We start from the raw sequence: 72,089 nt of genomic DNA on the forward strand, positions 1-72,089 counted from the left end.
ATGTAACAGCAACGCACGTAAAAAAACATTTCACTTGGCAGATAGCGTCTACTTGACAGCTGCTATCAGTTTAGATTTTTTTTAAATTGCACAATCTTTGTATAGATTTTTAATATTCATCGCTTCACATTGTGAAATGAAATTTTTAAACGTGACTGATGTATCTAATAATTAAAATTTAATTACATTACATTTTTTCACTCTTATTTTACTCTTAAAAACTCGTGTCTCAGGTGCTTGAATATTATATTGATATCTCAACAAATATAAAGCAGAATATTGAAACCAGGGCTTACAACTTGTCATAAGCTGTTTAAGCGACCAGTTTTTAAACTTGTGTTGTATTCATCTTTCGATTGTTAACCTGGCACCCTCTTTCTCATGTGAGTTCTCGGGACTATCTTTTGTTGAGTTTAGTATTTTTTGATTATTAATTTAAACCGAAACCTTTAAGCTCTGTTATAACCTATATTTTCATATTATTCTTCATTTATGTTGAGATATTTTTACAAATAAGTCCTAAGTAAACAAACCCAGACTTGTGAATGAATATTTGGACTAAAGACAAACTGACAATGTCTTGAAAAAAACATAGTAATTACGATCAAGTTTTATTCGTTTGAAGAGTATTATTTTTATGTAAACATTAATTAAGTTGATAATTAAAATGTAAATTGATCAAAGCGTTAGAGTTGCATGTTGATCGATTGATGTTCGTGGCCTTGGTAAAATTAATTGAATCGAGAATTCTTATACTGAAAGTGGTAAAAGTAACAAAACATGATTTACAGCGAAGAAAAACGTGAGAATATGTAAAAGAATATAGATTTAAATAATGCAAATATGCCTAGTAAATTTTTTTTTTAAAACAATATGATTCACATTTTTATTAAAAAATTGGTGTTTAGTATTATATGAGGCTTGAATTGAGAGTGTGTCCTTGTCTTGGGCAACTCTAAACAGCGCCTCAAATGTTCTGATCCCCATCCAATATCATTTGTTCTGGAGGCAAGAGATCTGCCTCTATCAGGTGTAATAGTTTGTACTTCTCTCTTCTAAGTACATGCCCCAGATAGGACTCTTTCCAGACTTTGATCAGGCAGAAACTGTTTTTCAGTATTTGCACTTTGGAGCACATTTGCTTAGATAACCAAATACTCCCATGAAATGCATAGCATGGTTGCATATTAGAAACGATACAACCACATTTTGAACGTCTTGAAATGGTTTTTAGTGCTAATTTTAAGAGCCTACGATTCAATTTCGTGTAAAATACTGACCAAACATAACACCTTAAATGAGGCTCCTGACGTTAAAATTCCCAATATACCTTATGAGAAATATTAATCTTACAATATCAGACATTATTATCACTGGGTTATTTTCACCCTACGATGAGATATCAATATAACAGGTATCTTTAATTTCTATCTTTTTTTAAAATGAAAGGGGGTGGAATTTTGAGCATCCCAGGGTTTTGAGGAGCAACCTGGCATTTGGCTGGTTTGAGCGATCACTAAATACCAGGTCATCATAAACCCTGGGATGTTCAGAATTCCATCTTCTTTCATATGAAAAAGTACGAAAGATGTTTCATATCAAGTTGAGACACCTATAATACATTCAGGCAACAATAAAATAAGCTAGCCCTTTTCAACCCTCAGGCCTACATATTGTAGATACTTCCCTAAGATGTGGCTTCTTGTGAGATACGGAGCGTCACGCTCTTATGTAACGTGTACAGACGTCTGATTACCCTCACATTATTGTTTCAGAAAGACCCATTCTTGCAAGGCATTTCCCCCAAGGGTTTAAGTTATAACCCTCGGCTGGCACGATTTAACCCTGCATAAGTCGCGCATCAGTGTAACGCTAGTGTCCGCAAGGATTACATATGGGATCCAATTTGATTTAAGAAAAAGGATTTGAAATAAACTTAAGAGTTTTTTTTATACTATTTGATTTGATTTATGACTCGGTTTTATCGTTATCGACATCATCAGATTGATGGGAAGCTGTACAAAATTGTTTGAACGCAAAATTAGATGGAGGTCGAAAACAATGATTTTATATAATTTTTTGGACCAAACTATTTTATTATTTATTGATTCTGGATTTGTGGAATCATTTGTTGATTATTTGATAAAATAAAACATAAATATAATACCACATATTAAGGTTTATTTTATTACACACGACTAGTTTCGAAAACTATATTTGCTTTTATCGACAAATGAATAGTAAAACATACTATAATTGTAGTTTAACTTTTCACCTGTCGATTAAAGCAACTGGAAACTAGTCGTGTGTACTGAAATAAAACTCAATAAGAAGTATTAAACAAGCGTTAATTTTTTTTAAATAATGAAACTATTTTATATTAAATGAATCTACGTAATATTTTTTTAGGTGATCTCAAAAAAAAACTAATTTTTTACTAAATTATTTATAAAATTCTTTTTCCATAATAATCACATCAAAGCGCCAAAGTGCTTTTGCAAAAGTTTTACAATAATGGCTGTATATGAATTTTCTACAATCATTACTGTTTTTATGTCGTTAACTTTTATGACGAAAGTGATATTTTGGACTGCATTTTTTGTGTTAAAAACTACTATCGCGGCCGATATATCTTAAAGAATTATTTCTTGCTAAAATTTCGAGCCGGATAAGATCAGTCTTTATAATAAGCTCTGATGTGTGGCTAGCAAGAAACCCTAACGACCAAAGACATTAAAAACCAAAAAAATGGTGCCAATTTCTTCTAAATTCTCATGGATCACTTAATTCACATATTTTGACACCAAACTTTAACTTTATAACCATAATTATAATGCAATTATAAAATCAAATTACATTTTTATAGTTATCTTTAAAATTAAATTCATAAGCGTGTAGTTTTCTCCACATGAATTTTATTTGAACAGCGACCGGGTTTCGTCGTAACCGACATCATGAAACTTATGTGAGGCTAGACAATTTTTTTGTATTAAATACACTACAAGGCAGGGGTTGAAAATCCTGTTTGTTTATAATTCTTTCTCTAACGAAATGAATTTAAATTTTACTTTAATAAAACAAAGGTATGATGAATTTAATGAAAATACTTACAATTTCAGGAAAAGATAAAACTTGTAACTCATATTATGAAATATACGATATTTTGAGAAAAAAACTGTCCTGATAAAAAAAGACATACAAATTATTTTATATACGAGAGCGTGGTTGAATTACATTAACCTTCCTTATCCAAAGTATCTAAAAGAATCAGAAAACTTAAAGAAGGCTATTTAAACGCCCTAGCCGTATTCATAGATATATTACATGTAATACTATTACCAAGCTTGTGACGATTGGCGCAATGTTAGATGTTCACATATTTACTGAGCGAATTGTGTCATTAGTAATCGAAAGCATTTGAATTACTTGATCACGCCATGTTCTCCTCGGTCTTCCTTTGACTGTACTTCCTCATTTACCTCTAGAATTGCATTAACAATTTTTTCACTCATTCGACTAACATGCCCAAACCATTTTAACTCACCTTTCTTATTTTTATAGATATAATTGATGATGACCTCCGCTTTGCATTCATATAAAATTTTTGCACACATTAGTCTGAGAGAACGCATGTCGACTGCACTCAGTCTACTTTCATCCCTTTTAAGCCAACTCCATGGTTCACTTCCATGCATTTTTTTTGTAATTTCAAAACACTTTTGAAAAAAATCTGTATATCCTTTTTCCAGGTTAATTCGAGCGAGAGAAACCAGTTAGAAGAGACGCTGGTAAGAAAAATGAACTCAAAATGTTCCCAAAATGACATCAGCTCCTGCGTGATGCTGAAATTGGTGACATACATGAACAGAATGCTGAAGAAGACAGCCATCCAAGTTGGAGACGATGTGGAGATCACGGCAAACAGGTTTTCATTTCTCAAATTTAAATACAAAAATATAAAAACACTTGTATGAGACCACTCTTTTGAGCTTATTAATGTAAACACGACAATTTTCGAGACTTTAAGATGTTCTTATCAACAGGTGAAAATACAAATAAACAAGCAATAAATAATTAAAATAAGGCTGAGTGGAGTAATATCTGGATAATGCAGGGTCGGGGTGTGGTTTGTTTTAATGGGAATACAGAAAGTAGAGGCGAGGAAATGAATTCAAAACGATGTTTGATAAATGTTCGATAGTGATATATAAAAATAATGAAAATATTAATAAAATAAAAAAAGTAGGTATAATGAAATGGTTTGGGCATGTAAACGAATGAGTGAAGACAATAAACAGAAAACTCAACAGAAGACGGACTGTCTTTTGCTTCGAAATGCGATGGTTTCATTTTTTTAAATATTTATTTTTATCTTTAGAAAGATATATTTCTGTTTTTATTATTTGCACAAATTTTTCGATTTCTTAGTATATTTGTGAGCGTAAGCGGCTCATTATTAGAAAGGTATTAAATTGTGTTACAGTGAGTTCGAACCGAGAAACTCTGATTTTAGAGTCCGCGACACTAACCACGGGACCAGAACCTGACACTTCTCAAGTGTTGTACATTTAGTGCCTATTTTGATTCAATTTTTTTACAGGTTTACTTACTTTGTAGTGAATGCCGGAAAAAGGTTCAAATGTTTTAACCTTATTTAATAATATCGATTTGAAGCTTTCGAGCAGTTTCCTTGACCGCATCTGTACATCCTCTTACAAAAATCCGAACTATTAACGAATATATGAGAATAATCTTACGTAAAAAAGTTTTTATTTTGTAATCTCTTCATTTTGATGGCTGACACGTCGGTCGCCGAGAAAATTTTGTTTTTACGCGAAAAGAAATTGAGCCAATTTTCTGTCACTATGTTTTTTTTTTATCTTCCAAGCCATAATAAAGTGGGTATTACTTTGTTCAAAAATTTTTTATTGAGGTTTCATGTATAGTCATAATAAATATTATGTACTCGACCATAATATTTTCATGATGTCTTATGCTCAGCGGCCACAGGTATTAACTTTCTTACGCATAAACTCACACTTTATAACGTTATGTTACATAAATTTAACGTGTATATTTATATAACATAAAGCTTTATTACATTTCTACACATACCCTGAAAATTTCAGAGACTAACAAAAGTTTGAAGCATAAAAACATAAATCTAGGCTCCTTTGATTATTTATATAAAAACCTGGATTAAGCTGAATTAATTTAATACATAAATTCACAATAAATTTTGTGGTCAGTCATTTTTACTCTTGTTTTTTTTTATTCCTAAGATGTAAATTATATTAGTATATAACCACGAACCGAGATTTTTTGTCTACTGGTTTAGAGACCTACCTGTCTCTTTGCCAGGACAATCACTACAACAGCATGCAAACAATACTAAACGCTATTACCATACCACTATTCACACACTTTCAATTACATAAAATCTAGATCACATGCGATTTTGGTCTACCCGAGGACCAACATGCACTCGTTCAAACTTCGTGATCTATTCAATTTTCTATTTTATAACATACAAATTAACTTATTAAAATAAAATTAAAATTAAAATAAAATAATTACACATTCTGACTTAGTAATAACTTCAACCTGTTTCGAAGCAAACAGTCTCTTCATCAAGATTAATTTAAACCAGAATTGATCTGAATTTGATTCATAAATAAAGTTCAAACATCGCGATCTATTTAATTTTCTATTTTATAACTTAAAAATCAGCTTTGTAATAAAATCACTTATCATCAGTTTTATTTAAACTTAATTATACCATCGACCAATTTCGATACAGACAGTTTCTTCATCAAAACTAATAAATACTTGTATAAATGAGCTGTTTGCATCGTGACTGGTTGAAATTTGAAGCTTTTGGCAGTTAAACAAAATAAAAACCAAAAAGATAAGCTTACTTGAAAAAATAACTTCCTTTTCTTCAGATTTATTTAAAAAATATATTTTAAAATAAACTATAACAAAATCAGTACTCCATAGTGTAAAAAAAAAGTTAAATATTTACGCAACTCAAAAACAAACAAATAAGTAAATAACGTGTAGAATAAGTATTTCTTCATTAAAAAGTTAATTCAAGGAAATGTTAAATATGTTAATAAATACGAATAGTTTTAGGCAGGGCAAAAACAATTAATTATTCATTTATGCAGTGTGAATTGAAAGCGTGTTAGACTACCACATGGCGTTAATGGCATTGATTCTACAGTAGGTACATTTAGCGTTAAAATAAGAATGTAAATGTTTTGATCGTTAATAATCGTATGTGAATTTTTAAATGTAAGCAAATATGTAAGTATATATTTTTAATTTACCGCCTCTGTGGTGTAATGGTTAGCATGTTTAGCTACCGTGCTGGAGGTCCTGGGTTCGATTCCCAGGGGGGAGGTGTGAAAATAAATATAAGTGATTTTACACTTAAACATTAATTTAATATTACCTGGACTGGTCTCTGAAGCGCAGTGGTGATCGCCTTGCCTTCATGTATGTAACGATTGAAATAACACTGCGTCAATACAATATAGTGCCCTATGCACCATTGTGTGCGGATAATATTACTAATAATAAATAAATAAATAAATGATATTCATTTAAAAAAAAAACATTTATTTATTTACATATTATTATACGATGACTCGTTACATTATGATGTTTTATATGTATTATATTACAAGCATCAACTTATGTAAAGATAGTTTCTATGTCGGAAGAATACTTAAAGCTCTTTTCTAAATTAATATCACATACACACTACAGCTTACGAGAATATCCCGCAGAATTAAGGGTGGCTCGTAAAACTCGGGGTTAGTTTTACAACCTAATAAAAAAGTACATACTACCTCATACAATACTTCCCTACTCCTACTGCTAATTTGACAAACTCAGGGTTTTTTATTACTCTTCGTCGTGAAATATATTGACTGTGTTAATAGAACAAAGAATATTCTTACTTTAACCGTCAAAAAATTATTTTAAAGTTCTTGCTTACAAGGCAAGAGTCATATGAAAAAATAACAAATTTTATCATATGACTTTTACACAGATTCAAATTGCTATAATTTGAACAAAAAATAAAACATAAAAACTTGAAATAGTACTGTGTAAATAGAACAAATTATTTTCTTACTTTAGATCTCTCTAAAAATTTCTAATTTTACTTTAAAGTTCTCATTAACATCAATTAACAAATTTTAGTTGAAAAACTTTGATCTTAAAACATATTAACAATATTTTAGATTCTAAAAAAGATATCTCTTTCGTCACACCCTATTATTAATCCATGAGAAATATAAAAATTATAACAATTGACAAATTTTACATGGATTCGAATTGCAATTTTTTTAACTTATTTTTTTCTACAAATTCAGTGATACTAATTTATAAATCTGGATCATCTCCAATAAGGGGCTTTCATAAAATGACATCTCAACATAGAGGAAAAAGAAAATGGAAGTTTGGGTATTTACGTGGCTAACAACCGTCATTTGCTGGTTTAATTGATCACTTTACACTCGTGTAACATTCACCAATTGTACACTAGTATCACTTAAACCAGCCCATGATTGACAACTACACTACTCAAATTCTAGGATTGTGAAGAATTGGTAAATGTTACACGTGTGTAAAGTGATCACTAAAACCATCCTATGACGGTCGTAAGCCCTGCAAATACCCAGATTTCCATATTTTTCTTCATCTACATATATTGAGATGCCAAAAATGTTAAAGATTTATTTTAACGATTAATAAAATTATTTTATTGAGTGTAACTTTGTGGTTTACTCAGAGGTCAATGCCTTTTAAAACATTATTTTAATCGTATCAATTCCCAAGCTTTAGATTTTCGAATTATCTATTACTGAAAACTGCTTTCGCCGTCTTTATGAAATCCAATTTCTTAGATTGTTATCTTAAGTCAGTCAATAAAGTTAATGCCGCTTTTGATTATTTGGTTTCGCCGATAATCTCGATAGTTCCATCACTAAATTAATCTTTTCGCTATTTACACATATAATTTATTCGATAAACCATCAATTGAAACTAAAAAAAAACAGCTTTGCAAATTTGAGCTTTGAGTCTTAGTCAAAATTGAAATTTATACAAATATGTCAAATAAAAATTCAAGTACAACATTTTGAGTGTATCCAAACACTTATTCACAAATCTGAATTATCTCCAATTGTAGAAGTTATTTTTTATCTCACTAATAGATGTCTGTAGTGAAGTTCTAGTAATTCAATAACAATGTTTCTGAATTGGTAAATATATATAAAACTTCCAAAAAATTGAGTAGTGTGGTTGTCAATAATGGGTAGAATTGGTGAATGTTACACGTGTGCTAAGTGATCACTTAAACCAACCAACGACGGTTGTCAGCCTTGAAATGCTCAGAATTCCAAATTATTCTTCATCTTTGATGTGATGTCAAAAAATAACATAAGAATTCATTAATATATATTTTGAAAAAATACTTATTTTGTTGGTTATGTTTTGAAAGGCTCGATTTATTTTAATTAAAGTTCTGTCATAATTTAAATTTAAGCTTATATTTATTCAGATATTAATATTATAAGTAGAAATTTGGAAAAAAAACAGCGATCCATTACTTCATTATTAAAAGGAATTTTTTCTGTTTCAATTTAAATTCAAACGAATATTTACATACATAATACAAGAAATGTGATAACATCATTTATGTGTTAAAAAAACTCGACAGTGACTTTTTGATAAAATTAAGCAAAATATTTAGTTTTGTAGAGAGATTTCTCCGAAGAACTACATTTTACATAATAATATAATAGCAACATTTTTTTACCAGTACCCGGGAATCATTGTTACCGATGTAATGATACCCGTCTGATGATGCCGTTAACGACAACTCCTGGTCACTAGTCAAATAAAATAAATGTGGAAAAGCTACAAAGATATTGTATTACTTTTTTAATTTTTTAAATTCATGAAATTTTGAATAAAATTTATTCATAAACACTAATTTATTTGGACCATTATCTACTGCCAATGGTGCATAGGGCACTAAACCGCATCAGTGATAGTCAATGACAGTCCTGCACTTCAAGTCAATTAAATTAACTTTATGACAAATTTTGATTTATGCAAGATATTGAAATCACTGTATTGTATTATATTCTATGTATCTATCCTTTTGTATTTAAGGATCGACCTTATTAATTTTTATTACCTATACACGTACACTTTATTTTTTAAATATATATAAACTTAACATGCTTTAAATCCTTTTAATATGTAATATGAAAGGAGATTTTTTCTAGGCAACTAATAAATATTATATAACGCAAAATACAAGTCAATGACGTTATAAAATAAGTTTCGAAATAAAGATGTCGTTGAAACTTTGAAACATTGAAAACTTCAGCATGTTGTCAAATGCAATGCCTACTATACTATTGACATGGATACTGTTTATTCAGCTCCTGTTTTGTACTAATAAAACAAGTTTCTCCGCAGTTGAACGTTATATTATTGCAGATTATTATGCACAGAGACTTTGACATTCAGTTTATTATTAAACATGACCCGCTGTTCTCATAAAATCAAATAATAATATTCATATAAGTTTTAGAAGTTTAAATACTGTGAAATTAGTTTGCTCACAAAGCAATAACTCGTTGGATGATAGACTGTTTCTCGAAAAATGATTGAAAATAAGTCTTTTTTTAATACGTTTTGAAAGTAAATCGGTTAAAACTACACGTACGCAAGATTCTGAAAAAACAGCACACAAGCAAAGTGACTAATCCAGGAATATTATAACTTTAACATATATGATTTTTATCTAGGCCATACGCATATTTATTTTCAGTAGATTTAGGTAAACAAATATTTCTTATATTAATTTATCCAGCAGTCACATTTTAGTAACATTTACCCGCTAATATATTTTATTTTTATAAGTAAATATCTTTACTTAATTAAAAATATTGTAACACGAATTTTGCTATATTCTTCATCATTATATAGTGTTTGATTAAAATGTCGAATGTATTAAACTAAAAGCCGCCAAAGATTTCAATAGTGGTATTTTCTAAGTAAATTTTAAACAAAAATAAAATATTACTTATCTATCTAAGACAATAATATTTTTGACATATCATCAAAGACGAAGAAGAATATGGAAGTCTGGGCATTTACGGGGCTGACGACCGTCATAGGCTGGTTTAAGTGATCACTTTACACACGTGTAACATTCTTGATTCTCTTGATTCAAGAACAAGGTTTCTAAATTGGTTCATTTATACAGAACTTCCAAGAATTTGAGTAGTGTGGTTGTCAATTATGGGTAGAATTGGTGAATGTTACACGTGTGTAAAGTGATCACTTAAACCAGCATATGACGGTCGTAAGCCCCGTAAATGCCCAGACTTCCATATTCTTCTTCATCTTTGATGAGATGTCAAAAAATAATATGAAAATAGCTCCTGTAATTGGAGATAATCCAGATTTTGTGAACAAGTATTTGGACACACTCAAAATGTTGTATCTAAGACAATAATTTTTAAACCTGACGAATTGGAATTTTTTTAACACATTCATTTTTTCACAAAAGATAAGAAAAATAATTAATGGAAACCGCAAAGATCAAAAACTTTTGTACTTTAACAAAGCAAAATATTATATATCCTTTTTTTCTAAGTGTTATGTGTGCGTTACTTTGTACACTGAAATTTATTATAGTTGTAATGATGACGTAAAATAAAATATAAATATAATAATCGAATCTTACTGAAGATAAGACAACATGTTTTGTTAATTAAATTTATACTGTTGTTTATTTTTACTTCCCTTACTTATATACTTTGCTGCTTTTCTATTTTCAATTGCATTGCATTCATACTCAATGACAACACATATGTATAACACATGTTTTGACTGTGTTAGAATAATTTGATTTTAAAAAATATACATTCGTAAAATATTCAGCGCTATAAAATTCGATTTCTGTTCAACCCTGATCATGTAGTAATATATGATTAAAGCAATAATATCATCCCCATAAAGATAATCGTATAATATATAACATTTTATGAATCCAATAACCGATGGCTATAATTTGTTATGGATTAAGACATCAATACATTACAATTAAATATTATTTTATTAACTGACAATCAAAAACAGCAGGGTTGACGAAAAAATATTAGTAATTAAGAAATTTGTATGTTAATATTATACATATTTGCATTACGTAATTGTATATTTCTTTTCAAATGCCCTTTTTGGTTCTTTAAACGTGGCAAAAAAATCGATAATGTATTCTATATCCGCCTCTATGTCCGCCTCCGTAGTGTAATGGTCAGCACGCTCGGCTACCGTTCTGGAGGTCCCGGGTTCGATTCCCAAGGGGGGTAAAAATAAATATAAGTGATTTTTTCACTGTAATATTAATTCAATATTACCATAGACTGGTACCTGAAGCGGAGGGCTGATCACCTTTCCTTCATGTGTAAAACGATCATGATAACACTGCGTTTATAAGACACAGTGCCCTATGCACCATTGGGGTGCGGATAAGGGTTTTATATATATTTATATATTCTATATGGCGCCATTTTCGTACAATACTACTTCAAAGACTCTTTTCTGCGATATTAAATGATACATTATGCATATTTGGCCAATAAATTAATAAAAGTCAGGTCAAAGGCTTGTGATGCAGCGTCAGACTGCCTGGTCAAATTTGTTGCATTTGGCGCATCTGGCTCCGTTAGGATCAAATAAAATGATGAAAATTGTTAATTTTTTTATTTATTTATCGAAAACACAGAATTTTATTACCAACACTACAGTTTTTTTACTCAAACTGAGATTCAAGTTATTAAAAAATGTTTTTGTAAAATAAATTTAAAAAAAGGGAGTTTTTTTTTACTTAACGTCCGAGTGACTCTGAAATCTAGCTATGGCTTATGCAACACAGTTTCTCATGGGTCTACTAAGGTTTCAACTTTATAAGTTGTATAGCCTATGTCTACTCGAGTATGAATTAACTGTTTGTGTTTAAAGTTTTTATAATGTCATCTAATTCATGAATGAAAATTCTAGGCAAAAACTGTGTTTTTTTGTGAGCCCAGTAATATCATGACTGAATGAATAATTCAAATGACATTTTATTTGTGTTCAACCCTGTTCATTTATTAATTTATGATTATTGCAATAATATCGTCCCTATAAAGATCATCGTATAATGTATTACATTTTCGATTTGTTACATACAATATTTCCATGAAAACTTCTAGGGTCTTTCAAATACATACCTTCCTTCATAGTATGCGAATTTCATGACACTTTGGGTAAGGAAGGTAAATATTCATATACACATGGAGAGGTCGTATAAGTAGAAAGAGTAATATCTCGCTTTTGCTATTGTTTATCTCGATTTGGAAGGAACTGGGAGCGCTAGGCAGTTAATAGCTCCTGATTGACAATGCCGATATTTCACTTGAGTAGTTCCAATTCAATCAACTAGCTGCCCTACAAATTCTCCGAGAACAACGGCCTGAAATGATCGGAATTATTTTTCAAGCATTTTCTTCTGTATCACATTGCTAGAGTGATGATTATTCACATTTAATGGTAGTTTTACTACTTCATATTGTACTTTGAAGAAAACTTAAATTAAAACGACTAGACAAAAGCCCAAAAATACTTAAATGTAATCGCATTTTCTCAGAATTTGATGGTTCGATAAACCCAAATTTCCTATTAAATAATATTCCTTACAAAACACTCTTCTTACCATCCATTGTTTACTTTGTGTAATGCCACTTTTTTAAACACTTATTTGTGACAACCGGTTTCGGAAAATCATACCATCACTAGGCCATTAAAATTACAAATAAAATTATATAATTATTTGTCATATTTGTTTAATTTTTTAAAGAGGTTTAATATACAAAATAAATTCCGAGTGTCATGTAGGGGATTAAAATATAATTGATGAATATTTAAAAAAATTTTAGCTCAGAATGAAATGAGGGAGGAAAAAAATTAAGTGTTTTAAAAAAAATGTTACTTAAAGAATGAAAAGAAAATGCCCGAGACACTTTAGGTTGTGCCAAAAGTTATTAATTCAATATTATTTTAAAATGATCAATTTTGCAAATTGTTTGATATTACAGTGCTGCAGCCACTCAAACCGTAGAGTCTTCCGTTCCTGATGCAGGAAGAACGTCCGATTTACCTGAAGATGACCAGATGACAAACCTACTCCTCGACAAGGCTTGGTCCTTCGTCAAGACCAGATCCCTTCGATGGAAGATGATCGAAGGGGCAGAATTAGTGATGGGCAGCAAGCCAGACAAGAACGGAGATTTAAATTTTGGTACGTAAACGTAACCTTAACACTCTCCTTATCATTCATCGAGCACTTCATGTAATACCACTTTAAAGTGGCAAAACATAAATAAAACGATGAACGATAAGGAGAGTGTTCTATCACAAAGTTAAGAATGCTTTTAACATACAAAATATAAACTCTAAACCATCATTTTTGACCACCATTTCAAAGCAATATTACACAAATGAACAATGAATGATAATGAGTGTGTTGTGTTACTACCATACTACAAAGTAAAGAATGATTTTAATATCCAAAATATAAATTCTAAGCCATCATTTTTGACCACCATTTCAAAGCAATATTACACAAATGAACGATGAATGATAAGAAAAGTGATGTATTACCATACCACAAACTGAAGAATGCTGCTAATATACAAAATACAAACTCTGTTAGTACAAAATAATCTAATGTAAATCAAAATAATCTAATAATTTAATCTTACAAAAACTTATGTTGGTATTAAATAAAAACAAAGAAAAATGGAATAATAAATATTGATGAAACTGTAAAGTGATGAAAACGAGGAACTGAAAAGAAAGAGGATCGGGTTAGGAGTTGAAAGGAAGAGGTGTGTAACATTTAAATAAATTTATGAGGCGAATTCTGTTGGTAATAGAAAAAAGGAAAACTAATGAAATTTTGTCATGAGTGGTCAAGTCATATAGTAATCCGCGGGTAAGTATGCCGAGGTGCATGAATGTGAAAGAGGCAAAGATTATTTGCAAGGACAGATTGGTGTGAAGTTCTATTGTCTCTGTTCACACCTTAACACACACAAACACACCCAGACATATGTGAACATGTATATCCTCTTTTAGTGACAAGTCTATGGTATATTAAGCCTTTTGTATGAAATAACAATTCTAGCTTTGAGTCGTTATCCTTTTCATAATTTTTAACTAACTGTTTTTTCTCACGTTAACTATTCAGCAAAAACTATTATACATATGAGAATTTCATAATTGCGAACTATCTCTGCACAACTTCAAAAGTAATTGCTTAAAATTTAAAACTTTACAAAACTTAAAAGCTCTGAGTAAAAATAATAATTGTTATGCCTTTTGTTACGGTGTATTTTAAGTATTCTCCATGAAAATGGTCGCCATTGAGAATTTCAGTTTGTAGTTTTTTACTGATATGGGAACCATTTTTATTTATCTGTTTATATAAAAATTAAATGTCAATGAAAATGGAATTGAATGAGAAGAAACAAAAAGACGGATTTATAAAAAAAAATCAAGATGTTGGAAATCTAAGCATCTCGGGCTTTATGAGCTGGTGCGATGCAATTCATATAAAGGATAGTTTTTAGAGGTATACAAATTCAAACGACGCGCAATCAATCAATGGTGGCACCCGCCATGTGGCATGTTGCGCCATCTTGTTGAACCCACAGCGTTGTCACATTAATACCATTAAACGGAGGGACGAAGAAATCAATAATCATGGTTCTGTAGCGCTCTCCATTGACCGTAACATTCTAGCCGGCATCGTGTTTAACAAAATATGAGCCAATGATTCCACCTGCCCATAAAGCACACCAAATAGTGACTTTCAATGAATGTAAGGGCGTCTCGACAAAGGCATCTGGGTTTTCTCCACTCTGAATTCGGCAATTCTGTATATTGCCATTTAACCAAAAAAATACTATGTACATATTTCAAAAATCAATGCAATATGGAACCTAAAAATGGGGAAAACGGTTTTGCATATTCATAATTCAAGTTACAGCATTCATAGAAAAAATGTATTATTTTTGTGAAATACTATAAATTTACCAAAACAAAAATATGAGAAAAAATACGCATTTTCCATTTCCACACATAAATTTGCTCCGTCATCGTTTGGTTCCTTGCTGTAGATATAAATTATATTTTATTGTTATCATATTAAATTTCCTTGTCTTTACTGTGAAAACTGAGATTTCAGCAAATTATTTATTAATCCACGATAACATTAAACGAAAATATTTTTATGATGGGATAAAACATTTTATGCTGTGTATTAAATTTTCAGGGTTGCCTTTGAAGCACTTTTATTCAGTCTCATGAAACTATAATGGAAAAGACCTTGAAATACTTGGTTTACTTTATGTTAACTCTTGAACTAATTACATTATTATAAAAGGGTTTCTGAGATGCAGTATAAGGGTAAAATGCCATTCATTTTACCTTGAACATTTTTATTCCAGCTTTATTAGTCCTTGATCTATTTAATAAATTTCAAGTAATTTAGAGTAACCTGAAGGTCTTTAATGCGATTTCCAGGGGGGTCGAAGTCATTTTTCGTGATTTTTAATATACGTATTTATTTAATATCACCCTTAACTGGTACCTGAATCACAAGACTTATTAAGCTTAGTATTATTAACGGTTAAGATAACAGAACGTAGATAAGATTCATTTCCCTATGTACCATTGGGTACGAATAAGGATTAAAAGCAAAAACTGACAAAACTAAACGTAGTTCAAAATTAAAAAAAAAATCGCACGTGAATTAAGATATCACATTTATAATTGTTTATACTATTTAATACTATATACTAAAAAAAAATTTTTTGATTAACAAAATATTTGGATTCTTATGCTGCACACAAATATTTCAATTTGATGCTATGTGCCGGTAAGCTTTAGAGGTCTTTTGCTTTCGTCTGTAACTCCCAATCAAAATCCGCCTTAGATTTCAATCCTAGCCCTGCCAAAATCCGAATTTCGATTCTTATTATATTATAAATATATAAAATTATTTACATGCCAGCTGCCTGGCATATTGTATATAAAATAGAACCCGTTTGGGGATCCGAAATAAATGATCTGAAAATATACTTTATGGAAAGATATATATGTAGTGATCAGTACTATTTTCTTATTTTGTTTTTATCTTATGTTCTTTATATTTGTTCATTTGTTATATTTTCTCTTTATTTATATTTTTTTCATTTATTTTAAATATGCCTCTTACCTCATTTTTTTTCATTTATTTCTTTAAGTTATGCTTCGTATGCCTAGTTATTATACCTGTTTATTTTTTTTATATTTTGCCATGTATAAGTAATGGTTATTTTTTTATACCTTTTTTGTAACTTTATTATTTGTGTTCCAGTCTTGTTAGGCTTGATCCCATATCCCAAAACGAGAAATAGAAATTACTCATCGGGCATATTATATATGTGACTTATGTATGTAATTTGTTTTGAAAAAATAAAAATAAATGATTCATTGTAAATTACATTGTTATCATTGTACATATTATCTTTCATAAAATGCAAAAATATGAAAGATGCAGAACAATCTTTTATTGCTTTACGATTTTAAGTGAAAAGTAATAAGTTAGTATAATAAAAGCTTTGTTTATGTGTTTATATTTAATAGATGAAATAAATTCATCAAACCTAGTCGTAAAAGTACAGCACCGCTTATAAACAGGGAGGAGATAATAAATAATGCAATATACAGGTTATATAATACATATTTTGGCGAGCTTAATACGGGAATTCAATTTTAGGTTCAGAATTTTGATGAAGGAAAATATACCCTATTTTGTTACAAATTTCACGCTTTATTAAGTTTTACATACATTTTCATCTTATATTTTATGCAGTTCATTTTAAATCGCGCCGTTTATAAATTAAATAGCAATGCAAATTCCGCAAATAACGTAGGAAAATAACATTTATAAAAAACCCGCAATCCTTAATAATTCAATTGAAATAAATTTTTCAGAAAAAACACGATTTTTCAACAAGAAGATTACATTTAGCGCTGAAAACGTAAATTTGCTGCGCTTCAAACGTAATCTAATCGGTCAATATTTTTCAGAATTTTCACATCGCTTGAAAATTTATTGACTGAAAGTATTTGAAAAAACTTTACTGTCGCATTTTATCGAAATGTAATTTAAAGACTATTCGTCATAAGAACTAACTCAGTTTGCGTTGAAGTCTACATTTTTAATTAAACCAAGAAAAAAATGTAATAAAATTTATCGAGAATAATCTGATTTTTACTATTGGCAACTAACTCAATAGAACAGGAAAATTTAACTACTTGTATCAGTTTCAGTAGAGTCAAAGCATCAAATGAAGAACTACATTTTAAATTTTATATCGCGGAAATGTTACAAGTAGTAACACAAGTTTTTAATACTCGTCTTTTAGATATAAGAATAAAAAAGTTTTTATTACACTTAAGTATAGTTTATTATCTTTCGATATAAATAATTCTACTTTCAAGTTAAGAAAATAAAGTCTTAAAACGTCATATTTTATTCATTTAATATTTTTTCTTTCAAATCAACTGTAAGGATGTCTATACATTCCTTATATAAATATACATGCACACACACACACACCCACACACACCCACCCCACACACACCCACCCCACACACACACCCACCCCACACACACACACACATATATTATATATATATATATATATCCACTTCTACTACTACTATCACGCCGTTTCCCCGCAAGGGTAGGCAGAGAGGATGGAACGCCACACTCTTCTGTCTTTCTATATACATAAATATTTATGTATTAACATTTTATTTTGCCTGTGGCTTGTTTTGTCTATTTAATGCTGTTTATTTTTTCAATTTTTCAATTTTTTCAAGAGTGATATTTGCAAAAGTAGGTACTTATTTATTTTTAAAATTGAAAATCAAGAGTATTGTTTTACTGAAAAACGATGTTTATATTGGCTTCCTGGGTTCATTTTTACTTTATTTTCGTTTCACGGGAAGTTTCATGAATTATGAATTATTATACAAATGTTTTTATAAAAACAAAAATTTTCTAAGACTACCAACGATAAATTTTATAATTTGTGGTATGTTGAACATAATACATTTTTTCAAAAAAATATCTTTCTTGTAGTTGTCCTATTTTGTACTTTTTTAAAGCAAGGTATTTACTAACGGGGTTTTTATAAATAAAACTTATTCCACAGTTAGTTTTGCAAAAATGCTATATCTAGTAAAGGATATGTTAGATTTAAAGAATCAGTGATGATTTAAAAAAAACACAAAATTTTCTTCCATAAATTTAATGAAATTAATAAAAAAATATTAACAAAATCTCAACCCTTTTATTGTACACATTTTTAAAAATAGTTAGAAATACATTATTGTAGAAAATAACTTCTTATAATTAACTAAATATAATTAAAAACTCACATTCTTTCTTTATAGATATGTCCGTAAAAACAAGTGAAACTGGACGAGGCAAATACAAGAACCTTGGTCCAATTTTGGCTGCTGCCGCAATGAAGATGGGTCTCCTAGGCGGTCTGGCATTCAAAGGTCTGGTCCTTTTGGTCGGGAAGGCGTTGCTTGTCTCCAAGATTGCTCTCCTTCTAGCTAGCATCATTGGACTGAAGAAACTCTTCTCGCAACAGGTATGATACATCGTAATATAATAAAATGTCATATAAACGTATTATGGTACACTGTTTGTACAAAATACAAATAAAACGTGTGTATTCAAAAGTGGAAAATTTGAACATAAATATGAAGAGAAAAGAGGAAATTCATATTTTTACTGCATCGCAGAAGTTTAATAAAAAAATAATAAAGTCATCATGTCTGATTTTATCAACATTAATAAATATGTGCAAGTCCACATTTTTTTAAAGGAATAACCTGCAAAACCTCTATATTAGAGACTTTTCTGCAAGTAGTGAGGATAGGGAAGGTAGATATGAAAAGTTACACCACAAACACCAAGACTAAATAAAAAATATTTCACGAATTTTATTTTGCAATTAGCGGGAATCTAACTCGTGACACCAGTTTCGCAGTCGAGAGTCAATCCAACTACGCCACAGCTCCTTTCATGCTTTATTTACTAATAAATAATATTCATAAATGACAGAATAATAACTGATTTAAGAAAGGCATAATTAAACTATGTTTTTGGATTCGATAATTTTAAGTTAATCACGCCCCGCTCAGCTCACAATTTTTATTATTTTAAGTTTATTTACTTTTTTTAAGTTTATTATTTTAAGTTTATTTATTAACTTCACTTATGTTGGACAGTTTAACATCCATATTTTATAATTAAAAATTGAAATATTAACCCTAAAAATGTAAAAAATACTATACCAAGTAACCGAAAAAATTGAAACACCTTTTAGGCACAGTCTCCAATCAAATACTGTTTTATCTCAAAATATGTATTTTGATGTATAACAGAATTTGATAAGAAGTTGCAGTATCTTATTACATAGTTATTGGAATAAATTGTATTTACGTAACTAACCGTATTTCGTGGGTGTGCTGGTAAAAAATGTTAACTCGAAAATATTCAATTTCGACATAATGATGCTGTATTATAAAGTTTTCAACGTTCTATAAACTATTAAAATGAACTAAAAAGTTTGAAATGTCATATATATGTGGTTTTTAAAGTTAATTCAACTTTAAGTTTTATAGCGGGTATTTAATTAAATAACAGGGAATTTAGAATATAATTTAAAACATATATTTTCATCTCCCCAATAGATGTCTCTAGTGAAGTTCTAGTGATTGATGAACAATGTTTTCATATAAATATATGGAACTTCCAAGAATTTGAATAGTGTGGTTGTCAATAATGGGTAGATTTAGTGTAAAGTGTGTAAAGTGATAACTTAAACCAGCCTATGACGGTCGTTAGCCCCGTAAATGCCCAGACATCCATATTCTCCTTCATCTTTGATGAGATGTCAAAAAAAAAATTGAAAAATAACTATAATTGGAGATAATCCAGATTTGTGAACAAGTATTTGGAGACAGTCAAAATGTTGTATATAATTTATATTTGCAGCACTAACTTTGTGAGTTTCCATTTCAAAACTTTGTTTTAAAATTACTATATAGTGATTTTAATTCATAATTGTGATTTTTAAACAGTTACATTTCAATTATAAAAGATATTTTAGAGTTAGCGTTTCTTGGTAGTATGCCCACGATGTCAACTAAAAAAATATTATAGAGTTCTTGGAACAAAAAGGTTTTAATTAAAATATGACTAGGTCTACTGTTACTCCAAAAATTGTACGATCGTTATTTCTAAGCCTAATTCTATATTATTTGCTTTGCTCTTGATACCTGATATACTTTCAAGTATTTGTCTAAGATTTTGGAGAAACTGGAAACTGGATACAGACGAAATTCGATCATTATCCTTTTTGAAGTTCTATAGAGAGGTTGATAGAGGATCAACATAATGAAAAAGGGATGTACGTTGTGCCCCATAAGTCTTATTTTTCGACTTGCAACTTTTGAAACTAATACAACATGTACCATAGAACGGGGCTACTTGAACTTTGATGTGTTACTTGAGCCCAGTACAAAAAAATCTGTATTTGATCTACAATAATGAACGTATCGACATGATTCATTGTTTCCCTGACAGGTGACACTTATAGTCACGATACTTCGATCGATACTCCGATCTAAATATTTTTTTTTAACTGGTCTCAAGTAACACATCAAAGTTCAAGTAGTCCCATTATACGGTATTAATCGCTTAATTCACGTCAGAGAAACTTTTGATGTGCTTCTATTAGTACATATCTTTGATTCTTACATTTTAATAACAAAATAATTATTAAGAAATTATTTGGTAACTTAATTTATATTAATATTTTTTAAAAATGTATGTATCTCAGCTATGATAGCGGACAGTAAGCGAATATTTGGATTAATTTATTATTAGATTAAAACCAATATTTTTAGCTTTTCCACTTTTTTATTTGACCAGCGACCGGGTTTCGTCGTTACCGACATCATCAGACTGGTGATGTCGGTAACGACGAAACCCGGTCGCTGGTCAAATAAAAAAGTGGAAAAGCTAAAAATATTGGTTTTAATCTAATAATAAATTAAAAATGCAATTCCATCACGAAGTGTCAGTGGATAATATGAATATTTGGATGTTTTAATAAAAACCATATTTTTAATAAAGTAATAATGATCGATTCGAGTCTAATTCTACTAAGGAATTAAATTATATAGCGGTCTGTAAATATATTATATTTATATTTTAAACTTATTTTATTTATACTTATTTTTTTATTTATGTTTTTATATGGAGTTCTTTATACATTTCTTATTTTATATTTAATAATATTTTATTTTGTTATTTTGTCATCTTTTTTGTCAATATCTTCTGCCATCTTTATAAGCAAAACTAAATTATTTTAACGTGTTTGATTTAATATAAATTCAAGAGATAAAAATTACTTAAAATTAAAAAAAAATAAATTAAATTAATTGATTGTTTATATTTTAAATATGCTAAGTAAGGTAATAAAATAAAATAAAATAATGTTAAATTAGTAAGTACGAATTTAATTGTTAATATACACTAACCCATGAATTTTTAGGGTCATTGAGGATATCGCGACGGCTGGAAGTGTTCGAAGTCTTCATCTGCACTGCTTATCTCCTCAATATTTATTTATTTATGGTAGGCAATAATGAAATAACTGTGAGCACCGTAGTATAGAAATAGTGCAATGTAGGTATTTTGTAGATTAGTACATAAGTAGAAACGTGTATTTATTATTAATGTTATACTTTGTAATGGTGATCGAAAGAATGATGAAATATAAGGAAAATTGCTATAACCACTGTTAAAAAATGCCTGAGACACAAAATAAAAATTAAACTCATCTGTTCACCCATTATGATTTTTCACAGAAATTCAAATTTACATTTTATTGAAATGTTCTATTATTCTGTACCACAAAAAAAAGCTTCAATGTTTTTGTTCTAAAATAAACTTTTATTTTATTTTTTCAAGCAAAATATCTGTAAACGTACATTTATAACTTTAACCTCAATTGATACCATTATATTTTAATTCTTATTGATAAATACCATTATTTCTTAAAATAGTAAAATACAACAATCACAAGTAAGAAAACAATCGCAACGTCAAAATACTAGAAAAATATTCACAAAAAAGACACGAATTTCAACATTTTAAAACAAGAGAAATTTTTACATAAAAATAAACCATTAATTCATGACTAAAGCAACTTACAACAACGTAGAAATAAAAAAAATACTAACACTCAAAAACAAAAACTTCAACGTTTCAAAACATGACAAATTCTTATTTAAAAATAAAACCCACATTTTCTCAAACCCCCTCCTTTTGTCAATGTTCCAATAATCTTTGTATAATTTTATAGGATTAAAAAGAAGTAATAAATTTTCATATGCAAAGTTATTCAGATTTATTTTAAAAAAGAAATTCGCTACAGGTTGAAAGTCCACATAATAGTAGCCAAGAGGGTGCTTCACCATCCCTGGACTAGACCATTAAAATAATTGAATCTGAACTGGTCCAACATGCGACTGGATATTGAAAGTAAAGAAAAACTAACGAATTTATGTATTAATTTTAAATCAAACACAGATTTTTTGAGTCTACTAAGTTGTATTTTATTAACAAAAACAAATAAAAAATTACATTGTGTCAATTGTTTCGCCTTGTTAGGGTATTATCAAACGAATGTGAAGATCAAATGGACTACGGTCCTAATGCAGTTATACAATTCTAAGTGACAGTTTTAACACGTGCAGCAATTGTCACAATATAATTTTTTATTTTATTTTATGTGTTTTTGTTAATAGAATACAACTTAGTAGACTCAAAAAAATCGGTGTTTGATTTAAAATTAATACATAAATTAAAATGGAGTTCTACAAATTAAACGCCAAATCAATAAATAAAAACTAACGATTTTATTAACTTTCAGAAACACGTGACATACGAGGTAGTCGCGCATCCCCACCACAGCCACGAGAGTTCCGGCCACGAAGGATTTCCTGGCTGGGGTAGGTCCGACCAATCCGCTCACGAGCTGGCTTACTCGGCCCAATACACAGGAAGCAACGCTTCCGCCGAGGATGACAGTAATGACAAAAAAGATGAAGACGAATCTCACGGAGCTGAGATTTGATTCGGACGCAGCCTCTTTCTGCCAAATGTATTTATTTTAGAAGTTAGCAAACCCCCTAATGTACAATGTAATCGAATTAATTTAATTTCAGGATTTTCATCTATTTTCATTTGTGTATGTCTTTTCCATTAAAATCAGTCACAAAAATGGTCGAATAGGATAAAATATTTTATAACACTCTCCTTACTATCCATTGTTTACTTAGTGTAATACCAATTCTTTAAAACACTTATTTGTGACTACTGGTTTCGGAAAATTATTTTTTCAGCAGGTCGTTAAAATAAAAATATAATTATTACAATAAAATTATTAAAATTAAAAAAAAATTATTACGATTTTACATTTGTATAATTTTTGTATTTTTTTTTTTGAAAGAGGAAAAGAAAAAGTGGTATTACACAAAATTAACAATGGATGGTAAGTTATCAATGCTTTTAATTTACAAAATATAAAATATTTTGTACATTAAAATCATTTATCTCCTTATCGATCATCGCTCACTTTGTGTAATACCACTTTTTAAAAGTGGTATTACACAAATTGAACGACGAATGATAAGGAAAGTGTTGAGTAAGATAAAGATAAACTTCTGATTTTTTGGTTTGCAGTCAGTTATTAAGGAGAAAAAACTTTTGTTCATATACGGATTTGGCAAATTCCTTTGTAATAAAATCAATCAATATTAGAATTGTTTAGGTTTTACGTTTTAACTACTTCTGTTAATCTATCGTGTAACGTATTTCGATGCGTTCCGCATCATTTTAAAACACCATATTGAAATGAAGATGTTTGATAATGCGTCAATACACGTGTCATCATAGATTTCGAAAAAAATAGAAGTGAAATTTTAAAGAAAAACTTCGTTAAACAAAGTGATGTAAGGTTAGTATCTTTTAACAGATAGAAACCTTGGAAAAAAACAATTCTATGGAAATCGACTATAAAAGTAGAAACCAAGATTGTGGATTGTGATGTCGATAAGATCCGATCATTTATAAAATTCACAATAGATTTGTATCACCGAATTGATCCGGTTCTGAGATCGGATCAGACAAACAATGGATTTTGCAGGTTAAAAAAATGTCAAGGAACAATCAAAGATTTTGGAAAACCCATGGACATTTATATAAAAAAATCCATTGACAAAAATTAAAAAAGCCAATAGTTAAAAACAGTTTCCTGAGAAATTATAAAACCTTTTTTCAATTAAGAAATTCCTGAGAAATTCTTGGCAATCTTGTTGTTTTCTCCTCCTTCTTACACAAATTTTCTTACCTTCGACTACAGAGCTGATTTTCATTGTAAACCATTTCAACAAAATTAATACGTATAAAGCCAGTGATCCGAGAAATATAATGAAAAATACTCAATTTGTTCATCAATAAACTCATTCGAGTATCTGAACAGCGCAGCGTTTATGAACTAGGATCGGTGATTCGGTATATTTGAACGGATCCTTAAGATAAAGTCGTTTAGAAACATCTCACACATGTGTGAATCTGGCTGATTTTTACAAAAATTTTCATATGACACTGGATAACTTAAATTTTTTGTATACACAGAAAAATTACATATTTCAAAAAAATTAACATATCTTATTAGTTTTATAAATAGTTGGAACAAAAATGGTCAAAAATGTAGTAGGACATATTTGATAATTATGTATGTATTTGTGAAAATATACGACTCCGTTTTTTATAAAAATATTTAGCGTACTTTTTACTTTTCTGATTTTTTATACTACAAATAAGAAATTGTGGAAATATTCATATTTTTTATCGCTTTAATTGAAGAACATATTGTTTAAATTGTACGTTTTGGGGTTATATAGATCAAAACTTGATGTAAATGATATATTTTTATTTATTATTTATTAAACTAGTGTAAGCAAATGCACCTTATTTATTGAACAGTAAAAACGTTAATAGGTTTGTTACTTTTTTGTATATTAATTATTATAAGTTTTATATTGTTATGGACTCTGCATATCTTATAACGTTATATTTTTGTTTAAATGTATGTACGAATATGTTTGAATAAGTGTTTTCATGGTAATTTTGTTAGAGTTTCAAATTGTAAACTGTTTTAAAACATGTAAATCTGTTGAAATTTATAATAAAAAAATATAAAATAACGAAGTTTGTTTGTTTTTGCTTTTATTATTACTTTTTTAATAAAACAATGAATATGAATGTCTTAATATAAATTAAATACTTTTTATGATTAATAAACGTAGGTAGGTACCTACATATAAATTTTGCAAATGTTGGTAAAATTAAAAGTTTTTTATAATTTCTCTAAATATTAAAATGATTTTACCAAGCCTTTTAAATTAAAATGTGATACAGCACACATAATATTTATTAAAAAGCAGCAAATATTTTAATGTTAAAATAATTCTACTTCTACTACCATCAATCCAAGCAAGGGTGGGCAGAGAAGGTGTAACGCCACATGCGTCTTTTCTAACATACACTATTACTTGTATCCATAACAGCTTTTACATTTTATTTATCTCTTAATGAACCGCAGTTCAACCATTCATCATGTTCTAATATCTTCATTATTAAGTGTCATACATATTTTTTCGCACATTTATCATAGAGATTGTATTTCAACGGCGTTAACTCTACGTTAACTCAGTCTTCAGGTTTAAAAGAAATATACAGTTAACAAAGATAACATTAAACTCATGAAAAACATTCATCACTTCATTCCTTTGGACACTTTACTTAAGGGTCATTAAAGGAATTTTCAAAAGAATATGATTTCTTAGTTTCATAAAAAATCATTGCTTTGGTACAGTACCTTATGTTCTACATATTTCAGTTTATTAAAAAATACATTTGAATAAAAGAGCAATCGTTATCAATGAGTTTCTTTTAAAATATAGTAATTTTTTCCACACAAAAGCTTACTCAAATAAAGATCAGTAAAACGAATACGAATAAAAGCTGTGAGGGGATTTTTTTCTTTTTATTGTGCTTTTATTTTTTTCTAGGACATTAACATATATATGTCAATTTTACTACATCAAGTTGGCAACACTGAATTTTCCGAATTATTTTTCTCTCATGTTTAAAATTTCTGTTATTAAATTCGTTTCAGCATACACGCATCTCTGTTTTTAAACAAAAAGCTCCAAATAAATCGCAATCACGCAGTTTCAGAGTATGTCACGCACATTTCAGTAATTTAATGGGGCAAGAAAGGTATCTCACGCGTGGCTGGGGGCAAATTGGGGTTGGGTGTTTTTAGTACCAAACCGTGTAGGCTATAGATAGGGAAATGAGAAAGTAGGTACCCGGCTGGAGTCTGTCACATCCAGGGGACAATAACGTCATTCGTCATTCATCCATAGAGACAAAATGGTTTAAATAAAAAATAATATAAATACAAAATAATAAAATAAATATATCGATCATTCACCTAATTTGCCTTTTTTTAAATTCCAAGAAGATGAAAAGACTTATGTGTTTAATTTTCAGGCCATATTAATTTACAGTGGAACCTCTTTACGAGCACCTCTGACAAAATGCCGAACCCACTTCTAGCGGAACGGAAGAACTGCTGATGACAGTCAACAGTCCGCCTTCTCCTTTTACGAGTTTAAGTCCTCCCAGCAATGAGCAAATGCTTAAAAGTTCCCGACTAGCCCACGCTAGATTATCCCTCCTTTTTCCAACACAGATTCAAAACAAAACATATTGAATTAGTTCTAGTAGAAACAAAAATCCACTGAATGATCTATAAACCTTGTACATAGAAAGCAAGGTAAATAATTTATGCTTTTGCCATCTAAAAAAAAATACTCTCAAAACGAGTAATTCGCATAAAGAAGAGAAAATAATCTTAAAAACGTTTCTCCCCTAATGAGCGGTATTTCGCATAACGAGTAACAGAAAAAGGGCAAGTCCCTTTTTCACGACATTCACTCGTAACACATCCGCTCCGGGACTTGAGGCGGATAACAACGATATTGAAGAGATTGAAAGAGCACAGTCAAGAGCTGACCACTGAAGAACTTAGTATTTCATAGCAAGAAATTATGGAGGAGAGCGTGTTAGTTAATAGAGGAGGAAGTAGCATCAATCTTGTAGCACAATAATAGAAATATCTTTAAAAAAATAATTAAACTTTTTTTCACCACTTTTTTTAAATACGATTCAACCTACCGGTTTCAACAATACATTGTCATCATCAGGGTTTATTTTAAATCAAAAATATTAAAAACATTGAAACACTTTCACCGAAAACTTCCACAAACTCCATACAAATCTAAAAATTTTAATTCAATATTTTAGGATTTTTATGGAGTGTGTGGAAGTTTTTGGTGAAAGTATTTTAATGTTTTTAATTTTAAATAAACCCTGATGATGACAATGTATTATTGAAACCGGTAGGTTGAATTGTATAAATAAAAAAAAGTTGTGAAAACAAATTTAATTGATTTTATTAAAATATTATAAAATGTGTCACAAATCAAGTGTCTGCGGAAAACATTCAAGAAACAATAATAGAAATCCTGAAAGCATGGGAAAATATTTCCTAACACATTAAGAATCATCACCCTAAAAAAGTTGTCTATTCGTACCATGAATTTATTCCATGATAATGCTATGTTAAATTTTCCCCAAATTTTGTAAAAAAGCTCTAGTGTATTTATTTATTATATTTTTAATTCCATACAACAATTATGATAGATGTTCAAATGGTGATAAAAGAATGATAAGTATTTCAAATATTTAAATGTGGTCAGGTAAGGAGTAGCAATAATCTACAAGTATATATGAGGATATGCATGAATGCGGAAGAGGCAAAGATTATTTGCAAAAACAGATTGGTGTGGCGTTATATTTACTCTGCCTACCCCTGCGGTGAGTCGCGATATGGTTAAATAGTTTAATTTATATTTATCAATTAATGTATTTTTATTCAAAAACCTTGACGTGAAACATGCACGCTTATGTGATTCAAAGATTCATCATTTTACCAATGATTGATAACCACACTAATCAAATTTCTGAAATTGTATTTATTATAAAAGTGATATCTCATACATGCTAGTTCTCAGTTCTCTTACAAATATTTCATAAAGGTCTCACATACATAATTCAACCATAGACGGTGCGGAAAACTAGACGTGAAAGAAGATGCCAATCGAAAGATAAATACAGCTTCCGAAATTTGAATAGTGTGGTTGTCAGTCATGAGCAGAACGGTGAATAATACACGGGAACTCAATCACTTACATTAACCAGTAACAGGTCGTAAGATCTTCAAATTCCCAGACTTCCCACCTCAAATATGCCTGCATATTCCCACCTCAAATAGGCTTCCTAATCGTTGATGATAAATTTGTTTGATTTCGTTGTTGATTATGATCAATAAAAAATCTTGATACACAATAAATATTTACATCAAAAAATGTAAACAAAGATTTGGATACACTCAATTTATTATTTCAAAATGTTTTTACGGTTAAGAAAAAAAGGCATAACTTATAAATATATAATATTCATAGATTATTGTAATCATAAATGGTGGATCAACTGTGAATAATAAAAGAAATTAGCACTTAGAATAATTTTATTCAATAAATAAGCCTTAAAATAATATAAAAATAAATAGGTACCTACATAACATATATTTACAAACATTCATGTTTAAATAATGAATAATGAAACCAAAAAGAATAGATTTCACAGACCATTTCATATTTTAAGCAAACCAAGAAATGATAAAACTTTTTTAAAAATTTTTATTTTTAAAAACTTTTTTACGAATCTTGGTTGAGTGGTCAATAATCCAAAGTCAGTAAGTAATCATTGTCAGTCAATTTTGGGTCTTCGGTCGTGGGAGATTATGGGTCATATTCCTGGTATCCATATTCCGAGGGATTATCATAGAACATTGGTTTTCTTTTCAGACCTGTCAATCAAAAAATAATAATTTTAGTATTATTTGATTTTTTTGTTTTTGTTTTTTTTATGTGCCAAAAAAACGTGCAAATTAAAAAAAAAAAGATCATTGAAAATTTAAAACAAAAATGTCTGCTATAATTTTTTGTATAAAAATTATTAATTTTTAATTGGCAGTGCACGAGAGTATTATTTTCAAAAAGACGTCCATAAATATGGATTTTTAGAGTAAACAAAAGTTATTTTGGAAAAAATGTTTTTATACATTTTTTTTTGCATTCACTACAGCAATTTGTGCATATTTCTTATAAAAGGTATACATTCTAACGAATAAATTCTTTTTTAGATAAAATTAACATTATTGTATATATATTATTATAAAAACAATGTTAAATAAATAGAGATCTATACCTATTTAAAAGCTAAAAACATGGATTATCTAAGCAGCTGCATTTTTAAGCCAAAAAACATGGTTAAAGCAAAATATTGCTAAGTAAATAAAACAAGTTTATTTTACAGATATATTATTCTCAAGATAGTAATCATAAGCATTTTGGTAAACAAAAAATCTGAGATCATATGTTTATATGTGAAAATCTTTGAAAATTGCACTCGACTAGAATTAAACGTAAAGTTTCTAAAATTAAGAAAAAGTAACTTTTTCGTTTTTGTTTATTAAAAGCATTGTAAGCTTTGTGGAATGGTAACATAGCACTTACCTTACCATTCATCATTTGCATTATGTAAAACCACTTAAAAATAGTACTCGATGGTATAAAATTGTGTTTTTAAGTGGTATTTCACAAAGAGAAAGATGAATGCTAAGGAGAGTGTTTATAACTTTATCAATTGAATCCAAAATGCTTGATAACATTTTCCCACGCTTTGTTATGTCCTTCCATAACCGATAACTGGAAAAAAACAAATTCACATGCGACAAAATATGTAACTTTACTAAGTTCTCCTACAATATTCGTGATAGTGCTCTTTATTTTTTTTGTGAGGTTTTTATAAAATACTAACTTCTCTTTTTTCTGTTTTTCCGAGCGAATTGGGGTTCTTTTATTTTTAATCTTTTGATTTTGCTTCTTTTTATACTTTTTGCCTAATTTCACTTTTGGATTGTTTGTCGACCTTTTTTTTCGATTAGAATTTTTTTGTTTTTTGTGATTAGAGAATTGTTCTTGTTCTCTTGGAATGTAAACCGATATGTTGTTGTGTTCGTTTGTCAATGTGATGTCAAACACATTCTGTTTGTCGGCAACAGAGCCCTTTTTAAAGTAAGGATTCTCCCATTTCAATCTTAACTTGGTTTCTGTTGGCTCCATGTGCTCGGGTTCTTCACTTTTTCCCTCATTTATAAAACTAACTCTATCAATTTCATCTGAATTCTCATTATTGAGAACGATTTTTGGGTTCGAATGAAGATTTGGTTGTGCATTGTAAATTAATGGTCTGAATCCGTCGAATTGATCTTTCTCGTTGATGGTGTCTTTCGGAATAAACAAGAATACACTGTCATGATCAGTTACCGTTATATTGTAAGAATTTTCGTTTTCTAAAAGTCCTCGTTTTTTAATTATTTGCCTCGGCTCCTTTGGCATTTCGGGGTTGTTAAAATAATTCGTGTTCTCTCCAAAATTTAAACTAGCGCCAACATTTTGATTGCTATCAGATCCTTCTACTCGGTAATTTTGACTGACTGTAATATCAAAAGTGTTAGATTTTTTTTCTTTTGGTATGTTATAAAAATTGTTATGATTACTAGATTCACCGTTGAGTGATTCGACAGTTCCAAGAAAATAGCTTTTTGGAGCATCATATTTGTTACTATCCACAGACCATTCGTTATCTTGTATTAAATGGGACATAATTGGTTTTAAATGCTGTTCATGACTTTCTACAACAAACTTATTGTCTTTTTCAGCTTGGATTCCAAAACTTTTGAAACCGTTTTCAACATTTTTTACAACATTTGTTTCTTTTTTGAGTTTATTCTTAGTTGAACCCGTTTTCATCTCAGATATATTTACTGCATCTTCCATTTTAAAATGTTCAGTTGGATCAAATTGATTTCTCTTTACTTTATCACTTACATCGAGCGGTTCAAAAACGAGGCTTTCTTTATATCTGTACCTTCGTCTCTTTTCTGGTGTCGAATCTCCAAGAAGCTTTTGATGTAATTCTGATTCAGTAAACTTTGCTTTTGATGAAACATTCCTGGTTAAAATTGGTTCATCAAATACCAATCCATTTTTCATTACTTTTTTTCCCTCCTCCAGATCTCTGCCATCGATGAGCGGACTAAACACGTTCTCAGTAAATTTATCATCCGGGTTTTTAAATAGATACATTTTTTCTTCAAGTTTGTTTGGTTTCTTTTCATCATTTTTAATATTTAATTTTTTTAATGTTTTCTTGGTCTTTGTATATTTAAAGTCATTTAAAATCACGCTCTTTCCCAAATTGTGAAAATGGTCGTCAACGCTTTTTGTGGGATAGAAACTTTGCTCACATTTTTTGTTGTTTGAAATTTCAGTGAATTTTTCATCATTTTTGCTGTAAACTTTATCACTTCGCTTAGTTATTCTGTTGGTTTTATCAAAAATATCGTCATTGTCATACGTACCGTCCCATCGTTTGGCAGCTGGAGGTTGGCTGAATACATTGGTCGCGTTTGGGTTATGGATCTCCGCGATTCCTTGGGAGTACTGGCCGGCTACGTCTTGAATCTGGTCTACTTGGATTGGCTGTTGATTGGCCTCGTGGTTGATGCCTCCAAGTCCTGAGACTCCGTACAGTTCAGCTCCCGCGTAAGGGTTGAGAGGCATTGAATATCCAGGGTGCGTTCCGGGGGCTGGGAAATCCATGGGGTACATGTAAGGCTGGTGTTGAGGCAAACTGCAAAAACAAGTAAATTTTTATCTTTAATTCGATTTAAAGTTAAATATTGATACGTTGATTTCTTACTATCGTAACCCATTAAGGAACTTAAATTTTCATTTATGGATTTTTTCATATTTCTATGGTACTTTTAAATTAAAAAATTATTTAAGTGAAAGATAGATATATCTTAGAGATAACTTAATCAAAGGGAACAGATTGTGGAATTTAAAAAATTACAAAGTATCTTGATCAATAATTACTTAAGTCAACCGACGACAAATTGTGAGCTATTTAAATATTTAATAATTCCATGCTCCGTAAATTGCTGTTTTTTAGTGAAATATGTTTAAAAAACTTTCTTTAATAACAATCTCTCGTGGAATTATTCTAGAATTTAAATTTTTACTAAAATTTTACAATTATTTTTTGGGTCAAGCAGAATTTTTTTAGACCGTTTACACAGCATTAAGGGATTAGTTGATTTACATACTTACACATTCGTTTATTGAGATTAAATATATTAAAATTCACACGGTATAACATTAATATTATATTTTGATAAGCTCTTAAGGACAGCATTGACCAACCCTATGGACTCCTGTATATAATGTGTATAAAAGCATGGAAAATTTGTATTGTCTTGTAAAAATTATTCGTCATGTATTCTAAGAATAATGGTCGTTTAATTTGCTTAACACTTCATAAGGGAGTTGAACATTTTACAATTAACTGTCAAGTATTCAAAATATGAACAAAGCTGGATCTCATATTTCAATGCACGATGTATTTAATGCTTACATGTTAATTTATTTTAACGTACCTTACGCTTCCTAAGCTTTCCATGAGCTTTTTGATAGCCATGGAACCAGTGACTAAGAGGGCGAGCTTGCTGGCCAAGAAGGCTTTGAAGGTGAGTAAGGCTACGGCCGCTATCGCCACCATCATGGAACTGGCTGTTTTGACTCCAATAATCATGGGCAGTAGGACTTGCATGATCTTCTTGCCTTTCGGACGACGGTTATGGCTTCCACCCCCTCCCAAGGAGCCTCCCAAACCACCAACTCCTGGACGACCTGAAAATTAATAGTTTATTTGCTGATTGAAATAATACATTGATTTAAATGAACACTGTCGTAACTTTTTTCATATAATTAAAAATTGAATCAAATATTGAATTTAAACTCCCTTTTTCCTTTTGCCCTTCTTATTATCATCTTTTATAATTTATGTTTTTTTTTATGTGTTAATTTGTAACTTATGTTTTTTTAATATTCAAATACTATCTACCCTCTGATAACAAACAATAATATATGGTATCAAACGTTTTGATCAAAATAACAAGTTTATTTTTGGTTGGTTGGAAGATATTGCTTTTTTGCAATGAGCCCACTAATGTAGGTACTTATTTGTTTTCTGTACATGAAGATTAAATAAATAAATAAACCTATATTTTATTCCTTTTTTTAAAGAATTTTGCAGTTATCATTTAAAACATTTGAGTTAAAACAAACCTTCAAGCTTCATTTTTATACGTTCTAGAGGAAAAATACAAACCGGTTTGTATTCCCTATTGTTGATAAAAAAAATATGTTACAATACATGTCGTGTTTACATTGAACAAAAAAGGAGTCTTAAACAAGTGTTTTATTTTTAAAATTTTAAATCATCATATTTGGAGACTAAGTTAATGCGAAATCTACAAATACTTTTTTTTTAGCAACTGGGTTTTATCATTACAGACAGGGGTTTGTTGATATTGGTAAAAAAAACCGGTTTCGCTTGTCAAAAAAATATGAAAAAAGCTATCTAATCGTTAGTGCACTTATTCTGTAGTACTCAAAATAGGTAAAATAAAAATATGATGTTTTATCTATTATAAATTTACTAACGTGTTTCAATAATAATAAAAAATATCCGATTTATCAATATGTTTTTTGTAATTCAAAAAATATAACGAAAATATTAATTTATAAATTTTGAAAGATTGTAGAAGGTTAAGGTTTTTTTTCCATTGAAAATATATATTCAATTCTGCTGGCTTTTTTTTTCTTTTTCAGTACATGATCTCTATCAATTAATAAATTTAGTGCATCCGTGCACATTTGCGTGTTTCACAAATACCTTTTCACTTCGCATGCAACATAAATAAAAGATTATTCACTCTAAGAAGAATTCTCTGAACAAATGCATTTCCATTCTGATACACATTCTGTGTATATAAATTATCACATTGGCTTCGAATCACAACCACATGTAGCAATAGCTTTCAAAAGTAATAGACTGTGACGAAAATGTAATTAGAAAAATATGGTCTGCAATAAACATCATTTTGTATGTGGAAAATTAATAGTGGTTGGTGTTGTTTTTACATCGATGGTCATCAAATAAAACACATTAGAGTTTATAAAGCTGTAGGCATATTTTTAGATCTACGGAAATCATCTGCTCAAAGATACTTTAAAATATCCGTAGACAGAAATGTATTTTATTAACATACGCACGAAGTGTAAATATTTATATTTTGTATATAAAAAAAGCATTGTTGACTTTGTGGTATGGTAATATAACATTCTCCTTATCATTCATCGTTCACATTGTGTAATACCACCTTTAAAATACTATTTTAGTTTTGTATAAAAGTCAGACAGTAACAATTTCACTTAAGTCTACATTTGACCTGATGATTGAATGATTATTTTGAAACCGGTAATCACGAAGAAGTGTTTTTTTAAAAGTGGTATAACATTAAGTGAACAATAATGATAAGAAGAGAGTTGTTTATATTTAAATTAACACGAAAAATAAATACTTTTGTTAAATAAAATTTCTTTGATAAATACAACATTCTTTAAAAATTTATTTTCACACGTGTTTCGTTACACTCATTACGATGTTTAACAATGACGTTAAATGTATCCGAATTTATTATATATCAGTTAGAAAGATAACAGTTTTTAAATTGTATAAAGAGATATTTAATGTAATATTGCTATCGTTGCTAATAAAAATGAGCATTACATTTTACCCATGTAAATAAAACGTATTTAACAAAAAAATTAATAGAAGATAATAAACTACGTATTTTAACCTGTTTTTGGACAATTGTTACATTTTATATTCACAACACAAATATTGTAAAAAATGTAACTTTTATAAATCGATATTCGCAAAGTGATATGTGATTGTATCCATTTTGAATAATCAAAGAAGAAAGAACAGTATAGAAATGACAATAAATGGAAACTGACAGTAAATCAAAAATAAAAACGGGAAAATGGATGCTTTCAAATGAAAAGTTATAGTAATTAACGCTTCAACCTATTAACAAGTATCTTTAGGGCATCCGAGACTATCTTAGTCATTCGCTTTATTGCGCTTTGAAGATTCACGTCTTAAACGTAACACGAATTATCAAAGATCCGTTTCGAGTTCACTCAAGTATGGAAAATTGTTTCTCTTTTCTGGTTCGCTTACTTGAGCCACTTGAAATGGATTCTGTGGTCAGGCAGCTGGTCCAAACAATGATTTCAATACAAGATTGAAGATTGAAAAAGGTAGAAGTATTGTTTTTATGTAATACCATTTTTATTTATTGATATTGTTGTGGTAACCATGGTTTTATACATAATTGGTTTATAAATCAATATGCCTACTTTCGACATAAAACCTTATTCATAGCAGTCATGTTTTAAATTGACAATTAACTCGCCTTATTTATTTTTTCTCCAAAATCTCGTAATGGTGCATAAGATGAGCGATCGAAAAAATGTTGTATTAATTCTAAAATAATTTGTGAGATATTGTAGATTTTTTAAATATTGTAAATTATTCACCAGGGTAATAATATTTAGTTATTTATTAAAGTACTGTAATAATCCGCTTAGCGCGGGTAATCCGTGCTACTAAAATGGGGTGCTATACGAATCAGCGCAAAAAGGGGTCTATTTGCCACATATAAAAATGACAATGATACACACACTTCCTAGCACAAAAATGAGATTTTGATTCTTTTCTTTAAAGCGGTAATGGTTTAAAATAATAGATTTAAAAATAATAATAATTACACAGCATGACTAATTTCCTAAATTTAAGCCTTAAAACTTATAAAACTTTTATTAATTGAAAAAAAAAATTTAAAAAATTAAATACTGAAATTTGTTCATGATCTAGAAAATAAAGCTCTTTCCATACGGTTCATGATATCATGAAATTGAATCTTTAGCCAACCATTAAGAAGGTAATACCAGGCTTACGAAGTCTTGTGTTCTAAACGAAACTAATTTAAATTTGTAATTATATTGAAAATATGTTTTTCAAAATTTCATTGACAAAACAATAAAGGTTTATTATAAATTGGTTAAATATCTTCGAAAGTCAAAATATAAAAACTTCGGGGATAAGTTTTTTTGATCTGCTTAGCCTTTTTCCTTGTTTCTAAATAAATATTAATTTATGACAGATTACTAATTTTTATTAAATTGTTGTTTTCAATTTTTGTTTTATGTATGTTTGTAATTCAAAATTTTATTTAGCTTTTCACTAAATAATGAAGGCCAAGATTAAATCCAATTGATGGTGAATTGAAATTAATATGGAAAACCCTATTTACTCAATGTTTTTTCTTTACAATGAAATGGAGTTTCACTAAAAATTACTGTAAAATACCTTTAGATTTTTATCATAAAAAATTTAAATGATCGCACTTAAAGATAATCGTTCTGATTCACAAATGAACTTCTCAGAGAAAAAAATTCTTTGCGAAAAAGTTTTGTTTTTCCCATTTCAGTACATCACTTAATTCGGAGTATAAGCAAATATAAAAGTTATTTCTTTTTTCTTAAAAGTTTCGTCGAAAATAACGGAATGAGTTTATGAAGACATGATATTGAAATATTTTAAGTGGGGTAAAGTAATATAAAAGATTCTCTCCGGAAAATTTCCGGAGACTGAAGGAGTTCAGAAAACTGCCTGGAATATCATTTGATTAAATTTTCAATTCTATGACCATTTCAGCCAAGTCAATCGAACTCACGAAATTAGGTTATTGAGAGGTTTGTACCTGTAAATTTAATATTTGAACGCCTATTCGAGATATTTATTCTTCTCAGAAGATATACTCGATTATTTTGATTTAATTGGTTTTGCGACATTGACAAAAAGGGGTGAATTATAAATCCACCCTTAAGCAGTAAATATTTAAAACTGGACGTGTTAATTAATTTTCCATTAAAGTTCTATTTAGATTATGGAGGCTCAGCAATGCATGCGAAATTAAGAACCATTTGAGCCACAGCTGGGTTGATACAGTCCCTTATATAATTCTATAAAGATTATTAAATAGTAACATCTTTGTGCTACTTTTTTATATCTACCAAAATATTTAAATTTTTTAATCTTTATTGATAAATAATAAATTAAACCCTTATCCTCGCCCCAATGATGCATAGGGCACTGCGTCATATAGCGCAGTGTTATCTTGATCGTTTACACATGAAGGAAAGGTGATCAGCCCTCCGCTTCAGGAACCAGTTCAGGGTAATATTGAATAAATATTACAGTGAAAAAATCACAAATATTTATTTGAACCCCCCTGGGAATCGAACCCAGGACCTCCAGAATGGTAGCCAAGCGTGCTGACCATTACACTACGGAGGCAAACGAAGATAAAGAAATGAAATAATTACATTCACAAATAAATAAATATAGATATTGGTTATAAAAAAAAAACGTTTTACTATGCATAGTCCACCTCCGTAGTGCAGTGAATAGCGCGTTTGGTTACCATGATGTAGTTTGTATCCGGTTTCAATTTTCAGTGGAATTCTAAATAAATTGAATAATTCAAGGGATTTTTTCACTCAAATATAAATTTTATCACTGCAGAGATCACCTAAAATTCAATATTTTAACACCAAGCTTTTATTGCAAAAATGCGTTTTAGTGCCGTATGCACCATTGCAGAAGAAGATAAATATAAAAATTAAAACAAAACAAAAACATCTCATGTAACATTTGGTGTAAATAGTTTTGAATCATTATGACAATTCATCTTTTTCATTCAATTGTGAAACAGAGGGTAGGTTTTTTCTGAAAATAAAGTTAGGTATGTTGTTTATTTTATTGATTGATTAAGAATTGACGTTTCTGAAAAACACGATGATTTTTAAATAAAAATAAAAAATTTAAATTGTATGAAAATTTTTTTTAGTTAATAAATGTTAACATAACTTTTTTCGAGACGTAAAGGTGTTCTCAGCAGCAGGCAAAAATTTCTGTTGACGAGAACATGTATAGTTCTGAAAACTACTTGTGTTTACATTACAAACCCAAAAAGTGGTCTTACTCAAATATATTTAAATTTAAATAAAGCGGTGTACAAGATAGACTTGCCTGCCTATAGACTGGCATCTGTAATATAAAAGTGCTGTGTTAATCATACTTTAAGAAGCATGATGTTTCGTTTATAGAGAGTAGTGCTTTATCTAATGAAGATGAAAGAAGCGAAGAAAATTATTTAAAATAATTACAGCCCTTATTTTTCATTTATTATTTAAAACATAAATTAACAAAACAAAGCAACTTTACATTTATATTTGAAGCACCAACTTTATTATTTTCCATTTTATAATTAAAATGTAACTTTGTTTTAAAATCACTTTATACTTTATTATAATAATAAATAATAAATCCCTTACCGCACCCCAATGGTGCATAGGGCACTGCTTCATATAAACGCAGTGTTATCTCGATCGATTACACATGAAGGAAAGGTGATCAGCCCTCCACTTCAGGTACCAGTCCAGTATAATATTGAATAAATATTAGAGTGAAAAAATCACTTATATTTATTAAACCCCCCTGGGAATCGAACCCGGGACCTCCAGAATGGTAGGCGAGCATGCTGACCATTACACTACGGAGGCGGACAACTTTTTTTATTATAACTTAATTATAAGGTCTACCGGTTTCGAAGCTAACCGGTTCTTTATCAAGACTGATTAATACTTTAGTATTAATCAGCCTTGACTTTAATCTTCTTTATCAATACTGATTAATAATAGTATAAATCAGTCTTGGTAAAGAAGCGGTTAGCTTCGAAACCGGTAGACATTATAATTAAGTTATAATAAAATGTTTATAGTGATTTTAAAACAAAGTTACATTTTAATCATAAAGAATAAAAAATCGTTAAGCCCACTATGAAACTCATCCCTGTTATGGTATTATGTGTTGTTTAGCATAAAATATTCACAAATCTCGTTTTCTATTCTGAAGGGGTCGGATTTTCTACCTTTATCTTATTACTTATTTTGTATTTTCCTCAATCTTTATATCAGTTTACCGATTTATCATACGGGATTCATGGGACAACGTATTTCGAATGGAATTCTCGTATTTCAATAAAATGCTACTATATTTACATTTTAATCTTTTCACTTACGATTTCCTAAAACAAAATATTTTTATTTTATGTGCCTTATATGTATATTGCAACGTACTTTATGACTTTTATGACATTAAAATGTAAATGTCGAGGCATGGAAAATAAACTGTTTATAAAATAGTAAGAATATTGACTTTTTTTCAAATATTTTACAATTAGAAAATTGTGTGGGTATGAATAGTAAAACTGGTATAAATTGGAGTCATAATTTATATTCCAGCGCACAATATAATTGATAACATTAAAAAATATATAAATCCACTTTTTCAAATTACCCGCAACAGCAAAGGCACGCTCTCCAAATTTATTGAGAAACAGAAAAATACTTAAACACTCTCCTTGTCATTCATCGTTCACTATATGTAATACCACTTTAAAAAACACTGCTTATATTTATTTTACCTACCTTGGGAATCGAACCCGGGACCTCCAGAACGGTAGCCGAGTGTGCTGACCATTACACTACGGAGGCGGACACATATATTTATATCGTCCAGAAAGTCTCTGTTTCATTTATTTTTAATATCGTTAAAAAAATGACAAAATTATAAATTTTAATGAACCCTTCAAGTTTCTCAATAGCTGCTCTTTACAGTGATTTAAAACGCAAACCTGATGAATACTGGAAAATCATTTTTCCATCAAATTATTCCAGAAAATCCATAAAATTATTTTTACCAGACCTTATGTTACATAAGTGATAAGGTCTTAGACCATATGGGACCAACGTTTTTCAGCAAGAGAGGATGGGGATTTAGTCGGAAAGGGTAGAGGGGTATTATGGGATTAATTTACAGTATGATAGATGGTAAAAGTCATATGTTAAGTTTTTTACTGAATTGAATTATTTATGGAATGGTTTTTTCTTAATTATTTATGTTTGTTTTAAATAAAGTGTTCAAACAACGTATGGTATTTGAAAATGATGCGGAATGCATCGAAACACGTGTCACAGTATTTTTCACACAGATTTAGTCACAGATTTAAAAATGCATAAGTATTACCACAACGTGACTGCCGAATCAATTCATGAAATTATTTATTGTGTTGGAACTAAAATAAAAAATAAAAACATATTATTTTAGCTGCTGTCAATAACATGATAAGAAGATTCAGAAAAGAGATTTTCCTAAAACAATTGTGTAAATTTCAAATTCAAATTTGGTAATACCTAAATTAATTTAACAATAAGTAATCAAATCTTAAGTTATATTTTAAATGATAAAATCAAACATTGATTTTTAGAGTCTACTTAATTGTATTTTATCGTTAAAAACATATAAATATAAAATTTGTGGCCATTGTTTCACCTTATTATGGCATTTTCACACTAACGTTTAACATGCAATAACAAGGCAAAACAATTTTCACAAATTTTAATGAAATGTGAAAATGCCATAACAAGGCGAAACGATTTTTTAGGGGTTTTCAACAATAAAATACAATTAAGTTGAATCTAAAAATCAATGTTTGATTTAATTATTTAAAATTTAAATTAAAATGGAGTTCTAGATAAAAACCGCCATATCTATAAATAATTAATTTTGTATTTAATTTAAATGTTATATATGTATATCATTAATAAAATTATATTGATATTATATAACATTATTCTTGAAAAAATGTTTGGTTCATTAGGTGTGTTGGTTAAAAAAATGCAATCAAATAAAGCATATTTATAATACTTCATAATTTTATTTCCTTAGAAAGTTATTTGAATATAAAAGCAAATAACTTGTATAATACTAGTTTTGAGTTTATTAATACAAACACGACACATTTCAAAAACTACAGATGTTTTCATTATCAGGCTAAAATTCAAACTCTACACAGTTTTCGAAACTAGTTAGACAGAGTTTGTATTTTCAATAAACAAATAAACAAAAAACAATTAACGATAAAACAAGCTATGAATAATTTATGCACTGATGGAGTTGGCTGGAGTATTAATTGGAAGGGTCTGGTAAGGAGGTGCGGTTTGGTTTAACGGAAACATGGAAAGTAACGGTGAGAAATTAAATAGTCGTGTTTACATTGAAAACCAAAAAGTGGTCCAATGCATTTTTTTAAAATTTTTAATGGTTATCATCATTTATAACATTTTGAGTGTGTCCAAATACTTGTTCACAAAATCTGAATCATCTCCAATTACAGGAGTTATTTTCATATTATTTCTTGACATCTCAAAGATGAAGAAGAATATGGAAGTCTGGGCATTTACGGGGCTGACGACCGTCATAGGCTGGTTTAAGTGATCACTTTACATACGCGTAACATTCACCTATTCTACCCAATATTGATGTTTGTGATTGTAATCCAGGATTCGGACCTCACATACTAATAAAAGAGTTTCTGCTTAATAAAAAGCTTTTTTTCATCTCACCAATAGATGTCATAAGTGAAGTTCTAGTGACTCAATAATAATGTTTCAAAATTGGTTCATATATATAGAACATCCAAGAATTTAAGTAGTGTGGTTGTCAATAATAGGTAGAATCGGTGAATGTTACATGTGTGTAAAGTGATCACTTAAACCAGGCTATGACGGTCGTCAGCCCCGTAAATCCCCAGACTTCCATATTCTTCTTCATCTTTGATGAGATGTCAAAAAATAATATTAAATCATCATGGTATACTATAATGATGTTATATTATATATGATGTAATATTATAATGATGTATGGTGGATTTTTGAATGGTGATTTAATTAAGTGAAAAATGCAAGGCAAAAAGCATTATCGATAAAAATTAAGAAAGGTCTGTTGAGATGGTTTGGGCATGAGAATAGAATAAGTGAAAAATAATATTGTTATAAATTTATTTGACGAATGTAGTAGGCAATAAAAGCGGAAGAAAGCCGAGTAAAACTTGGCATGATTATTTATTACAAATACTTAACGGTGGTAAACTCAGGAGTCGAAATAATCGGCGGGTAGAAAATGAGGAGATGAATGAATATGTGAGAGGTGAAGAATGTTTGAAACGACAGAATGGTGTGGCATTCTAATATTTCTGCCTACTCTTGCGGGAAAGCAACATGAAAGTTGGTTTATGTATGAGTTGCTGTAAATGTCTGAAATCGCTTATACGCATAAATAGCCGTTAGTGAGATTACTTACAACTGACCACATCCGACAATAACAACAATTGGCGGTTTGTTTTTACTGTAACATCGTAGATTTTACAGTTCATAAGTATATTTTACATTTACTTTATCTTTAAGCTTGCAAATTGTGACTGAGAAATGGGTTAGCTTTTACGTGACGTATTTTCACGTCCCAGTACTATCTAAGAAATACTACTAGCCTGAATATTCATTATAATTCAAGTGAAAATGCGGGGCATAAATATCATTTTAAAAACCAATACTTACTACGTGTAATGTGCTAAGCTGTAATACATTTTTCATACTTTGTAAAGTGTACCTACGCGTATACGGCTGTCCAAACTCAAAACACAGTAAGGGACAATTTTTTTGTAATATGTTTTTTTTGCATTTTTGGACTTAGTAGATTCTACTTAGTCCAAAAATGCAAAAAAACGTACTACAAAAAAATGTCCCTTACTGTGTTTTAAAATTCGACAGTCATATACTCGACAGTACATTGACTTTGTAGGCCAGATATGTACCTACATTAGATCATGGGTCGGCAACCTGCGGCCCGCGGGCCGCATGCGGCCCGCGAGACATCTTGGTGCGGCCCGCGAGATTCTCGCCGCAACGCACATGACGGACGATATTATACACAATCGAGTGAAAGGAAGTGAGAAAGGGAGCGAAGGGAATCTCATTGATTTTATTAAATACAATAAATGTCGTTAAAATATACACTTAGCGTTTTATTTTTAAAACTAAAATATTTGTACATAAATATTGTATGTATACCTACTGCAAGTGCGGCCCGCACTGATCCCCATGAAAAATATTTGGCCCTTTTACAACAAAAGGTTGCCAACCCATGCATTAGATGATCAATTATTATTTTCAATTTACAACATTTTGAGTGTGGTCAAATACTTGTTAACAAAATCTGGATTATCTCCAATTACAGGAGTTATTTTCACATTATTTTTTGACATCTCATCAAAGATGAAGAAGAATATGGAAATCTGGATCATTTACGGGGCTGACGACTGTCATAGCCTGGTTTAAGTGATCACTTTACACGCGTGTAACATTCACAATACTACTCATTATTGACAACCACACTACTCCAATTCTTGGAAGTTCTATATATATAAACTAATTTTGAAACATCGTTATTGAATCACTAGAACTTCACTAGAGACATCTAATGGTGAATGTTACACGCGTGTACAGTGATCACTTAAACCAGCCAGACTTCCATATTATTCTTCATCTTTGATGAGATGTCAAAAAATAATACGCAAAATACTTCTAAAAATATACTTTTCGTATAACGAGATCACAAAATAGTTTTATAATAACTATCCAAGCATTATTATCAGCCTTGAACTCACTCTATCACCCTATGTCACCCTATTTTTTGGGTCAAATTCAATGATGGGTTCCAAAGAAGTAATCACTTTCACGTAATCCCCATAAACTTATGGGTATAACGTTCCAGTTAGCAATTCGGAGGGCGAAATGGAATATTTTACAGGCCAAGGCCAAACGTTATCCGTCAAGGGATGAGCTTCGGGGACTTTGCTTGAATAATTAATTCATATCTTAAGAATGAAGGTAAATATTATAATTGAAATTGGCTTTGTCTTCTGAGAAACGTTACATTGTAAACTTTCACTGCTGATATAAAACATGGATAATTAACGTTGATTATTCAAAATATCATAATGAAAAGTTAAGGACTTAAAAATAATAAACAACTAAAGGAAGTTTAAAGTTTTGTATTATATATTTCTTATATTTCTTCGTGGAACTACATTTTTTTATAATAAAATAACAGCTATGTAGTTTTTATGGTTCTTTGTTTTATCATTTTTTTTATTATAAGTTCACTTTAACCGACCGGTTTTGACAAAAATCAAACAAAATATATTATTAACTACATTACAAAATATATTTTAAACTTCCTAAAATTAAACAAATTTGTTTTATTTTATAAAGTTTAAAATGTGCCACAAAGTATTTGCGGTAAACATTCATTATATTTTGTGTTTCTATTTTTTTACTAGTGGCTGGGTTTTATCGTAATTATCAGACTAGTGATGTTGGTAACGATGAAAACCAGTCAACTGGCCAACTCAAACAGTGAAAACTTTATAAAGTTGTCGTTTAAATATACAACTTTAACACAAATTCAAAATAAACACATTAAGTCTACTGTAAAAATTTTGATATATCAATTAAGTATCTTTATATCAATAATGATTAATTTAAACATAATGATTCTATTGAGGGGATCATTTTCAATCTTAATCTAGACTTATCTTACTGTAGGACTTCGATTCTGAAAATGTTTTTCATGTTGTTTTTTTTGTTTTTGCGTTTCACTCATGGATTATATAAATTTATAGTGACATTGAACATAGTTCAGTCTTTTTCCTTTTTATATCGAGGACATTGCAATGAAAAAAACACTTTTTTATTTCTTTTAGGGGGAAGGGGGGTCATTAAAATCATAATATAGATTTATCCAATTGCAGGACCCTTTTTGTGTTATTTTTCACTCATGAAATAAATTAATTTAATGTGACTTTGAACATAACTCAATATCTTTTTATCGATGAAATTGCAATAATTTAACATGGAATAAATATATTTCGGGGAATATTTTGTATCTTCATCCTGACCAATCTAATTGTAATACACTGATTCTGCAAAGGTTTTTTTTCATGTGTTTTTACTCATGAATTTCATTAATTTATATTGACAACGGATAATATTTTTAAACAAAAATTACATTAGAAGTGCCTCAACATATCGATAGTTTTTATATGAAGGAAAGATAGAAATCTGAAAATCCCTATGTTAGATTGGAGAATGCTTTTTATTTCATAAAGTTCTCGACTGATGTCTACACCATGCGTAAAACTTCCACATTCGTATGAAGAAATCTCAAAATGGAAATATTCTTACAACTGTATAAGAGCCTCAGAAAATAAATGCATTATGGATTTTCAATTATAAAAGTACATATATTTAAGTATAAAATGATCACTTTGACCAGCCAAATGCCAGGTCACATGCCTTGGAATACTCAGACTTCTATGGATAATCATTATTCTCTAACACCCTTTTTAATACAAATTGTATGCATTTTAAACGGTTTTGATGTCAGATGTTTCTGAGGGCTCTGATTAAATGTTTCAATTTGCCCTAGAGCAGAAGTGTTGCATTTTGCCCTCACAACGGGAAAAATTGCAACAATTCTCCATATTTACATGAATATTAAAATTTATATGTTTTCCTGTTATAATACAAGCTTTGCTGTTTGTACTTTTATCTTAATTTTTACTTGTCATTTGTGTATAGAAAAATGTCTTTTATCTTTCGAAATAAAAATTACATATATCTAAATGTTGAAAGTGTGCATATAACACCGTCTTCCTCTACTTAGTTAGATTTTGAAAGTTAATTTTTAAACGACGTCTTTGAATAATATTTCCAGCAAATCTAGCGTTAGCATTCTTTTCACATATTTTTTTTTGATGAGTATAAAACGGTTCCAGATTACTAAGTCAGATTCATCATAAATTATGTTTTTAAGCAACCTTCAATAGTTATTCAACCCTAAATGCCTATTTTTTCATCAAAGTATGTTTTATGTTGAACTTGATTTATTTTTGTTCCCTTAAATTATCACATGTTTTCTTTAAATTAACCGTTCTGCATAATATAAAAAACAGACGTACATAGTAATATGCGATGTTCAATTTTATATTCAGAAAAATTCAAATTTTGGGATAAAGAAAGCAAAATTGTAACACGGTTATATGAAAAAAGTTTTATCATCCATTTCCGTTATTATTTCAGTTTATTTTGACATTTTAAAATGAAAAGGATATTAGGAAGCTATCAGCAAAATTTTTATTTTCATGGCATAAAAAATAATCTTTTCTGCAGAAATCAAGAGGTAATCGAATGATTTAATCAAATAAATAATAGATTTAACTTACGAGCGAATGTAATCAGAGAATTAATAGTATTAAAAATACAGATATACGTGTAAATGTATGTGTGTTAATATGCATGTATATATGTTTTCTTATTTATATTCCTTTATTTTTCTATTTAAATAAAATAAAATATAAATATGAATAAAGGTCTAGAGCGGAGGGCAGATCACTTTTCTTTCATCTGGTAATGAACAAGATAACACTTATGCGCCATCGGGTGCGGATAAGGTTTTGAAGGTGAAAAAAATGCAACATGTAATATTTAATGTACAAAATGGCGACCGCCGTTAATAAAGAAAAAAAGCTAAGAACGAGGAAGTTTCTGTTGCTTTTTTTTTACTTTCGTTAACAATAGTTTAATTTCTCACAGTGTTATTAACTGCGGATTCATGACATTCTCACACTTTTATAGAAACTCGTAACATATTGAAAGGTTTACATAATTTCTCCATGTTAAGCACGTACTTTTAATTTTTATCTAATATTATATTCGCATAAAGGAAAACGTATGATTATTATTCATATAAATATGGAAATCGCACATATGAGACAAAACGATTTTTAATACACTTAGTACATTAGTACATTAGTTGTATAATTTTAAGGAAATTAAATGTATCGGCAAAAAGATGTTTACAAAATACTTTTAATTTCGTAATTGTGGTAGAACAGATCTACAGTATCAAACAAATTAATTGAAACAAAACTTTTTTTTCGTATTTTCAACACCCTCTAACAAAATGTTTTCGGGGTGTTCCTTTTATTATGGACCAGGGCTGCTTCTTTCAGTGACTAAGATGATGAATAGCGAGAATTATCACCCAATTCTAGAAGATACTACCAGAGATACAAAACCAAGGTCAAATTGTAATAGAATATTTCACCAGGATTTAACTATCATGAAATTTTTCACACAAAAACAATGAACTGTATTGGACTGGTCAAAAATTTTGCCAGACACAAACCTTATTGAAAATCTATCGGCAATCTGTAAGAATTATCTCATTAAAATTTATTTTACAACGGTGGAAAATCTCATTTTGTCCATAATTCAGTTCGAGACAAAAAAATGGCTTCCACTTACCAAAACCTTATATAATAGATGCCAAGAAGAGTTAAATCCAATAAAATCTTCAATTTTGTTTTATATTCTACGTCAAAAATAATAAATGTTATATTGTATTGAATAACTGACATTATTTATTTCATTCGTATAACTGAGTGACACATTCAAAATTAAATACGCCATCCATCAAATAATTAAATTAAAGGGATGTTCAAATGTATTGTTTAACAGCGAAATATAATTAAAGGATATTTAAATTGTTTTGACTTTCATGTATTTTATTAAAATCATTTTATCAGTATCATAAAAAGAGTTTTAATAATATTATATTAAACATCTTAAAAGATAATGTTATTCAAGAGAGAATATAATATTTTACATATCATTCACCTCTTCGTAAAACATTATTTCGAATAGACGATCATTGTTTATAAAAAATATAATTAATACTGAAATATTAAGGAGCCCATGTCCGAGCAGTTGCCGTGGAAAAAATGATTTATGATGTTATCTTTTGTTTTAAATATCCATAAAATAAATAGTTGATTCACAAATCATGTTGAAATTTGGACAGAGTAATGACAATTTCATATAATATATATTATATATGTAAATGTTGGGTTGTGGTCCCGTGGTTAGTCTAGCGGACTTTTGAGTCAGTTTTTCGATTCAAATCCATTCTACCATTATTTGATACGTAGTATCATAGAAGGCTCATATAAATATGTAGTATGAAATTGAAGTATTTTGAATAGTGAATATTGCACAAAAAATTTATTTGCATCAAAATTGTATCTCATACAATGGAGTGAAACACAATTAAAATTACGATCAAACGTTTATGACCCTAATGAAAGATAAGACAGTATTTATCCTTTTAAGGTATAGGAAATAACACAGTAGACAGCATCTAGTTTTTTAGTATTACAAACAACATATTTCAATTTAATTCTATTCAATTCATTTATTTATAATTAACATACACATAGAAACCTTAATTTAAAGCATATGCATTAACAAGAAATCAAAAATATGCTAGAATACTCTTTTTAAAGATGCAGAAGAATTTCGCTTCGGATTACCCCTTCAGATACATAGCACAGATTAATATCCAGCTTCATATTGTTCAGCACAGAGTTAGCTTTTCCTAGAGGCACAACGATCGGCAGTTTGGTCCTGTATATAAGAATGTGAAACAACCTATGCCGATGCTGTCTGAGGTAACTATCGGGAACATATAGACCAATGCTCCGGATAATTTCAGGATTATCAATCATACCCCGCAACAATCGATTAAAATGTGTAATCAAATAAACATTCCTTCTAGTCTCTAAACTGATGCAGTCAAGCATAACCTGGAGAAACTAGGTCGGGTAGATCCAAGAAAAAAAGAGTTATATGAATTATTTTTTGACATCTCATCAAAGATGAAGAAAAATATGGAAGTCTGGGCATTTACGGGGCTGACGACAGTCATAAGCTGGTTTAAGTGATCACTTTACACACGTGTAACATTCACCAATTCTACCCATTATTGACAACCACACTACTCAAATTCTTGGAAGTTCTATATATATGAACCAATTTTGAAACATTGTTCTTGAATCACTAGAACTTCACTAGAGACATCTAATGGTGAGATGTAAAGAAGCTTTTTACTAAACAGAAACTCTTATATTAGTATGTGAGGTCCGAATCCTGGATTACAATCACACAGATGAGAAACGCCAGAAAATACCATTTTAATTTTTATTATATAAGCTTTTAATTTGACCAGATAATTTATTTACAACATTTTGAGTCTGGGCATTGTCTCAAATTGTTGTAGAGTAATTTGTATTTTGATAAGTGTCTTAAGATGGTTGAAATACGAAAAACTTTTTTGGTATGGGTATATGGAATATTATTCTACAATTAAGGTCAAAAACCAGTACAGAACGCAGATTTTATATACTGACTGAGTGTATTTAATAGGGTGTGAGGACTGGATTATTTCCTTTTTTCGTGTGGGGTTTTCGTTAAAAGGTAAAATATTAACAGGGTAAATGAATCCGGATCATGTTCAAATAATAAATTTATATTCATCAGCTAATGTTTCAGTACTAATTAACTGTTGTTTACATGGAAACTTTTATTAAAATTATTAAGGTCTATGGTGAATGATGACTGTCGGACACTGTAATCACATTATTTTCCCATTTACCTAATTTAAACGAAATGAGATCTTGTTGTGGATTCATTGTTTTTATTTCACTTAATAATTTTGGCAGCAGTAGGTGTTTTCACAAAAACAAATTAAGTAAAATCAATAAATGATGTCACAAATGATGTGTTTTTAGTTGAATATCTGCGTGGTGAAAAAAGTTTAAAAGTTTAAAAAAACTAACTAATTATAACGCAACTTCCCCGCAATGGTAGGCAGAGGGAATAAAACGCCATAACAATCTGTCTTTGCAAAACAATCCTCACATCTTCCACATTCACGCATCTCCTCATATGTATGTACATATCCGCCAATTATTATCTGACCACTTTCAAGTGCCTTCTGTGAAATTCTTGATCATTACAAGTTTTACTCAGTCTTCCTCTGCTTTTATTTCCAACAACATTTGGCTGATAAATTTACTTTTTTTTCTTCACCCTAATAGATTCACATGCCCAAACCATCTCGATAATGCTTATCTCAGCCTTGTATTTCTTCCCTATCCTTTTTTTCCATTCCCATTTGAACATCTATAATACATCATTTTGCCACACATTCGTCTGAGAGAACGTATTTAAACTGCATTCAATCTACTTTTTTTTTTTTCTTTTTCCCATGTTTTACTTCCATACAAAAAAGTTTGAAAGTACGTAAATTTTTAACTGTTTTATTTATAACACTCTCCTTATCATCATTCATTAAATTCATCGTTTATTATATTACCATACCACAAAGTTAATAATGCTTTTAATATACAAAATGTTATATTTATTCAATATCGGACGCATAATTTATTTTTTGTTTTATATGAAATTGTTTGTGAAAGTAGTTAAAAATATACACAAGATTTATTTTGTATAACTGTAGTGCATTATTACATTAAAGATATTATAATATTTATTTCAAATCTGTTTTTCGAGTGAATGTAAGAGTTTAAAATTATATAACTCCATTTTAAAATTATAAAAAGAAAACCCCTTTTTTTAATACCACTTGACTTTATTTTATGACGTCTAGTTTTGGAAACTATGCACCATCTTCAGGTCTAAATGTAAACTGTTTACAAAAAAACAAAAAGTTAACAAAAAGTCTTGTTGTTACAAAAACAAAAAGTTGTGTAAAGTGGAAAAAAACAAGTGTTTTTCTCATTATTATTATTTAATTTTTTTGACATCTTATCAAAGATGAAGAAGAATATGGAAGTCTGGGCATTAAAACATTAACATTATTTAAAAAAAATGTGAAAGTGACTCCTGTAATTGGAGAAAATCCAGATTTTGCGAACAAGTATTTGGACGCACTCAAATTGTTGTACAGTGTTTTTCTTTTTATAATTTTATCATGTCTTACTGAAATAACTCCATTATATGTTAATGGAGTTGGAAACATACTCGTATATGCTAATTGTTATGTAAAAATAAAAATAGATCCTTACTGCCACGTCCTCGTCCTTCTTCGTGTTCAATCTCCACAGCCATAGTGCCCTTCTGCGCAGACCTTAGAACTCTCAGAGCGAAATTTCCCAGCTCAACGCGCACTGCATGAGTATTGAAGAATCTAGCCAAAGCCCCGACGTTGGATCGTCCAGTTTCTTGTACCACTGGAGCGATGGGCTCAATACTAAACATATCGAAGACTTTGATAGTCTTATTTTCCCGAACGCCCTTAATGACTTCTGCTGTCAGCTGTTTAATGCACGTCGCATTGTCTGCACAGCTCAACTCTTCGATTTGGTTACCGTTTACTTCTTCAACATGGCAGTAACTTATTTGAGCAAAAGACACTACTAAAATACAAAGGATCTGTACCGCGTTCAACATTTTTGGTTTCATTTTTGCAACAACTAACGAATGATTTTAAATGTAGTCTAAGATATTGAACCAAATTTCAGTTAATTATTTTTTATTTCAACATGGATTTATTATTTTAATAACGATTTAAACACTCAACATAGTTAAATTAATGCACTAGAAAATTATTTTTAAATTGAAACACTATGGTTTTATATTCAAAACGTAGCCATGTTGGTACCCAGCGGTACCAGGGGATTATGCGTAATGAAGAGATGTTTCACTTGTTGCGATACTCGATCTCGGGGGTTTGACTAGTAAATGAAGGAACATTGTTTTCTGCGAGCATTTTTATGCTCTGTCACGCAGGAGTAACCAACCTAAACACTGCATACTCGAGCGCATAACTACACGTACGTGCTTGCAAACTAATCCATGAGATCGAAAACCATTAGCTTAGGAACAGTATTCAAATCGTTAATTAATAAAAGTATTTTCAGAAACAGGTTGATAAACTGTAAATCCTCTCTAAGTATTTATTAAAACCTTTTTGAAAGGAAATATACTTTAAAATTATTTATACTTCTTTAAATTTTTATTGAAGGCTAAAAAAATTCGATTGAATATTTGAATGTGTAAGTGCTTACAGGGCTGACGATCTCTTATTGAGAGGTATATTCCTTTACATATAAGTAAACATTAAATAAATTTTGTAAATTTTACTTAAATTCCCATGAATACTCTCAATCATATGAATTTATTGTAAAGCACCTTCGAATGAGTTTTTTGTGTAAAACAATATTTATTTTTAAAATGCGTAATTTTTTTACTCAAATTTAAAAAATTTAGAGCAATAAAAACGTTCAACATTTTTGTTACTTTTTAAATACAATAATTCCATGGTACATGGAATTATTGTATTTAAAAAGTAACAAAAATGTTATGTATAATTACATGGTTTCTCAGAATCTCTCAAAATACGATTTATTTTTTGTGATCTCTTCAAGTTACTTCACCTAAATTGAAAAATATAATATCCTGTTTGTTAAATTCAAATATAAGCATAGAAGTTAGTCAGAAAATTTTAGAAACTTCTCACCTGAAAATCAATTCCACTGCTAATTTTCTTAGCATTGTCAGTATAGATTTTTTAAAGCGTTTTTTTTAAACATACTCCAATGAGCAATACGCTTTTAAATAATGATAGACTATAATACACAATGGAAAATACAAATTCCTGGAAAAAAATAATGGATGAATTCGGGTGGAGTTATTTAGTTCGTTATTTTCTTTCAATTTGTATTTTTTGTAAATAGAATGAACGAAAGCTTGCAAATTTATCAAATCTGACATTCAATTGAATACAAAAGTATTGCCTGATATGATAAAACAATCGAATTAAATTTGTTTTAGTCGGACGAAAAATATATGTTGTCGTATTTTATTTTACTTAAGAAAAATAAAACATTTAGTCTCAAAAAAGTTGATTTCTGTGTGTCGGTCCAATGAGAGAAATATTAAATCTTAATTATCAAAAAAGAAGGAAGAAAAAACATCTAAATCGTTATTTTATTGTAACATTTCACTAATTAATCTTTAATTTCATTTTTTTATACTTATGTATTTGCACTTAATCCTTTCATATGAATTCATCAGATCCTTATTTATTAACGCTGTCCATATTTTGAATATTGAATGAATATAACTTTGATTAATATTATTTGTCCGCCTCCATAGTGTAGTGGTTAGCGCACTAGGCTACCATGCTGGAGATCCCAGGTTCGATTCCCAAGAGGGTCAAAATAAATAAAACTGATTTTTCAGTCCAATATTTATTTAATATGACCCTGGAATGGTACCTGAAGCGGAAGGTTGATCACCCTTTCCTCGTGTATTTAACGATCAAGATAACACTATTTCTATACGATGCAGTGCCCTATGCTCCATTGGGGTGCAGATAAGGGTTAGAAGAAATATTATTTAAGGTAAAAGATGTGAAATTTAAACTGGTATTTCCATTTTAAAATATAAAATAATATTTCAAAGAAGGCAGTTAAAAAAATAAACCGAATTGAATTCTCAGTTACAGAATAAAAGTAGAATTTTTTATATGAAAACATTTAATAAAATTATAAAATGAATTTTAAAAAATATATGTTTTCAAAATTCTCTGGAGTCGTAATACCACTTTCGTAAAATAATTTATTTCCTCAATATTTTCCACATACTCCAAAACTTCTCCATTAAACCATTTTAAAACACTTGGGAATACTTAAAAATCGCATAAAACGTAATCTAGTGAATACGTGCAAGAGGCTATAACTTTAAAGTTAACTTACGGATTTTAGCTGTAGAAAGATAATCTGTAAATGAACGTTAAAGTGACGCTTTTGCTTTTATAAAAATTAAAAAAAAAAATTATTGAATTATTTTATTATTAAATACGTCTATAATACCACTTATCGAGTAATATTTCATTACACACGACTAGTTTCCAAATCTACAGATGTTTCATCAACAGGTGATTACATAAAGTAACAAACAAAAATTAATATTCAGGTAAATAAAGAAATGGATGGAGTTATTACTATAGAGGGGAGTCAGGAGGAGGGACTTTGTGTAATGGGAAGAAAGACACTAATGGTGATCATCACCAAAGTGATGCTTATGGTGACACATTAACGATTTTATGATGCGGCATTAGAAATACTTTATAATTTTTTTAAGGCATCACTAAAAGCATCAACAAAATTATGTATTTTGCTTTTCCAAAATACGTCACCATTATTGTCTATGTTCCCATTGAATGAAGATCCACCCTTTAACATCTTCTTCTAGTTATTACCCTACCCACCTCTTTATATACCTGAATAAATTCTTCACTCGTAAGTTTTTGTAATCACCTGTTGTTCGAAACATTTGTAGTTTTCAAAACTTTTATGTGTTATAAAATAAGACCCAATAAATGGTAGGTATTATTCAAGACTAAATATTTGAAAATAATAAATGGAAATTCCGAAAAGTAATTGCCAAAATAATACGTACTATAAAATATCTGTGAAGTGAGAAAATAAATATATAAATGTTGTTTTATTTATTGATTCGGCATTTACTTTGTGGAATAACATGTGGATTATTTTTTTAAAATAAAACACTCGTATATACCACGTTATGAGTTTTATTTATATATACGACTTGTTTCGAAAACTTACAGATAATTTCATCTTCTGGTAAAAACTAACGAATCAAATATGTATTTAGGGGTAGGTATATATATTGGTTAATAAATATAGGGAATGGGGGGGGGTTAAGGAACAAAATTTTTTGTAAATGGGAACATATATAATAATGGTGACGTATTTTAAAACAGTTTATTATTGATTAACGTTTTATCGTATTTATAAATTTTCTAAATTATTCATGACTTGACCTTTATTTTTAACAGAGTAAAATAATTTAAATGTATGAGAGTCAAATGAGTGGTTAGTTTCCATGATATGATTTGCAAATTCCCAAAAATAATTACTTGTTAGTCAACGGCGATGCTCTCTTATTCTAATTTTTAGACAACTCGCAGTTTGGCCAATATAGCATTTATAAATAAAACTCATTAAGTGGTATGTTCAAATGTTTAATTAAAAAAAAGTATTAATGTTAGATTGAGTAAAAGGTTCTCGATTCATTCAATCAATCAATTCAACAATTGAACCTTCTAGAGAGTAGGGAGTTATGCTTGCGGTGTGCTTAACTGACCATACTGACCATCTTAAGGTCTAGAACATAAAATATAGAACAATATTTATCAATTGGACCCGTTTGTTAAAGGGTTTGTTTGAAATTCTTGACTGTATAAAAGAGTTTTAGATGATGGCTCAAAAGATGATGTTTAAAAGTTTAAAAAAAAAAAACTAAAAGAAAATGTACTTCGTAAATATCGAAAAAAATAATTATATAGTTTATTTAGGCACGTATTCAGATGCGTTTAATATCATTATTTAAACAAATATTTCCCTAGATTTAAATGTTGCGCTGGCTCAAATAATTACTTTATAAACTTGTGTAATAATGATTAAAGAAAACACTTGTTTTTTACCACTTGATTTTTATTATAGACTACATGTTTCAGAAGTTAAACTTCCATCATTCAGTTCTGTATAATAACTATTATTATACAGACCTGAATGATGGAAGTTTTACTTCTGAAACATCTAGTCTATAATAAAACTCAAGTGGTAAAAAACAAGTGTTTTCTTTAATCATTGTAACATGTCTTTCCACAAAGTTAATGCCGAAACAATAAATAAAATAACTTGTGTAATATTCATCATTATGCTTATTATATTAAACATATTATTATTATATTAAACATGAATGTCGTATCGATTTTTGTTATTTGTATTTATACGATGATCTTAGATCCACGTGTGGGTTAGATTCAATAGATATGGTAGTATAGCTGATTGCGGCGCGATCAGTTGAGAAATTAGTAAATTATGTATTTAGTTTATTCTATTAGAACATAGGTGCAGAAATGAGATTGATATTCTTTCACGTAAAACTATGGATATTTCAAATAAATTTATGACACCCATAATATTGATGTATTTTCCGTAGGGTGCATATCCCAGTGTCTGATAAAGTAAATTATTATCATATTTAAAAAAATCGTTGCCTAAACTGGTACTGGTCAGCACGCTAGGCTTACCGTACTGAAGGTCCCTGGTTCGGTTCCGAGGGGGGGTCAAATAAAAATAAATGATTTTTTCACTCTTATATTTATTCAATATAAGAGCGGGGGTGCTGATCACCTTTCTTTCATGTGTTAACGATCAAGATAACACTGCATTTATATAATGCAGTGCCCTGTACACCATTGGGTGCAGATAAGGGTTTAAATTAATATAAAATGTATTTAAAAATAAAAAAAAATCACATTGGTAAAACTTTTTTTTATATATTTATTTTTTTCACGATCTTATTGAAAAACTGGTCCTCGGTTAAATCAAAGGGATCATAAAGCATGTAAATTTAAGCTTTCGAGTGTTTATTGCATCGCTATCGCTCTCGTTTTCTTGTAGCACTTTTACATTGAACCACGCAAAAGTGCTGTTAATTTACTGTCTTTACTTCAATTGAACTGAAATTGAATATTTATTGAGTTCAATAAACCAATTTGTTCAATAAATATATTGGAGAATAAATACCACTTATCGGGCTTCTAGCGTCTCAAATATGAATGGAATGATGATAAAATACGAAAAAAAGGAGAGCTATTTTATTTAACGGTCATTCATAATACAAGCACAGATTGTAATGTTTTTACTATAAACAAGCTGTATCCGGCCACGCATTTCTGTGGCTCAGTCTGATTAAATGGACAAGAAAGAAAAAAAAGCTTGAATTTTCAAAATGTTTTATTTCACTTAACTTTTTACTCAATAAAAATATAAAAAAATGCATTTTTCAACATTGCAATATAAGATATCCAAAAATTAGTGATAACAGCTGTTAAGAAGCATGATGTCCACCATGAGATTTTTACTATGCCTATGTTGCTGTTACGTTCGAATAATATTTTCAAAATATATTTTATCACCTTTCACGTGTTAAATCACCAGACAGAGATGCGTATTTTAATACAACCGGTGGATATGTCATCTAGTCATATTCAGGGATGGATAAGTACATATCCATAAATGAAGATGCCAATTTTCTGGTCAAAACTGGTAAGAGAAAAGTATAAAAAATTGGTTGAAAACATCGTTTTAGATTTATTTTATAAAGTTTATTCAATAAAATTATTACACAAAAAAAACTATTTTTGTCGATTTTTGGTATTCACAACTCATTAATAGCTTTTTGCAGCATTTTTCGTAATCTAACTAACTATCGTTAGTACGCATATGCAAATGATGTATATAATAATAATTATACGAAATTTATACGAATACGATAATTAATACGAAAAAAAATTACTTTTTATTATTATTAGAGTTAATTTGGTAAAAGGAATCAGATAATAGTTCTTTAATTTGGGTAATTTATTATTATCTACATATGTTTGCAATACAAATTGATATATTTATAAGTGAAAAGAATAGAAGTCGTGACGTTTATTCAATAAAATTATAACACGAGAAAATAGTGTTCAATTTACGTCGATTATTTGTATTTACAACTCATTTATTGCTTTTTGCAGCATTTATCGTGAACGGAGAGTTAGTACGCATATGTACATGAAATTAATCTAAAATTTTCACATGCGAGTATTTTCCACGGCGGTCTCACGACATATTAGAAATTAATGATTCTTCTGCTGGCACGATTGTATTCAACTAAAATTGCATATATCCAAGAGAGGAGCTGATGAGTTGTCTGTCAACATGTCAATATTATCATAAAATAACACGGGAGTCGATTCGAATACTTACACTCTAATTACTGAATGACTATATCCATCATAGTTTCTGATTACTGAAAAGCGGAAATATCAACATCCTTCTGCACACTTAAAAGGACCTTTAAACTACCTTATTGTCAAATTGTATAGTTTAAACGAATATTTGCAAACACAGAGTTCATTGGACAGAGACAACTGGAGAAGTCACATGTCTGTTAACGCCAGATATTTAAAAAAAGTGTTCATTGTTTTTTTTTTTTAGAATAAATATTTAACAAAATATTTTCATGATTTTTTAATTCCTTGCCATTTAATTACTCTTTTTTTTCAAAACCATAATTATTTTGAAGAAAAAAATATTTATTCAATGCAAAATCGGTGTTTTAAGAAGAAAAACAATAACGTAAACTGCTACCTGGATTTATAAAAAGTAAAGTTACTAGGCATTAACTATACAACAACTCGTATTGGTAAAACATATTATCAGTGGTATTTTACAAAATCAAAGTCATACAAAGATAAACAAGACATTTTTTTCATATTTTTATTATTACATATTTATTTAATCGCTCACTCCTTTCAACAACGTCATTTATCAAAAATCATCAATTTTCAGTTGTGCATATTTTCGGAATGGTCAGAAAACGTACTATATCCCAGCAAAAGAGGCATATTTTAAACTTAATATTTACCCGTTATAGGGTGAAAAGTGTTGGTTTTGCATTTTTAAGAAAAGGGTATTGTTTAATTATTTTTTTAAATATACAAAATATTTTTCAAATGTCGAAAAAACATTCAAGTTTTACCTTCAACAATCACAGTAAAAAGTTCAATAAGTGGCTTGATATTTATTATTAATTCATTTCATTATATTTAAAAACTTTAAAAACGATCTCCTGAAAAATCAAGTTGACGTTATTGAAAGGAGTGAGCGATATCACACACTGGATTATTCACTCTATGGATTTTACATTTATATGTATTACAGGTTTCTAAACTTGAGACAAAGCATCTACATATGTTTGTATATGAAAGAAAATGAAAGTCCGGGCATCCCAATACCTTGGGATAATCAAACTGGAATACACAATATTCTTAAATTAAATTATTTTAAATGACTAATTTTGTTCAGTGATATGTAAGGTAATAATAATAAGGTCACAATAGACCTAATATTGTCGCCCTGATATAAGGGATGCAAGATCCGTTGACCTCATAAAAAACGTTAATAAAAGTGATAACTTGTTTTAAAAAGTTTATAAAACATACTTCAAAAATAAGATTGATGTAATTTAAGTTTTTTTTAATATAATATTGAAAACACGTAAATAAGATAAATTATTTTAAACAAAGCAAAAAGGCGATTCGAAGAAAAATAAGAATTCATAATCTACATCTAGGTATGCTAAAAATCAAATGTAATGACGATTTTCTTTTTGAAGGGGCTATCCAATTAAAGTTATTAAATTAACCGGAATTAAGTTTGAAATAAACAAGGCAAAAAATTGCAATATCAATAATAATAATAATAATAAATTATATATAGGAAATGCGATGTTTGACAATATTACTAAATAAAACGATTGAAACACTTGTCACAAAAGATTCTTAGAAATAATATTTCATCCCTAGAAAAAATGTATATGCTCCCATTTTTCATGTCTTCTACTATGAAAACAAAGAGGCTTAGCGGTTTTTTTATTAATTAATAATATAATAAACCCTTACCGCACCCAAATGGTGCATAGGGCACTGCTTCATATAAACGCAGTGTTATCTCGATCGTTTACACATGAAGGAAAGGTGATCAGCCCTCCACTTCAGGTACCAGTCCAGTGTTACATTGAATAAATATTAGAGTGAAAAAATCACTTATATTTTTAAACCCCCCTGGGAGTCGAACCCGGGACCTCCAGAACGGTAGCCGAGCATGCTGACCATTACACTACGGAGGCGAACAACTTTTTTATTATAACTTAATTATAATGTCTACCGGTTTCGAAGCTAACCGCTTCTTTGTCAAGACTGATTAATACTTTAGTATTAATCAGTCTTGATTTCAATCTTCTTTATCAATACTGATTACTAATAGTATAAATCAGTCTTGGTAAAGAAGCGGTTAGCTTCGAAACCAGTAGACGTTATAATAAAGTTATAATTAAATGTTTATAGTGCTTTTAAAACAAAGTTACATTTTAATCATAGAATAAAAAATCGATAAGCCCACTACGGAGGTGGACAAAATTTTTATCAAATGTAAAATTTTATTTAAAATTGATGTGGTATTATAAATTTCAGCCGAGTTTTAATGAAAAACTCTCATTCCTTTAAAAAATTACGTTATAGCTGTCTTCGTTAAAAATTAAAACAAGTTTATAATTTCCGTGATTTTCATTACAGGTTTGAAACTTTATTTCTCTGAAAGTTAATGTTTTATCGTACATTTTAAATTGGACAAAGTTGCAAGATTTGTTAGTTCTTCAAAGAATAGGTTTATGGAAAATTGAACGAGTTCTCAATTAAGATGAAGTTGAAGGTGCAATTTCAAAATTTAACGGAATAACTCAGAATAATTAAAATTAAGCTTTTAAATGAAAGAAAATAGCTTCATTTAGTTAAACCCTTATAGTTTAACCTTCTGTTTTGCGATATCGTTGTTTCTAAGGCATAATAAATAAACGTTTTAATTAATAAATAAATAGATGTTTTAGTAACAAGTTTAAAACGTTACTTTTTTGAGTATGACATTGTCAGCTCTATTTTTCGAACGGAACAGCAACACAAGTAATACAAAACATTACTCATGGCGGACGTCATGCTTTTTGTTGACAGGCAAAACAAGTTTAATAGGTTATTTTTTTCATTAATTGATTCGGCATTTTGTGGTAAAATCTATCCATTTTTAATTAATGTTTTACTAAGTAATTTTTTTTATTAAAATGTACTGTGACACGTGTTTTGATGCATTCCGCATCATCACGGCATTTGAAAATGATGCGGAATGCATCAAAACACGTGTCACAGTAGATTTTAAGAAAAAGTGGTATTTACTAAGTAAAACATAAATTAAAAATAGTAATTTTTTTGACTATGACATTGTCAGCTCTATCTCTCGAACGAAATAGCAACACAAGTCAAATAAAACATAACTAATGGCGGACATCATGCTTTTTGTTGAAATATTGACTACAGGCACCGTTGCGTAGTTAAAAGTTTATTTACAATTGGTCTAGGTGTTTGTGATGTATTTTTCGCATTAACTTTCCTATCTTTACTATTCTATCGGCAGACAAGGCTCTAATAGAGGCTTTGCGGGTCATTTATTTAAAAAATACATACATAAACACAAACACTGAAATACATTTTTTATAGGGCGGTGCGTACAACGTAACTACTGCAGTTTAAAGCACTATATATGTACTGTACTGCAAATTTTTCGGCAAATCCGAAATTTTCTAAATCCGATAAGGCACAGCTTCAATAGGTTTGGATTTCTTTGGTTCTCTGTAGTAACAAACCTTGTGAAGTGAAACGTATTTGATATTTTATTTTTATTTTTATTTATTCGGGAATTATTTATTGACTTGGCGTTTAATTTGTAGAACTCCATTTTAATTTATGTATTAATTTAAAATCAAACACAGATTTTTTGAGTCTACTAAGTTGTATTTTATTAACAAAAAACACATAAAAAATTATATTGTGACAATTGTTTCGTCTTGTTAGGGCATTATCAAACGAATGTTTGATAATGCCCTAACAAGGCGAAACAATTGTCACAATATAATTTTTTATGTGTTTTTTGTTAATAAAATACAACTTAGTAGACTCAAAAAATCTGTGTTTGATTTAAAATTAATACATATATTCGGGAATTGTACAGCTTACATATAAAAAAAAGATATGAAACAATAGTTACATTAACAATAATAAACATTACATTACATTAACAAAAAATAGTTACGTTAAAAAAAAAGCCAATTAAACAATTCCACATTTATGTTATAAAACTAATAAAAAAACATTCAGAGATTAAACAAAAAACAAAAAAAGGGTATTATATAAAATAATAGATTTAGCAGGAAGGAGAAGGAAAGGACAGAAATTAATAAGGGAATTAATAAGGGTGGTTATATTATATATCTTCTCTTTCATTTTTTCTCATTTGACTAAACAAAGCAACGGCAATGTGTGACCGGGTACAGATGTAAAATAAAAATGAGACATATGATATTTATCATTTCTTCAAAAATAATACATCAAAACTCTTTTTACTCCACGTTTCTCGTATTTTTTAAAATGGTTAACAATAATAAAACGCAACCCTTATTTCAACCCTTAGACCCTAATCGTGTGACGTTTCATAATTAATTATTCAAAGCAGACCAAAAGGTTACGAAACAAAGGAGATGGATGGTAAGTCATTATTTATAAATATTTAAATAGGTTATTTTTTATACGTAAGCTTCCCTCTGCTTTGTTTGAAAAATATAAAGGATAAAAAAATGATACACGAAATGGTTCTTATGTTTTTTTATTAATTGTGCGATAAATAAAAACACGTTAACTTAAATTGTTTAAGGCTACTCGAGTAAAAATAATTAAATATAAATTTTGAAAGTTAATATATCGTAGTCATACAGGAGAAAGTGACCAAGTGCATTTGTTTACAAAAACGTGATCATTGACTATTTGATATCTTACTAGCTTGATATTGCCCTGAAAACATCCTAAAGGATTTTAAACTTGGAAGTATAATATATTGACTTGGTAAAAATGACAAACTGCATTGATGTTTTTTTTGTTGCCAAGCAAAAGTGACTTAAATGGCCCTCCTGAACATTTAACGTTTTGTTAGTTAGTCACTTTCTCCTGTACGACTCGATGTATTTAAATTATTAAAAAAAAACACTTGTTTTAATACCACTTGAGTTTATTAATGACAACTAGCTTCGAGAGTTAAGCTTCCGTCTTCAGGTCTGAATGTAAAAATAAGTGTTTTCTTTAAGAATTTCAACATGTCTTACAACAAAGTAAATTCCGAAACAATAAATAAAATAATACATTTTTTTTGTTCACAAATTCACTTTAAAGGTATTTTAAAATAAGAAAACTAAATAGTTTTTCATCTTCAAACCGTCATCCGCACTCGATGGTGCATAGAGCACTACATCATATAAATGCAGTGTTATCTTTATCGTTAACACATGAAGGAAAGGTGATCAGCCTTTCGCTTCAGGTACCAGTCCAGGGTAATATTGAATAAATATTAGAGTGAAAAAAATACTTGTATATTTTTTTGACCCTCTCAGTTCGCCTCCGTAGTGTAATGGTCAGCACGCTCGGCGACCGTACTGGAGGTTCCGGGCTCGAAATAAATTTCAATTTAAAAATCCTTTCGCCAAAAATTTTGATACTTTGTGGTATTACCTATGTTTTATTTTAATTTCATTTTACATAATTAATAACAAAATTTATGTAGGGTGGTATTAATCAATCAAAACTTAAATTAAAAATAGATGAATCTGTTAGGTACCAACAAAAATGATAATTTTTATGTTATTTTGTTGGTACGTAACAAATGTTTTATTTTAAAAATAAAATCATCCCGTTTTCATCCCGTTTTTGCACTATGTTAATATCAAATCAATAAATAAAGGTATGCAGTTATGGTTGGTATGAAATCCTACGTGAAGTTCTCTACAAGTAAAATGTAATAAAAAGTTCATTTATTTACAATCGTATTTCAACCCGTCCAAAACCTTCTTTTCGGTTAGGGTAGATAAACTATTATTCAGTTGACTCTTCGAAACGCAAGCTTCTAAGATCATTATGAAACTGAAATAAACTAATATCAGGCTTGCTCAAACTAATTGAATCGTCAGCGGAAATGCAAATTCGAGTTGAAGAACTGGATGTCAATTTGCTCTAAACCAACACAGTTTATAGAAACACAAACACAGGATCTATACATACAACTCAATGTGCTTTCGCAAGCAGAACTTAAATTGGAAGTTGCTGTGTTTCAAACATTGATAAGTATTGATCAGAATAATAATAATGAAATTAGTTATCCGGGTTGATAAAGCGCTGGGTGCGATCCTCAAGCAATCATATTTCAGGCATTTTTATATAAAAATGTAAACGTAAGTTAGTTCAATCTTGAATTTACTTAGTAATCAGACAACAATGTCAACGTCATCTGTTGCAAGATGTATGCAAGATGCATTTGAATACAAATGTGGTTTTATACACCTATTACAAGTGTTTTTACATACAGTCGAAATGCGATCCCTCAGACGAATTTGTGTCAAAACGATGTTCGATAGATGTTCTAATGATAAGGAAAGAATGCAAGGCTGAGATAAGCATTATTGATAAAATTAAAAAAAGTGTGTTGAGATGGTTTGGACATGTAGAACGAATGAGTGAGGAAAGAACGGTTAAACAAATTTATGAGGCGAATGTAATTGGGAAAAGGAGTAGAGAAAGACCGAGAAAAACAAAGCACGATCAGGTATGCCAAAAACTTGAAAGTGGTCAGGTTAGGAGTCGTAACAATCGGCCGGTATGTATGAGGAGATGCATGAACGTGGAAGAGGCGAAGAATGTTTGCAAAGACAGAGTGGTGTGGCGTTCTATTTTCTCTGCCTACCCCTGCGGGAAAGCGGCGTAATGGTTAGTTAGTTAGATAAAGTATTTTACAGCATCTGATGAACGTATACGTAACATATGCATTACTCAACGTTTTTTTATGGCGGAGAGCGTGCTTTTTGACAGCTGCTTTAATGTTTTCGATTGCTTTGTATTTACAACAATTTTTATACTTTCATTGCTTCACAAGAAAAAAATAGACATACAAGATATCTGTACTTTCTATTTTCTTTATTTTCTAAACATAGAGATAATCTTTGATGTAGGCATAAAACATAATGAAAAATTGATAAACAAATGTATTATTTAGTTTATCTGATGAAATTTTTCCTTAATTGTTGTTATTATTATTTAATGATCTCAAATCTCTTTGCGTTGCAAATTAGTAATATATTATATTTGAATAATGCAACATTATTAAATCTTTAAGCCAACAATTATGTTTAGTCAAGCCCATTCGTAAATAACTCAAATATTATAAACAGTCAAAAAAAAATTATTTATTACTTAACAATTCACTATTTATTGATTCGGCATTAACTTTGTGGAATGACATGATTATTTTATTAAAATTAAAAGCTTGAATAATCCACTAAATCGAGTTTTATTTTTATTTATGACTAGTTTCGAAAACGACAATTGTTTTCATCTTCTGGTACAAATTAAAACTAACAAATAAAAATATATTTAGGTGTATATATAGGTTTATAAATATAGGTAGAGGGGTTAAGGAACAACATTTTTTGTGAAAGGAAACATTGAAAATAATGTTTTATATTATCCACTGACACTTCGTGATGGAATTGCATTTTTAATTTATTATTAGATTAAAACCAATATTTTTAGCTTTTCCACTTTTTTTATTTGACCAGCGACCGGGTTTCGTCGTTACCGACATCATCAGACTGGGGTCTGATGATGTCGGTACCGACCCCAGTCGGATGATGTCGGTAATCATCAGACCCCAGTCTGATGATGTCGGTAACGACGAAACCCGGTCGCTGGTCAAATAAAAAAATTGGGAAAGCTAAAAATATTGGTTTTCATCTAATAATAAATTGAAAATAATGGTAAATTATACGAGTAACAACTTGGGTCAAATTCTTCGAAACTCAAAATCAAAAGTAAACATATTAGATATAAGCGGTATTTATAAAATTTCTTGCGGTGACTGCGATAAAAAATATACTGGCCAAACTGCGAGAAGTTTAAGAATTAGAATTAGAGAACATCGTCGTGGACTAACAAGTAATTATTTTTCGGAATTTGCAAATCATATCATGGAAACTAACCACTCATTTGACTCTCATACACTTAAATTATTACACTCTATTACAAATAAAGGTCAAGTCATGAATAATTTAGAAAATTTAGAAATACATAAAAATATAAATTCAGATAAAACAATAATTAATAATATGCTGTTTCAAAATACGTCATCATTATTCTCAATGTTTCCTTTTACAAAAAAATGTGGTTCCTTAACCCCCCTACCTATATTTATTAACCTATATATACACCTAAATATATTTTTATTCGTTAGTTTTAATTTGTACCAGAAGATGAAAACAATTGGCGTTTTTGAAACTACTCGTTAATAAAAATAAAACTCGATTAAGTGGATTATTCAAGTGTTTAATTTTAATAAAATAAACAATTCACAATTATTGTGAAACAATAATGATATTTAAAATCAATCAGTGAATAACTAGAAAACGCTTAAGATTTTAAGCACAAAACGTTAAAATTTTCTACGAAGAAGTAGATAATAATAAATGATGCGCTTTTTCATTAATATTTTAGCTTGATGATTTCAAATTGACGCTCGCTATAATTCCATTACATAAATAAAAAAAATTAAACATCGCAATCTCGTTAAAATTATACCAGACAATTGTTTCAAACCATGTCTAACTACTTAATAATGAGAGCTAACGTAGACTCGATCTTTGATGTGCATTTTTTGCATTGAAAATGTAAAACAAAAGAAAATGAGAAGAAACTTCTAAATCGAAACTGATGGAAATCCGGTCAAAGCGGAAATCTTTGTCTTAACAAATTATTTGCATCGATGAGAAAACTTACAGAATTTTCACAGTGATTATCAAGAAAAAAAAGTATTGAATTCTATCAATACAAAATCACTTTCTTATCAGAGGGAAGTATCAGAAAGTTTTATCGCACTTAATTGCACCACTCAATGATGTTCATTATTGTAAATTATTAAGTGTGCCAGAAATTAATCCATTATGATGAAATGGTAAGGTTTGAACCAGTTTACGACCGTACCTACATGGTTAAAGTTCTTCAAATAAAAAAAAAAATATAAATATATATGGTTCTTTAAAAACAAATCTTCCTAGTCTACAGTGCAATTTTGTTTAAACTGAATTTTAGCAGTACATGAAATGGGTATTTGGATGGCGTACGAGTTACCCATCGTTAATTAAGAAGCGTGCGTAAAAACATAACCACAAAAATGGGTTTTTTTATTCTTACGACATAAAACCCATTGTTGAAAAAACAATACCTTCACCAAAATGAAACATCTATTCGGACAGTTGATTTTGGTCAAGCCTTAAATTTTTTTTATTAAATATCATATAAAAATGGTTTAAATCCAGGTTCACCATTATAATTATATTATTTTTACTATTATTTTTTTAACACCACGCTTGTCATACGTGTGTGTATTTTTTTTATTACAACTATCTCTAACATGCAAAAAAGATAATGTTTATAGCCGCCTTCTATGGTCAGAATCTTCTACAAATAGGAAACATTTGCGATCAAAAGAAGAAGCCTAATATTTTCAGCAGTGTAGAGTGAAGAGAAAAAAAAGAAGAAGATAGTTTTTATTGGTTCCAGAGACCAAAAGATTTAAAATATTACAGTGGAGAAAATATGGTATTTTTTGTACTTACATAAAGCAAGAAATTAATAATTATAATAATAAATCATGGTACATAGGGCACTGCTTCATATAAACGCAGTGTTATCTTGATCGTTTACACATCAAGGAAAGGTGATCAGCCCTCCGCTTCAGGTACCAGTCTAGGGTAATATTGAATAAATATTACAGTGCAAAAATCACTTATATTTATTTGACCCCCCCTGGGAATCGATCCCGGGACCTCCAGAACGGTAGCAGAGCGTCTTGACCATTACACTACGGAGGAAGCAGAAATTACGCATATAGTGTAATTTTCACGACACATTTTCTAAATGCGTCTCAAATATGAATGTTTCAAATAATCTACAAAATACCATTTTCCACTCTACAACATCTGCGACGTGGCAGCTGTTGTATTAAATTAGAATTACTCCATATAATCGTATATACTAGAACATTTTCACTAATTTTTGTGGTAGGGGCTATTGTCATTTTTAGTAAGTAGTTTTAACGCTGGGTAAAGGGGTGAAGAGGGGTTATCTGGGAGGCGGGAGGCAACTACTGTTCTTTAATTTTTCAAATTATTTATCTAACGTCTAGTCATTTCATAATTGCTTGATCCATAACAATTTTCATAAGTTTTTTTGTCAAAAATAAGAAAACTTTTTTCATTGATCATCGACTTTTCATAATAACTGCTAAAAGTGTTAAAAATGGTAATAACATCCATCATTCACTTTAATATTACACAGAATGAACGGCGAATGATAGAGAAAGTTTTATGTTACCCTACAATAAGTTAATAATCCTTTAAAAAATCCAAATAATAATAAACACATCGTAAACGATATGAACATCTTTTGAAATAATTTCATATTTATTAATTTTTTAAATTAAGTTTTCATATTGTGTTAAATGAAATAAGCATGATTTTAACTCTCTAAAACCTTCAAACTTTAGGATTATTCAAAACAAAGTATTGACTTCTTTGCAAGTTTATAAAATAAAAGTTATAAATTAATGCTAAAATGTCACGCGTGAATAAAAATTGAATCATTAATTTGACTTATCACCGTTGACATTGCGTGCAACGTAATATTTTTTTCATAAATTTTAATGTTGATAAGTTTAATTTTACTAACAAATGTTAAATTATATCCTTCGTATACCCATTGACAGACCATAAGTTTGTGGATATTTAAACATTTACATATTTACAAATTAAACCTTTAATTGTATGCAGCGTTTGTGTAATGCTTCAGACACTAGGACATTTATTATTTTTTCTTAAAATCAGAGTGTATTGGTGGGCTTATTGCTTAAAAGCAATTTCTTCAAACTTTTAAAAACCAAACAAGTGACGCCAGCTAAAGTTTGTATACACTTCTTCGAAAATGAGCGAACAGAAACTCTTACTTGATGAATACCACTTTTAAAAAAATTAACACGTTATATAATATTGATAAATAGTGGTAAAACTAAGTGAAATATTTTTAAAAATTAATACAATATGAACACAGTGACATGTGTATAAATTTTTTATGGATTTTGTATGGAGGATAACGAAACGCTAATCCACATTCTCTATAATTGTGAAGCACTCGCTCGCAAACGAAGTCACATCCTTGGAGGACCACTACTGGACTCCGAGAAGGTGAAGTTCTTAACACCTAGACAGGTCGTGAGCTATGACACAAAGGGAGGTCACAATAGACCTAATATGGTCGCAGTGACATAAAGGATGCAAGATCTCTTGACCTTGATCCCAAGATACCTTAAAGTAAACATTATATGAATAGAAGTATGAGTATTTTTATTTCTTGAGCAAACAAATAACGCATGATTTATATTTAAAAAAAAAAACACTTCTGCCCATTACTGACAACCACACTTGTCAAATTATTGTGTTTAGTTTACCAGTTTTCGTATTTAATTTATCAGTTTAGTTTTAGTTACGTGTTTGGTTTTGAGTTTTTGAAAGTAAACACGACTAGTTTCGAGAACAACAGATATTCACGTAGTTTTGTATTTTCATTTTTTGATGAAAATATTTGTGGTTTTTTTAAACTAATAACTCAAAGGTGGTCAGATACAGGTGTTTTGTTTCAATTTGTATATTTTTATTTACCATACATTTATGATAACATAAATATATGACAAATGTATGCGTGTTTATGTAGATGATATTGATAAATCATTTTTATTAATGAGATAACTTTCTCTTGTTTAATCTATACTTAGATCGCATGCACCAATTCACCGTTTGAAATAACACATTGTAGCTATAATTGTAAATAATCATACGTGTATACGTCTACTTTGGTTAAATGCGTATTAGTTGATTGCTGCAAATTCCATTAGAAGCCGTATTTTACTGTGACGCGTGATCTTGTACTCATACTCGAGCAGTGGTCGTCAAACTTACTAATCAAGTGTGCTAATTATCTACACCATGGGTCGGCAACCTGCGGCCCGCGGGCCGCATGCGGCCCGCGAGACATCTTGGTGCGGCCCGCGAGATTCTCGCCGCAACGCACATGACGGACGATATTATACACAATCGATTGAAAGGAAGCGAGAAAGGGAGCGAAGGGAATCTCATTGATTTTATTAAATACAATAAATGTCGTTAAAATATACACTTAGCGTTTTATTTTAAAAACTAAAATATTTGTACATAAATATTGTATGTATACCTACTGCAAGTGCGGCCCGCACTGATCCCCATGAAAAATATTTGGCCCTTTTACAACAAAAGGTTGCCGACCCATGATCTACACGACAACGATAGAGGTTAATTTGAGAGACAAATTTCTGCAACTTAAAACCATATAGGAAGGAACACTGGTCGTCACCTTATTGTATAATTATAATCTTCAATACATGTGTGCTGCCTACTTTCGAAACCCGCCAGATACAATTTTATAAGATTTTAAAAATATATGAGGTATGTATGAGGAGATGCATGAACGTGGAGGAGGCGAGGAATGTTTGCAAAGACAGAGTGGTGTGGCTACTCTCTCTGCCTACCCCTGCGGCTGCGGGGAAGCGGCGTGATGGTTAATTAGTTAGTTAGTTTAAAATAAATACTTTATCGGAATGCCAATTGTGGGTTTTATTGTTTAAAATATTTCTATACTTGAAAACCCTGCTAAATACTTGAAAACAGCTTAGTATTTCAAATTCTTATCAAAACCCATATCGGCCAATCAGAGAGCGGAGATAGGTCAAACATTAAGATGATGTCATTATCGGTTTGTGTTTCGTTTTTTTTTTTAAATACTGAATTTTTTTTAAAAATGGGTAAATTCTCTATTTCATAATATTTTATCTAAAGATAGACAAATCTTTTAAATATAAATGTTACCCGATGAATTTTTCATTTTTTGTAAAATCGACTTACATGGATCTGGCGAATTTTGAAAGTAGACGATACATGCGGAAGATCGATTGCCACAATAAAATAGAGACCGGAGCAGATACAGCGAGAACCAAATATCTTCCAAAAACTTGTACTCCTTACAGTGCTCATCGTGTCCCAGCCTATATATAGGAAAAACATCTAAAAAATTTAACATCCGATGTTAAGAGCATACAAGATGCCTGAATAAAAAATATATCCAACAAAATTATTATTTACTAAATTTCAAGTCCCAAACATAGAAGCCATTTTAAAAAAAGACGCAATTTTTCAATTACTAAAGGGCGACAAATATTTGAATTAAAAACAAAGTTTATCTTCGAGATTCTTAAATGATTTTTCAACTCTAAAATGCTATACTAAACAATTTCAACAAAACTTCAAATATTTGGGAATTAAATATTTCAATAAACTCCCTCAAGAAATTTTAAAAATAGAAGATATAAATATTCTTGAGAAAAAAATTATGCCCATTACATATAAATCTTGAATTTAAAAAAAAAATACTATTATACCATTAATTATATAAAACGTTAAACCTTGAGTGTTAGTCCCTCTCCAAGCACGAGAGCTCAGTCTCTTTTTTGGAGAGGCACTGCGAATCTAAAACTAAAAGTTTGTCATATGTGTACATGTTTAGAAATTGTATTATGTTGTACTTAAAAATATAACAATATTAAATAAAAAAATTATAATAAAAAAAATTATTAAAATCAAAAAATAATAATAATTATTCTGAATTTGCCAATTACTTAATAGAAAATAATCACTTATTTCATAAAAATAAGGTCTAAATATATTACACACATGCAATAGAGGACTTTAATTAGATTACTTAGAAATATTATAAATTAAAAAGGCAATTTATAATAATTAACAACTGATAAATACACAAGTAAATGATTTTGGTAAAAGTCCGTTATTAAATATGTTTCCAATCACTCATCATCCCT

General features: G+C 29.5%; 1 protein-coding gene across 1 annotated transcript; it reads left to right on the forward strand.

Moving 5' to 3' along the window:
- The first annotated feature begins 1,692 nt into the window (after positions 1 to 1,692).
- On the forward strand, positions 1,693 to 23,357 carry Osi3 (Osiris 3). Its single transcript, XM_088258718.1, has 5 exons — positions 1,693 to 1,731; positions 3,750 to 3,925; positions 13,173 to 13,375; positions 18,589 to 18,794; positions 23,154 to 23,357. Exons 1-5 carry the CDS (start codon positions 1,693 to 1,695, stop codon positions 23,355 to 23,357), a joined length of 828 nt encoding a protein of 275 aa, XP_088114844.1.
- Positions 23,358 to 72,089: the final 48,732 nt, after the last annotated feature.

Source organism: Brachycentrus maculatus, unplaced genomic scaffold, assembly GCF_059751285.1.
Source record: "Brachycentrus maculatus isolate JH-2025_06_01 unplaced genomic scaffold, ASM5975128v1 h1tg000102l, whole genome shotgun sequence".
NCBI lineage: Eukaryota > Metazoa > Arthropoda > Insecta > Trichoptera > Brachycentridae > Brachycentrus > Brachycentrus maculatus.

Coding starts and splice junctions, on each gene's coding strand:
- Osi3 (XM_088258718.1), top strand. CDS start 1,693: ATGTGGCTTCTTGTGAGATACGGAGCGTCACGCTCTTAT. Junction 1,732..3,749: donor ACGGAGCGTCACGCTCTTAT/GTAACGTGTACA, acceptor TCCTTTTTCCAG/GTTAATTCGAGCGAGAGAAA. Junction 13,376..18,588: donor GAACGGAGATTTAAATTTTG/GTACGTAAACGT, acceptor CTTTCTTTATAG/ATATGTCCGTAAAAACAAGT.